This window comes from Phragmites australis, chromosome 2, assembly GCF_958298935.1.
Source record: "Phragmites australis chromosome 2, lpPhrAust1.1, whole genome shotgun sequence".
NCBI lineage: Eukaryota > Viridiplantae > Streptophyta > Magnoliopsida > Poales > Poaceae > Phragmites > Phragmites australis.
The window spans coordinates 10,708,876-10,778,921 of record NC_084922.1 but is presented as its reverse complement, the minus strand read 5'-3'; the positions used below and the strand labels follow the sequence as shown (position 1 = coordinate 10,778,921).

General features: G+C 43.4%; 7 protein-coding genes and 1 pseudogene across 8 annotated transcripts; 5 read left to right on the top strand and 3 right to left on the bottom strand.

Moving 5' to 3' along the window:
* Positions 1 to 15,860: 15,860 nt before the first annotated feature.
* LOC133902664 (early nodulin-like protein 5) lies at positions 15,861 to 16,590 on the top strand. The gene is made up of 2 exons (XM_062344166.1): positions 15,861 to 16,080; positions 16,169 to 16,590. Exons 1-2 carry the CDS (start codon positions 15,861 to 15,863, stop codon positions 16,588 to 16,590), a joined length of 642 nt encoding a protein of 213 aa, XP_062200150.1.
* Positions 16,591 to 17,113: 523 nt separating this feature from the next.
* Positions 17,114 to 31,895, bottom strand: LOC133899347 (uncharacterized). Its single transcript, XM_062340332.1, has 7 exons — positions 31,266 to 31,895; positions 31,003 to 31,056; positions 30,709 to 30,918; positions 29,383 to 29,522; positions 29,193 to 29,290; positions 17,508 to 17,632; positions 17,114 to 17,420 (listed from the first exon to the last, which is right to left on the bottom strand). The coding sequence occupies exons 1-7, from the start codon at positions 31,767 to 31,769 to the stop codon at positions 17,265 to 17,267; spliced, it is 1,287 nt and encodes a 428-aa protein (XP_062196316.1). The 5' UTR covers positions 31,770 to 31,895; the 3' UTR covers positions 17,114 to 17,264.
* A 2,296-nt stretch (positions 31,896 to 34,191) lies between these two features.
* LOC133899316 (protein DELETION OF SUV3 SUPPRESSOR 1(I)-like) lies at positions 34,192 to 37,617 on the bottom strand. Of its 2 annotated transcripts, XM_062340307.1 has the most exons (3): positions 37,474 to 37,617; positions 37,284 to 37,393; positions 34,192 to 34,516 (listed from the first exon to the last, which is right to left on the bottom strand). In XM_062340307.1, the coding sequence occupies exons 2-3, from the start codon at positions 37,384 to 37,386 to the stop codon at positions 34,386 to 34,388; spliced, it is 234 nt and encodes a 77-aa protein (XP_062196291.1). In that variant the 5' UTR covers positions 37,387 to 37,393; positions 37,474 to 37,617; the 3' UTR covers positions 34,192 to 34,385. The 2 variants fall into 2 exon arrangements, with proteins under 2 accessions (XP_062196291.1, XP_062196298.1); XM_062340314.1 differs by lacking the exon at positions 37,474 to 37,617 and having other exon boundaries at positions 37,284 to 37,467.
* Positions 37,618 to 39,051: 1,434 nt separating this feature from the next.
* On the top strand, positions 39,052 to 39,989 carry LOC133902648 (uncharacterized). The gene is made up of 3 exons (XM_062344165.1): positions 39,052 to 39,343; positions 39,501 to 39,920; positions 39,985 to 39,989. The coding sequence occupies exons 1-3, from the start codon at positions 39,151 to 39,153 to the stop codon at positions 39,987 to 39,989; spliced, it is 618 nt and encodes a 205-aa protein (XP_062200149.1). The 5' UTR covers positions 39,052 to 39,150.
* On the top strand, positions 39,959 to 41,561 carry LOC133909852 (uncharacterized). The gene is made up of 2 exons (XM_062352399.1): positions 39,959 to 40,648; positions 41,134 to 41,561. Exons 1-2 carry the CDS (start codon positions 40,004 to 40,006, stop codon positions 41,341 to 41,343), a joined length of 855 nt encoding a protein of 284 aa, XP_062208383.1. The 5' UTR covers positions 39,959 to 40,003; the 3' UTR covers positions 41,344 to 41,561.
* Positions 41,562 to 44,770: 3,209 nt separating this feature from the next.
* LOC133899333 (ubiquitin-conjugating enzyme E2 20-like) lies at positions 44,771 to 46,058 on the top strand. Its single transcript, XM_062340324.1, has 3 exons — positions 44,771 to 45,473; positions 45,577 to 45,636; positions 45,753 to 46,058. Exons 1-3 carry the CDS (start codon positions 45,020 to 45,022, stop codon positions 45,791 to 45,793), a joined length of 555 nt encoding a protein of 184 aa, XP_062196308.1. The 5' UTR covers positions 44,771 to 45,019; the 3' UTR covers positions 45,794 to 46,058.
* A 9,381-nt stretch (positions 46,059 to 55,439) lies between these two features.
* LOC133899307 (uncharacterized) lies at positions 55,440 to 57,602 on the top strand. The gene has a single exon (XM_062340295.1). The coding sequence runs from the start codon at positions 55,563 to 55,565 to the stop codon at positions 57,339 to 57,341; it is 1,779 nt and encodes a 592-aa protein (XP_062196279.1). The 5' UTR covers positions 55,440 to 55,562; the 3' UTR covers positions 57,342 to 57,602.
* A 12,068-nt stretch (positions 57,603 to 69,670) lies between these two features.
* Positions 69,671 to 70,046, bottom strand: part of LOC133902632 (uncharacterized) — a 1,768-nt pseudogene continuing 1,392 nt past the window's right edge.

Sequence of the window (70,046 nt, the reverse complement as noted above, 5' to 3'; positions counted from 1 at the left end):
CTTTCAAGCACAAAACACATGGGTTAATCCATAAAACCTAATTAACAACTTTTGTACCTTAAATTACTTGATCTCCACACGTAACTTATTAGCCTTCATGCATATTATCAATCTTCATATAGAACCTAACCCCACTCATTCTAAAGCACATAGCACATGGGTTAGTCTATAAAACTCTATTGACAATGCTATACCTTTAGTTACTTAATCTCCACAAGTAACTCAGTCTTCAAGTTTATTGCCAAATTTTTTGAGCTTTTCCTTCTCCTTATGAGCATTACTAGGAGCTCAATAACAACGATGCATTTTCTTTGTTCTCATGGCATTTCTCAGGAAATTCATGATTCATCATTTATGCATCTCCTATGAAATAACCTAGAGCTTATTTATCTTGATACATTTTTAATCTCCCCATTCACTTATAGCTCATGCATATCTCTCAATGCATTGCCTATGGAACAACCTACTAACAAACTCAATATTATTGTTAGTCCATAGGTATTGTCATTAATTACCAAAACCACACATAAGGGCTAGATGCACTTTCAATCTCCCCCATTTTGGTAATTGATGACAATCTCACTAGATGATTATATTTGAAAAATTTAAAGTTCTAAGTACACATATAATCCGAAGATGAATGTATACAAAGAACAGGTTCTAGAAACATCAAACATCACGAAGATATTTGAGGTTACCAAAACTAATTTTACAAGCATCAAACACCACAAAGGTTTTGATGTTAGTAGAACTAAATATGTATAAAGCAAATTCCCTCACAATCTATGCATGTGTGAATGAATCTTGAATATCATTGTATATATTGTTTATCTTAAATTTTGGATGGAGTTTTCTTTATACATATGAAGCAAGCATGACTAAGTATATATCTGAAAGTGCATCTAGGCCCCCTAAGTGGGTTTTGGCTTATTGATGATAAAATGATTAAGAAACTAATATGTTTATCTAATTTATGAACAGGTTTAAGTATTAGTTGAAAAGACAAGTGACGTTTGACGCCCGTCGAAACAAATGGAGAATCAACGAGAGTATTCAATAGGATTTAAATTCTTTTATTTTTTGAAATTGAGTCTAGGATAGCTGTTCTATTAAGAGGGTTGCATTTGATTGCTTGGTTAGTGTCTCAATGCTCAAAATATCCCTTAGAACCAACTAGATGAGAGACACAATCACCCACGGACACTTAGTTAGTTCTGCAAAAATTCACTGAGTCCGGATACTCCGGTGTTCACCGGATACTCCGGTACTCAGTGTTTAGTCTGAAGTCTCCGAAGTAGACTCCGGCAGAGAGTTTTGGTTCCGGTTTATTTTTTATTAGAAAAAGACCGGAGTCTCCGGTGTTCACCGGATACTCCGGTAATTTATGGGTTATTAGACCAGAGTCTCCGAGGGAGACTCCGCCAGAGAGTCTCGGTTAAGTCTTTTTTTTAATTGAAAAAGACCGAAGTCTCCGGTGTTCACCGGATACTCCGGTAAGAGGTTAAGATTTAACCAGAGTCTCCGAGAGAGACACTGGCAGGGTTGTCTCGGTTAGCTTTTAATCTTTTTGATAAAAAGACCAGAGTCTCTGGTGTTCACTGGATACTCCGGTACCTGGAGAGGCCGGAGGGTCCGGCTAGTCTCCAGGCTTAGTCTTTTTGGAAGCCCTGTCAGGACCGGAGACTCCGGTGTTCACCGGAGACTCCGGTAACTTAACAGAACTGTAACGGCTAGTTCTGACACGTTCTGTGACCGTTCTGACGCCGTTTTTGGATTTAGGGCCGGATACTCCGGTGTTCACCGAATACTCCAGTCAGTTCTGACAGAACAGTAACGGCTAGTTTTTGAGAGAGGGCTATAAATGCTCCCACACCCCATGGCATTTAGTGCTTGCTGTTGCTAGTGAACTTTAGACCTCTTGAGCACTTTAAGAGCATTCAAAGACCCTCTAACCATCTCTAGTGCAAAGTTTGCAAAAATTTGGAGAGTTTGTATTTGGAGAGGGTTTAAGCCACTTGAGCATTGAGTTCTTCCTCGAGCATTTGCTGCGATAATTTCTCTTGAAGCTTCGTGCTTCTAGACGGTAAGGCGTCGCCCGTAGAGCACCCAAACTTGTGGAGTGCCACGGGAAGTTTGTAAACATCTTCGAATTGAGTAAGAAATTCTAGCTTGATCTTAGTGGTCGCTAGAAGAGGATAGGGTTGGAAAAGACCCGGCTCCTTGTGAGCTCCTCAACGGAGACGTAGGCACTTCTTTGTGAGGTAGCCGAACTTCGGGAAAATCTCTTGCGTTCGTATTCGTGCAATTTGCTTTATCGTGTGAATTTGTGATTCTTCATACAAATTGCTCTTGTGATCATCTTGCTAGTGTTAAGTGTTATTTTAGCTCAGTGATATCCAGTAGACCTAGCTTCAACTTTAGATTCTAGCTACTTGCTTTAATTCGTAGTTGTTCTAGATTTCCTGTATAGACCGGAGACTCTGGACTAGACCGGATACTACGGATCAGACCGGAGTATCCGATCTTCACCGGAGTATCCGACAGATTTAATCCGCTATTTTATTTTTAATTTTTAGAAAAGCCTATTCACCCCCCCCCCCTCTAGGCACTTTCAATTGGTATCAGAGCCTAACCTCCTACAAGACTTCACCGCTTGGAGAAAATTATTATGTCGACATCCGGAAGTCCGAGCGGTTTTAAAGATGATCCATCAAGGAGTGACGACGGTAATGGTAAAGGAAAGGGAAGTGAAATTCCTTTCAATTATGATCGTTTGAATTTTTCAAGCAAGTATATTTACGTGCCTTCCGGGCGTGCACATTCTTCGATAGTACACATTATGCCGTTTGGAGGCACAAAATGAAAATGCATTTAATCTCTCTTTATCCAAGTATTTGGAAGATTGTTTGCACAGGATTTGAGTTGCCGGAGGAAGATCAAGAGCTCACCTCAAGTGAAGAACAAAATATGCATCGCAATTCTCAAGCCACAAGTGTGTTGCTTAGTGCTTTGAGTCCGGAAGAATTCAATAAAGTGGATGGACTTGAAGAAGCCAAGCTAATTTGGGATACACTTCAAGTTGCTCATGAAGGGACTACAAGTGTGAGAGAATCCAAAATAGAGCTACTCGAGGGAAAGCTAGGAAGATTTGTGATGGAAGATCATGAAACTCCTCAAGCAATGTATGATCGGATGATGGTGCTTGTGAACAAGATAAGAGGGCTCGGAAGCGAGGACATTGATGATCACAAAGTGGTGAAGAGATTGCTTAGAGCATTTGCTCCTAGAAATCCCACTTTGTTGACGCTCCTCCGAGAAAGAAGGGACTACAAGAGGCTTACACCAAGCGATGTGCTTGGAAGGATTCTTACTCATGAGCTCATGGAAGAAGAAGAAAATGAAGTGAAGGTTCATGCAAAACAAAGCTCAACCTCAAAGAACAAGAAGGTTGCATTCAAGGCAAGCAAAAGCAAGCAAGTTCAAGAATCAAGTACAAGTGAAAATGAAAGCTCCGAAGATGAAGAAATGGCCTTCTTTGTGAAAAGGTTCAAAAAATTCATGAGAAAGGGAGGCTATTCAAAATACAAGAGAGACATGCCCAAGAAGAGAACATCAAGGAGGGCATGCTATGAATGTGGCGAAGTTGGTCACTTCATAGCCGATTATCCGAACAAGAAGAAAGGAAAGGACAAAGAAGACAACAAAATCAATCCATACAAGAAGGATAAGAACAAGATGTACAAGAAAAATTATTCGGGCCAAGCACACATTGGAAAAGAGTGGGATTCAAACTCTGACTCTGACTCTGATGATGAAGGAGTCGCCACCATTGCCATTCATGAGCCTACACGAAGAAAATCACTCTTAATGAGTGATGATGATGACGACTCCCCGAAGTGCTTCATGGCTAAAAGCCGCAAGGTAAAATCTCAATCTAAGCTTTTAGATAGTGATAGTGAATATGATAGTGATTGTGATAACTTGTTCAAATGTTTGAATAAAAATGTTATGGCTAAAATAAAGGAGCTAATGGATATAATAGATAGTCATGAAGAGACCCTCGAGAGACAAGAGTACTTGCTCATCCTTGAAAAGGAGAGAAACCTTGAACTCGAGGAGCTCTTTGCTAAAGAGAAGGAAAAAGTTGAGAAATTGTCTAATGATTATGATTTAGCCAATTCCTCAATTGCTGACCTTAAGAGTAACAATTTCTTGCTTCAAAAGAAATTATCTTGTTTAGATGAAAATTATAAAACTCTTGAAACACAAATTGATACTCTTAAGAAAGGCTCATCCAACTCTAGTGAAGCAAATTTACTATCTAGTGCATCTACTAGCAATGGATGCTTTCGTTGTTCCAACTTTGATATAAATGCTTGTACAGCTAATGTTGAATCCTTGCAAGCGTTACAAAAGGAGAATGAGAGGCTAAATGCCTTGGTTAAATATGGGTGCATCAAAACCTATAAATCAAATGATGCACTTTACAAGACCATCCAAGCCAAAGACAACAAGTAAAAGAGAGGTCTTGGATTTGACCAATACACGAGCAAGCCAAATGGTCGTGTGCTACTGAATGGAGTAGAGTGCCTCAAGTTTGTCAAAGGAGGCAAACAAGTTAATGACACGGCTCAAACAAGGCAACAACAGGTTTATGCTCCTCAATGTTCATTCTATGCCTCATATATGCTCAAGAGAGACCACCGTGGTAAAGTAGTTGCTCTCTATGTTGGTCCCCGCACAAGAGATAGAATTATTAAAAGGAATGTGTGGGTGCCAAAAGTGCTTGTGACTAACGCTAAAGGACCCAAACAATTTTGGGTACCTAAAATAAAGGCATAACTTTGTTTTGTAGGTATACTCCTCCGGTGGATCAAGTTAGGTCATTGATAGTGGATGTACAAATCACATGATCGGAGAAAAGAGTATGTTTTCCTCTTTTGAAGAAAATGGAGGACCTCATGAAAATATCATTTTTGGCAATAATGGAAAAGGAGAGGTAATAGGCCTAGGTAAAATCGCCATCTCAAATGATCATTCTATTTCAAATATCTTGTTAGTCAAATCTCTTAATTACAATTTATTATCCATATCCCAATTATATGAGATAGGTTATAATTGTCTTTTTACAAATGAGGGTGTAATTGTCTCTAGAAGGGAAGACGCCTCAATAGCTTTCACCGGTAAGTTGAAGGGTAAACTTTATCTTGTTGATTTTTCAACGGATGAAGTGAAGGCTAAAACTTGCTTGATGGCTAAGTCTAGCATGGATTGGCTTTGGCATCGCCGACTTGCTCATGTTGGCATGAGAAACTTGTCTAAACTTCAAAAGGGCGAACACATCCTAGGACTAACAAATGTTTCTTTTGAGAAAAATAGAATTTGTAGTGCTTGTCAAGCGGGAAAACAAGTTGGAGCGTCTCATCCCGTGAAAAATGTGATGACAACCACAAGACCATTAGAAATCCTCCACATGGACTTATTTGGGCCGATTGCCTACATAAGTATTGGAGGTAATAAATATGGTTTAGTTATTGTTGATGACTTTTCACGTTTCACTTGGGTATTCTTCTTGCATTATAGAAGCGAAACACAAGCTATTTTCAAGAAGTTTGTGAGAAGAGCCCAAAATGAGTTCGAAGTGAAGATCAAGAGAGTGAGAAGCGACAATGAAAGTGAGTTCAAGAATATACAAGTTGAAGAGTTTCTTGATGAAGAGGGAATCAAGCATAAATTCTCGACTCCCTACTCCCCTCAACAAAATGGAGTGGTCGAGAGGAAGAATAGGACTCTAATTGAGTCCGCAAGAACAATGCTTGATGAATACAAGGTATCGGATCAATTTTGGGCAGAAGCAATCAACACCGCATGCCATGTCATCAACCGGTTATATTTACACAAGATATTGAACAAGACCGCATATGAGCTTCTAACCGGTAACAAACCAAACGTTTCCTACTTTAAGGTTTTTGGTAGCAAATGCTTTATTTTAAACAAGAAAGCTAGAAGTTCAAAATTTGCTCCAAAAGTAGATGAAGGCTTTATGCTTGGTTATGGATCAAATGCCTACGCCTACCATATTTTCAACAAAACCACCGGTTGCGTTGAAATTGCGAGAGACGTAACATTTGATTAATCTAATGGCTCCCAAGTGGAGCAAGTTGATCCTAATATGCTAGGTGACGAAGAAATACCAAGCGAAGCAATCAAGAAGATGGCAATTGGCGAAATCAAGCCCTTAGAGCAACAAAAGGTTCAAGAGGCTCAAAATGATCAAGATCAACCGTCTTCATCAATGCAAGTAGAACCATTAACATCAACTCAAGATCAAGACGACAAAAGACCACAAGACCAAAATCAAGACCTTGAAGACCCAAATAATTTTTTGGATGATGAAGCGGAAGACATTCAACATCAATCACAAGTGCCACACCCACGCGTTCATCAAAGCATCCAAAGAGATCACCCCGTGGACAACATACTTGGTGATATATAAAAGGGGGTAACTACTCGTTCAAGAATTGCAAATTTTTGTGAATTTTACTCTTTTGTTTCCTCTTTGGAGCCTTTGAAGGTAGAGAAGCGCTTGATGATCCGGATTGGGTGATGACTATGCAAGAGGAATTGAACAACTTCAAAAGAAATGAAGTTTGGTATTTGGTGGAAAGGCCAAAGCAAAATGTGATTGGGACGAAATGGGTCTTCCACAACAAACAAGATGAAAATGGGATAGTAACAAGAAACAAAGCTCGCTTGGTTGCTCAAGGGTTCACTCAAATCGAAGGTTTGGATTTTGGTGAGACTTATGCTCCCGTAGCTAGGCTTGAGTCAATTTGTATTTTATTAGCCTATGCTACTCACCATGATTTCAAGTTATATCAAATGGATGTGAAGAGTGCATTTCTCAATAGACCAATCTTCGAATTGGTATATGTGGAGCAACCGCCCGGCTTTGAAGATCCCAAGCATCCCGAACATATTTACAAACTCCATAAGGCGCTCTATGGGCTAAAGCAAGCTCCTAGAGCATGGTATGAATGCCTTAGAAATTTTCTTGTCAAAAAGGGCTTTGAAATAGGCAAAGCCGACTCTACTCTTTTTACTAAGAATGTTGATAATGATTTATTTGTTTGCCAAATATATGTCGATGACATTATATTTGGTTCTACTAATCAATAATTTTGTGAAGATTTTAGTAGGATCATGACAAGGAGACTTGAGATGTCTATGATAGGGGAATTGAAGTTCTTTCTCGGATTTCAAATCAAACAACTCAAGGAAGGAACCTTCATTTGTCAAACCAAGTATATCAAAGACATGCTCAAGAAGTTTAACATGGAGAATGCCAAACCAATCAAGACACCCATGCAAACTAATGGACATCTTGATCTCAATGGAGAAGGTAAAAGCGTGGATCAAAAGGTATATCGTTCCATGATAGGCTCTTTGCTTTATTTATGTGCATCTAGGCCCGATATCATGCTTAGTGTGTGCATGTGTGCAAGATTTCAAGCCGCTCCCAAAGAGTGCCATTTAATAGCCGTTAAGAGGATTCTTCGATATTTAGTTCATACACCATACCTTGGCTTATGGTATCCTAAAGGGTCATCCTTCGACCTTATCGGCTATTCGGACTCCGATTATGCTGGTTGCAAAGTAGATAGAAAAAGCACTTCGGGGACTTGCCAATTCTTGGGTAGGTCCTTAGTGTCATGGTCATCCAAGAAACAAAATTTTGTAGCTCTATCTACCGCCGAAGCCGAATATGTTGCCGCGGGAGCTTGTTGTGCTCAACTCCTATGGCTGAGGCAAACTCTAAGAGACTATGGCCACAAAACATCCAAAATTCCACTTTTGTGTGATAATGAGAGTACCATCAAAATAGACAACAATCCCGTACAACACTCAAGAACCAAGCACATAGACATTAGACATCATTTCTTGAGAGATCATGCAACAAAAGGGGATATCGATATTCGCCATGTGAGAACCGAAAGACAATTAGCCGATATCCTCACTAAGCCACTAGACGAGCAAAGGTTTTGCGAGTTGAGAAGTGAATTAAATATCCTAGATTCTCAAAACGTGGCTTGAACTGTTGCATATATTTGCTTGTTATAGATTTATAGTTTTCTTAGCTAAAAGTTTGCGAAAACTGCATTTTTGAGTGATTTTATCAAAATTATTTGGCTCTTTGATCTCTCCATCATGATTTGCAATTTATGATCATAGTTATGTAATGATGCTTGTTGGCTGATCACATTTAGCAAATTAGTCCTTATATCCAACGATTCTCTCCCGAAAAACTCCTCCCCAAATCTCAGCTTTAAATTTATTCTATCACAGTTCCAGGTACCGGAATGTCCGGTGTTCACCGGAGTATCCGGACCTAACACTGTTCACTGCTCAAGCTGATTCCTGTCCTGGTTCCAGTTACCGGATAGTCCGGTCTTCATTAGAGTCTCCGGTACAAGTATCAGGACCGGAGTCTCCAGTCTCCACTGGAGTCTCTGGTATAGTATTAGGACCAGAGTCTCTAGTCTTCACCGGAGTCTCCGGTGTCTCCAGATTTCCTACATAACCCCCTGCCCGAACAGTTCTTCCTTTTCATCTATTCTCAACTCCTCTCTCCCAAAAGCACCCTCTCCGGTGATTTTTGAGAAACAACCAAGGAGCTTCAAGATTTGCTTAGTTTCTCACTTGGATTCAAGGCCGGAATCTCCGGAAATTCCTATTCATCAAGATCCCCGGAGGATTTTTGCTCAAAAGGTACTTTTTCCCCAAATCTTCCCGATCTATCAATGCCCTTGTCTAGGATCGTTTTCCCTTGGTAGAATAGCTCCTAGTACCTCCTAGAACTCATCCCTAAACCAGTTTCAACTCTCGTCGGCCGAATCTTCCAAAACCCTAAGTTTTGGGAGATACTCCGGTATCTGCCTGTTTTTCAGCAGCCCTTCTTTAATCAGTTTTCCTCACATCTACATTTCATTCTATATCTCTTAGGGTATTTGCAATGGCCAGAGATCATTTTGTGAAGGGTCGTACTTTCGAGAGGAAGAAGAAACAAAAGAGTGACCCTCGCGCTCAAGAAGCAAGAGCACCGGCACATTTTGAAGATAGTGGAAGTGGGCACGCAAGTGGTGAAAGAGTCCGCAAAGTGGCCTCAGGTAGAGGTATTCACATTGAAGAAGGGGGAGCCACTGAACAATATGAAAGGGACATTGTGACCTTATGCCGGACCAAAACTCAAGCTATGAGAGGCCGAGAAAGTGCTAGGGGAAAGGGCTTAGCTAAAGTGACAGCGGGAAGGGGAAAAGGTAGAATGCCCTCTAGGGAAGAGAGAGGCAAAGGTGTTGCTTCAGAACACTCGTTTGAGTCCGAGGATAATGAGGAAGAAGAGCAGGCTGATGAAGTTATTGGACCATTGAAGCTTCATAGACCTCTGAGAACTGCTAGCATCTTCGACCTTCCAAAACAAACGATGAACTACATGAAGCATGTATCCAGGGTTGTTATAGAGAGGTTGAACAACCCATATAATTATGAGGAAAAATGTTGCAGATCATCGGTTTTGGAATGATTTTCAGGCAAATTTCTATGAAACGGTGATCTTGGCCAAAAAGAAGCCGATTACTCCTATGCAGTGGATTGACTGGAACTATATGACTCAGAAAGATGATCCCGTGTTCAATGAGGTCATTGCAGCTTGTGAGAGCAAGAAGGTCAAAAATATAATGGCTTTCAGGTATGATTGGTGCGAGGAAGTTATCGCACAGTTTTATGCTACAGTGTGGTTTGAGGGATCTGAGAATCCCGTTATGCACTGGATGACAGAAGGAGTTAAGTACAGAATTAGCTTCAGAGGATTCGCTCATCACTTCCATCTTGATGCTAGAGATACATCCAAAGATCAAATTCACAATGAGAATCAGCTGACTTTGGAAGAAATTGGGTTCATGTATCTAAATCATGGACGAGTCGAGTTTGGAAAGCTTACAGGGATGAGGCCATTCTATCGTTGCTTAAACTCCCTATTTCGACTCACCTTGGCGCCTAAGAGTGGGGATGCAACAACTGTGCAGAGTATTTCCAGAAACCTCCTTGCCGCCATGTCCAATGACCATGCTCCCTTCAGTGTGGCGCACTTCCTTTGGGAAGAGATTGTGTTTACATCCAAGTCGCCAATCAAAAGCTGTGGATATGCCCCTTACATTATGTTTATCATTGAGAGAGTGTCCAAGAAGACCTTTGTGAAGGAAGTAAAGCATGAACACTATCGGATGAGGCCCCTGAACATCCGAGCTCCTTCTCCATCGCCATCACCTCCTCGTGCTCCTCCAAGCTCAAGACAGTTTGCCTCAAGACGTGCTCCTCCTCGAGGGTCATCGTTAATCAAAAGCGCTCTCAAAGCAATCTTCAGAGTTTGCACTCATAATGCTACTCAAATCAAGGAGCAAGGTGTTCGCTTAAAGAAAATGGAGAAGCGTCAGAAAGAGATGTACACCTCCATGAACCTTCAGCCACCTTGTTCACCCATCGCTTCGGATGAAGCGGAGAGTGCACCGGTTGAGTTTGAAAACCCTTGGGCATGGTATGATGAAGCCCAAGCAGCTGCAGAGAGCTCTCAACATAAAGCGCAAGATGACTCCTCCGACGCCGCTCCTGGCAACGATTCTGAAGGAAGTGATGATGAAGAAGATGATGATGATGATGAAGATGGCAGCAGCGATTAGGCTCTCTCTTTTTGGTGCTTGATGCCAAAGGGGGAGAGAAAGTTATCCATTCCATAGTTTCCTTAGTTTTCTAGCTTTGGACTCTGTTTAATTCTTAATCGTTGTTGGACAATTGGACTATTGTTTGTGATGAACCTTGTGCTCATTTAAATTTGTAAGACTTTTATGTTAGTGTGATGATTATCGTACTTTCTTAAGTTAAGTGTGTTCCATATCCTGCCATAAAGCATTTTGTCTTCTTAAGATTGTATCCCACGGATTCTAGGATATAGGGGGAGCTCTTGCGAATTTAAATCTTGAATATGTGCATTTGTGTATAACTCGAGTTTAAACTAATGCACACATTTAGGGGGAGCTCACCATATCTTCTAGAATTTAAAATCCTATTTCATATATCTTTGTGTAAGCTTTAATCGTGTTGTCATCAATCGCCAAAAAGGGGGAGATTGAAAGTGCATCTAGGCCCCCTAAGTGGGTTTTGTCTTATTGATGATAAAACGATTAAGAAACTAATATGTTTATCTAAGTTATGAACATGTTTAAGTATTAGTTGAAAAGACAAGTGACGTTTGACGCCCGTCGAAACAAATGGAGAATCAACGAAGAGTACTCAATAGGATTTAAATTCTTTTATTTTTTGAAATTGAGTCTAGGATAGCCGCTCTATTAAGAGGGTTGCATTTGATTGCTTGGTTAGTGTCTCAATGCTCAAAATATCCCTTAGAACCAACTAGATGAGAGACACAATCACCCACGGACACTGAGTTAGTTCTGCAAAAATTCACTGAGTCCGGATACTCCGGTGTTCACCGGATACTCCGGTACTCAGTGTTTAGTCCGGAGTCTCCGAGGTAGACTCCGGCAAAGAGTCTCGATTCCGGTTTATTTTTTATTAGAAAAAGACCAGAGTCTCCGGTGTTCACCGGATACTTCGGTAATTTATGGGTTATTAGACTGGAGTCTCCGAGGGAGACTCCACCAGAGAGTCTCGGTTAAGTCTTTTTTTTTAATTGAAAAAGACCGGAGTCTCCGGTGTTCAACGGATACTCCGGTAAGAGGTTAAGTTTTAACCGGAGTCTCCAAGAGAGACTCCGGCAGGGTTATCTCGGTTAGCTTTTAATTTTTTGATAAAAAGACTAGAGTCTCCGGTGTTCACCGGATACTCCGGTACCTGGAGAGGCCGGAGGGTCCGGCTAGTCTCCGGGCTTAGTCTTTTTGGAAGCCCTATCAGGACCGGAGACTCTGGTGTTCACTGGAGACTCCGGTAACTTAACAGAACTGTAACGGCTAGTTCTGACACGTTCTGTGACCGTTCTGACGCTGTTTTTGGATTTAGGGCCGAATACTCTGGTGTTCACCGGATACTCCGGTCAGTTCTGATAGAACAGTAACGGCTAGTTTTTGAGAGAGGGCTATAAATGCTCCCACACCCCATGGCATTTAGTGCTTGCTGTTGCTGGTTAACTTTAGACCTCTTGAGCACTTTAAGAGCATTCAAAGACCCTCCAACCACCTCTAGTGCAAAGTTTGCAAAAAATTAGAGAGTTTGTGTTTGGAGAGGGTTTAAGCCACTTGAGCATTGAGTTCTTCCTCGAGTATTCGCTGCGATCATTTCTCTTGAAGCTTCGTGCTTCTAGACGGCAAGGCGTCACCCGTAGAGCACCCAAACTTGTAGAGTGCCATGGGAAGTTTGTAAACATCTTCGAATTGAGTAAGAAATTCTAGCTTGATCTTAGTGGTCGCTAGAAGAGGATAGGGTTGGAAAAGACCCGGCTCTTTGTGAGCTCCTCAACGAAGAGGTAGGCACTTCTTTGTGAGGTGGCCGAACTCCGGAAAAATCTCTTGCGTTCGTATTCGTGCAATTTGCTTTATCATGTGAATTTGTGATTCTTCATACAAATTGCTCTAGTGATCATCTTGCTAGTGTTAAGTGTTATTTTAGCTCAGTGATATCCAGTAGACCTAGCTTCAACTTTAGATTCTAGCTACTTGTTTTAATTCGTAGTTGTTCTAGATTTCCTGTATAGATCGGAGACTCCGGACTAGACCGGATACTCCGGACCAGACCGGAGTATCCGACCTTCACCGGAGTATCCGGCAGATTTAATCCGCTGTTTTAGTTTTAATTTTTAGAAAATCCTATTCATCCCCCCCCCCCCTCTAGGCACTTTCAATATCAAGATGAAAAATGAATATGCTCATGCAAAGCAAAACCTTTTCCAACAATGAGGTTTCATGGATTTGCTTTTGAAACTCCACCAATTGACATCCACATTACAAACATAAGAGATTACAAATTCTCCCCAATGAGCAAATAATTCTCCCCCAAAAGCAAAGTCTTCTTACAAAATATAACATCTAGTCCAAATTCTCCCCCAATTGACATCAATGCCAAAATGGAATCATCAAAACGAATTCTCCCCCAATTAACGTCAAATTGGTAAGAATTGTGGAGGACTTACCAAAAGAGAAATTTTCTCCAAAGCACGTTAGCTCTATCCCACAAAAGGAATCATCGAAAGCTAGTGCAAGACCATGTATAGTATAAACTCCTCATAATATGTGTATTTCTCATAATTTGAGTTAAACCAAATTATACACCTAGCATTTGTTGTCCAAAGCCTGAAACACCGACCTTTGATTGATCGCCCTTTGAGAAACTAAGGAAGTAAGATTGGAAACCAAATTAGTGATAGAACGACCATGTAGTCAGCGATCAGACCAAAACTTTGTATTGTTGCCATCGCCAACCAGAGAAACTGTAGCCATGGCAAACAAAGTACGAGCATTCGGATGAGGCTTGTACCTAAAACCCAGCCCACGACCATGTCGGCTCAATCTTTTGAAGCCACAACCACCTCATCCTAAGAGCCCAACCGAGAGACACCAAATCGTGAATACCTAAGCCACTAAATTGAAAGGGCGACACACCCATTGCCAAGAAACCAAGCAGCTACCACCCTTAGCTTGGTCCTGACCCAACCAAACAAAGCCTCATCTTCGTTTATCTATCGCCTTGAGAACCCACCTGGGGAGATCCATGGCGATCATTTGGTAAATGGGAGTCGCCGTGAGAACAACGGGCACCAGAATGAGCATGTCGACCTGATTCAACAAAGAGGCCTTCCACCCAAAGAGATTGTTAAATACTTTATTGACGAGAGATTGGAGGACGACTTTGAAAGCTTACAAATTGCTAGAAGGAGGCCAATATAAGAGCATGGAAAATACCTTACCTCACAAGGCAGAAAGTCCCTTATGACCGCCATATCCTCCTCTTGGCAATGAATTGGAGTTACAGAACACTAGAGCATATTAGTTTTGAGACCTGAAACCTCACTGAAAAGCTGTAGAATATGCTTGATCAAGTCCAATCTGAAGCAACTGGTCCAAGGAAAAGAACCACATCATCCGCATACAAAGAGACCCTATGATGAAGACCCCGAGCGAAGAGAGGCTGCAGCAGTCCATCTTGGCTAGCACGGTTGATCAACGAGTTTAGGACATCCATAACAAGGATGAAAAGCATAGAGGAGAGTGGATCACCCTGCCAGAGACCCCTGCGATCCACACTCATCTTCCCCGACTCCCCATTCAATAAGACACGGGTAAAGGAAGTGTACAACAGGCTGCAAATAAAATTGCACTAACGACGACCAAAACCCAAGAAAAGTAATATATCTAACAAAAAAGGTCAGGATGTCGAATCAAAAGCTTTAGAAATGTTCAACTTAAAGAGAATGTGAGGCTCCTTTTGATGATGCAGCCACTTTGCCATTTGTTGGACAAGCGTGAAGTTATCTTGAATGCATCGGCGACGGATAAAAGCACTCTGATTAGCTGAGACCAAGGAAGAAAGCTTCGGTGCCAATCTGTTAGCTAAGATCTTGATGATCAATTTTGCAAAGCTATGGGCTAAACTGATGGGACGATAGTCTTTTACTTGTAAAGCATCGACCTTCTTGGGCAATAAAGTGAGGTAAGCCGTGTTTAGACACCTTAATTTGGCATCCTTCCCTTGATGCAAAGCCAAAAGAGCTCCCAGCTGATCCACCTTGACATTGGCCAGCAAGATTTATCGAACCTACCAGTAAAACCGTCGGTCCCGGCACTTTATCTTGTGGTAGCTCCTTATTTGTTTTTCTTTTCTTTTTTTTTGACGGAAATGTGGCAGGAGCGCGGCCTTTTCATTAAGCTACCAAAAGAGATTTGCAAACACTTTTGCCTGGCCAGAACAAAGTAACCGGGCAAATGAAAAACAGTAGAGAGCACTTACAAAATAACACAGAAAACAACCGAAAACCAGCACATCTGAACGCAAATCGTTTTCATCTTGGAGCTGTATACTGATGCTTGCCTGGGACGCCCGTATCTGTAAGTCGATCTCCTCTTTTGTTCTCCAAGCCACCTGCAGCCGATCCATACTCAACCCTACTATGGAGCTGTTTGTAACAAGGAATATTTCCTCCATTCAAAATTTACATATGGTGGCATATATACATGCATATGTTTTGTAGAGGAAAATTCACATCGCGTTTTCTTTTTGGGGGTATTAAGTTAATGCGTTTCATGTGGTATTTACATGTAGCAGAAGTAGAGACTGGCACATGTACGATGTACCGTACGTGCGTGTCACGTACTTGCACGGTGCTACACTACCTTTGGCTCTGCGAAACAATCGCTCGAAACGGCTCACCGCTACATGTTCCTAGTTGCGGCGGGGCACAAGCATAGCATCCGGCCATCGGAGTTGGCAACTGGATCGGCAATGGCGTGCAGCCTCCTCGTCGTAACCGCCGCCACCTCGTTCCCCACGTCCGGCCCTCCGCTCGCACGTCCCCATCAATGGCAGCAACTCCAGAGCGCGCTCGCTCGTGCGCGGTCAAACTCTAACCGGCGACGCGCACCCGACCCAGCATGGCTGGCACACCAAGCCCCTATAAAACGCGCGCGCACGTCCACGAACGCGCCCCTGCAGTTTCACTATCACCCCACTCCACACGCCCCCCCCCCCCCCCCCCCAAGCCATCGAGCCCTGCGGATCACGCAGCTGCACGGCGACCGGCGGCCACTGCCAAGCCAGAGGCTTCCCACGCGCCGCGAACGCACCGCCTGCAAGCTAGATCCATGGCCCTGACCGCTGGCTCCCGCGGGGGGCTCCCGCTCGTCCCCGCGCTGGCCCTTGTTGCCGTAATCCTCTTCCTCCTCCTCGGTCCAGGCGTCGCGGAGGCGGCGCCGGAGCTGGTGTTCCACGTCGGCGGCCCGCGAGGGTGGCGCGTCCCCGACGCCGGCACCAGCTACGGCTGGTGGGCCATGAACAACCGGTTCCACGTCGGCGACCACCTCTGTAAGTAGACTAACAATCCAGTCCCATGCATGATGTGCAAGGCTGCAAGATAGTTGCCAACCATGGCGTATGTGTTGATCTTTCGCAGACTTCAAGTACGCGAACGACTCGGTGCTGGTGGTGGACCGGGAGGCCTTCGACGCCTGCAACGCCACGGAGCCGCTCGCCACGTTCGCCGACGGCGCCACCACATTCCGCCTCGACCACCCGGGCTTCTTCTGCTTCATCAGCGGCGAGCCCGGACACTGCGAGGAGGGACAGAGGCTCATCGTGCGCGTCATGGTGCACCCGGCGGCCGGGGCCACGTCCCCGGCAGCCGCGCCCGGCCCGGCCTCTGGACCGGCGACATCTACACAACTGGGCCACGGCGGGTCTGGTGGTCGTCGCCCCTGGCCGTCCGGGTGGCCGGGCGCGTCCTCCAGCGCGGCCACCGTGGTTACTGCCAGCGTCGCCTTCGCCGTGGCAGCGGCAACGGTTGTCCTCATCAGTCTCGTCTTGATGCTTCAGTGATCTTGCTGGTTGCATACTCGCGAACGTAGTGGTTAGGTTATTCCTCGTCAGGGAGTATTTGTTTCGTCTGCTATATTAGATTCATGACTCGTGAATTAATATTAACTATGTCACGTCAGACAGTCAGTTCTATAGTCTTGATCATCTGGCACCTCTCCTTCCATGTATTGCGATTGCGAAATTGTATTAATTCGGTTCTTGCAATTCTTCTGTGATGCCTCTGAATGATTATTCTGTGAAAATGAGCATGTTTCCTATGGTGTCTTAGACGATCCGTCAATTGTCGATAGGAAGAACTCACAACTCAAATGTGTGTCCCCTCTAGTGTGGTTTAAAGGCGACAAGTTTATGCCTCGCAAAGCTTTACGACACCTCTGAGATTTACATTGTCGTTGTTGAACAACAAAATGTGGTTTAGTACTACAGATATAGAGCATATGTTGTATCAAATCCAATCTAAAGTTGGCCCATGCAGAGGAGACAGCAGGATATGCCATCTCAACATTTCTGATGGTGTGTCGGATCAGGAATTCAGCTCATCATGTATGGATTATCAAATGTCTGATGGGCCATTTTATGTACAAGTTGTAGAGCCATGTTTCGGAAAGCTATACAGTCTCATGTCCTTTGCTTCAGAGCTCAGGCACAACGACGATCAAGAATGCCTGTCTAATCTACCACGGCTCGGAGTTTTTGGTCCAGTAATTTGCAGCCGGTCGTCTGTGGCTGCTCCAGCCATCCTCTGCTAAAATTAGGCTTACCCGCGCTCTGAGAGTATTTACGGCTTCATCCTCCAAGATGTCCCATGGAGTGATCGGTGACTTACCAGCCTGCAAGGAAAAAACGAAGAGTGATGTTAATGAGTTCTACATTTCTGGATTTCTCCAATGACAGCATCACATCTGAAAAAGAATCACCATGGCTGTTTGGTATGACGTTAAGTACTCTAGGCAATCTTCATAGTACCCACAGTGATACAGAAGGGCGGCATAATCCCTCAGTTCACACGGATCATGATGCAGCAGAATGAGTCGCTCACATGCTGAAATCAAAATGTACAGTATGAAACTGGTCAGGACTGTATGAAATGCAAAGTAAGAAATGCAAAACTAGCAGGAATACAGCAATTTCTGTAAAATCAAGTACAAAGGAACAGGAATGGCCCATGATATTATCCAAATTATTGCAGGCGAATGAAAGAACTTATAAATATGGGTAGTTAGTGTGTACCACGGTAAATAAACAGTAAGATCAATTCTAAACAGGGTGAATTAGTCAATGAAGCGACATAATGTAATCAGTTCACCAAAAAAAAGAAGCTAACACTTTCATGAGTCCCACCACGCCTCCCTTGTGCACACATCTATCTATAGTTGTTACGGCGGTGTAGCGAGGCATTACGACCCACCACCTTCACACCTTTACAACGCCTATGGAACGTGACGTGGCAACGTCATTCACACATCAGCGTGGTGAATATACACATCAGAATTCACAATTGCTAGTGCTAACTTAAGTGCCACCAGCCTACCGAACTAGTGTGCCATATGGTCTTGTGGGGCTGACATGCAGGCATTGCACAGAAGATCCTGTTGGAGCAGCAGTAGCATTCGACTTTGAAGTACCAGGAAAGGCAGGCTAGGAGAAGAAAATAATTGAAATACCACTAAGGCCCAACCATCAAAGCAGCCATATTAGCCCAATAAGTCCCAAACCCTACCTCACCTCTCTCTCTCCGTGTGCAGCCCCAAAGCACAGCCGCCACCCCTGTCCCCTTCATTCCCTTCCCCCAACTCTCTCTCTCTCTCTCTCTCTCTCTCTCTCTCTGTTTGAGTGCATACGAGCAGCGCAGATCTCCATCTCTCGCACATTATAAAGAATGATTTGCTTAACCTTTTCAATGATTTCCATATAGGATCTCTTGATGTAAAAAGACTCAACTATGGAGTTATTACTCTCCTTCCTAAAGTGAGTAGGGCTGAGAGAATACAGCAATTCAGGCCCATTCGCCTTATGAATTGTTCCTATAAATAAATTACAAAGGTTTTAACTAATAGACTGGAACCTTTTATGGGCAAAATTATAAATCCCTATCAAAATGCTTTCATCAAAAATAGGAACATTATGGATAAGATTATATCCCTTCATGAAATCCTTCGTAAGACCAAAAGACAGAAACAAATAGGAGTAGTGTTGAAACTAGATTTTGAAAAAGCTTATGACAAAGTCTGCTGGGATTTCCTATTTAAATGTCTGGATATAAGAGGTTTCAGCTCCAAATGGAAAATATGGATTAAAACAGTGGTATGTGATGGCACCTTAAGTGTTAAGCTAAATAATACTATAGGTTCTTACTTTGTTAGCCATAAAAGGGTAAGACAGGGTGATCCTTTATCTTGTTTCCTGTTTAATCTGGTTGCTGACTCCCTGGTTAAAATGATAACAACTGCTCAGAGCAATGGACAGGTGACTGGTCTTGTCCCCTATCTGTTTGAAGGCGGTATTGCCATTTTACAACAATGGATAAATTTCTTATTTGCCACTGAAAGTTTACCCATTCCCTTATTTGCCACTCATTCTTTCAATGGCATGTGGGACATTAGTGGCAAATAAGGAAGTGTGGTAAACCTTCAGTGACAAATAAGGAATCGACTCTTTTACAATATGTTGATGACACAATTCTTTGCTTTCAACATGATTTTGTCAAAGCCAACAATCTCAAGTTGCTTCTTTATATGTATGAATTAATGTCTGGTACCAAAATTAATTTTCAGAAGAGTGAGGTGATCATGTTTTAGCTGAAAAATATGCAGATATCTTTCATTATCAAATAGGATCCATCCCTATTAACTATTAAGTACTTGAGAGTCCAAGTAAGTCCTAGTAGACTTCACCTCATTGATTGGGTTAAAATGGAAGAAAAGGTACTTAAAAAACTTGGCATCTGGCAAGGGGGATTATGTCCATGGAGGAGGGAGTGTGAAATCATGTGATAAAAAATTGGTTTGAATGTTGAAATTGACAAAACAAAGTAATTTAGTATAATGACATTAGGATGCTGTTCATAAGTTGCTAAGATATTATTTAGATATGTTTCGATAGCATAGATAGTTTGATACGCTATCAATATTTGGGTTTGCTTATATTAGCGTATTGATTTTGCTTTAAGTTTGCGTGGTGTTACGTGAACTGATCTTGAGTCAAGTCGAGAAGGACTTGCGCTCGTACTCGTTTTTTGATTCATGTGCAGGTGTTGTTCGAAGGCGAACATAATCGATGACAGATCGACGAACTAAGTTTGAGAAGGAACTGAGCTTCAACGACTAGGTTCAGGAGATGTTATGCGGGGCGTTCGGGCTAGAGAACAGTGTATGTGAAGACAAGGTTGCATATGTGCGACTAAGTGCATTGCTAAGAAGGGCAAACGTACGTGAGGTCGTGGGCAACCAGATTGTTGGGCTATATATTGAGAGGGTCTCGGTTAAGGAGAGATATGCGTCAAGAACGAGATCAGATTTAGACTTTTCATCTAGAGAGTATATCTATCTAAGGTTTGAGATCTTGTGAAAATCCTTGTTAGATGTTTTGGAGAGACATCTTGTAACTTATCTATACAATAAAAATCAAGTTTCGTAAGTTGATGAGTTGCTGATTCAAAATTTTCTTTTTTTCTATATTCTGTGTACTTAGTTTTGGTTTTCGATTAATTTCGTGCTTCTATCAAGTTTCATCTTGGTTTAATCCATCCAAAACCTTGCTAGAATATCTAGTGTTCAATTTGCGAAAAATTTGAGTGATTTTGGTTTGATCTCGAGTAGATTTTAGTCAACTCGACTAGGTTTTATTCTACTCGATTCTGGTTAACACAGTCTGCTTCGACTAGATATAATTCTTAATTCACATATCAAATTGACTCGATTTTTTTTTGTTAGTTTCATATTTTAATCTAGTTTCGGCTATCCAAATTTGAGAGAAATCGGACTTATGAATCTTTCTCTGTATTGTTTTTACTAGTATGTATAATATGTTTTGAGTGGAATACCGAGTTTAAATCGATTTTCGGTTTGAGTGAGTTAATCTTTGAATTTAGCTTCCGCAATCATTCACCCCCTCTGATTGTCTTATTAGAGTGTAATTGATTCTATAATTGGTATCAGAATTGTAATCTTTTCTAAATAATCTTAATCGGTAATTAGAAATATAGTTTCAGATAGATATTCCATAAAACCTTATGTTTTCGATGGAGTTGATTTTCAGTTTTGGAAGGCGACGATTCAAGTATAGGACTTTGCAATTTGAGAAAAGATCTACAAGTCATACGTGGTTCTAGAGAACAATGAGGTGATAGCACAGAACATGCCGACCATCGAGGCGAACAGCAAGGCAAGGAATTTGATCATCCAAGGCTTGGGAAGAAGCGACTTGGACCGCGTGATACATCTCAAAAATCAATGTATGAGGTATGGAAAGCACTCTGTAATTATCATGAAGGTTCATCTACTATTAAAGAGGTACATCAAGATTTATATAAGAAAGAATACATGAAATTTGAGATGAAAATCGGTGAGTCTCTTGATGATTTCTTTACTCGCTTTAATAAAATTCTTAGCAATTTGCGCGCTGTTAATGTTACATATACTAATACTGAGAATGCACGTCAATTACTAAAAGCTTTAAATATACCAATGTGAGAGATGAAAGTTATATTTATTAGAGAATCTACTGTCATGGATACACTTACATTAGATGTTCTTTATTCTAAATTAAAAACTCATGAGTTAGATATCTTTGCTAGAAAGAATGTTAATAATCAATTGTTTTGGTCTCTCAACCCAGCATATCTCTTATTGAATCTTCTTCATCAAGTTTTTAACTGATGATCAGCTTGAATTGATTCCTGAAGAAAATTTAGCACTACTCTCTACTCGTTTCTCTCAAGTATTGCAGAATGTGCTCTATGAAAAGAGGAAGTGAGGTCCTCAAAGATGCTATAAATATGGTGATCTCAACCATATTCGTTCCAATTGTCCTAAACTTGCATAAAAGGCATCAAAAGAGGAGAAAAAGAAGCGCTCGTTCAATGATAAGAAAAGAAGATCTTTCTCAACCGTAAGGTTGTGCATTGAGTTCTTTCGACGTTCGAACAAGTCAACTTGAGTGACGTTGATTCGGAAAGCAGCGAGGATAACACAACATCTAAGAGAAAGACATTATATGATTTGACTGGATTGTGTCTCATGGCAAATAACAAAAAAGTCGCACCGAGGATGAACTTGACAGTGACGGTAACGAGGTTTCTCGAGCAAGAAAAGAGAACATGTGGTTAGTCGATTCCAGATGCTCACGTCATATGTCCGATGATAAGAATTAGTTCATCTACCTTGTACGTGCATCTCGTGCTGAAAGTGTTACATTTGGAGATCTTTCTTCTATTTCTATTGTGGCAAAAGATACAATGCAGTTTGATCTTCTTGTAGATATGGTAAAATGCATTCAGGTTCACATCCACCTATTATCATGATTATGACAAATGCACCTAATCAATTTTTGCATCTTGATACTATTGGTTCTTCTAGAGTACAATCTTTTGGAGGTAAATGATATGTATTTATTATTATTGGTAATTTCTCTAGATACTCTTATGGCATCTAAGGATGAAACTTTTGATCATTTTAGGAATCTATTTCTTAGATTATTTGTTGATCTTTCATATTCACTTAAAGCTATTAAAAATGATAATGGAACTGGATTTAAGAATTCTTCTTCTGAAAAAGGGATTAAACATCAATTTTTATCACCTAGAGTACCTTAACAAAATAGTGTAGTTAAAAGAAAGAATAGAACTCTTATTAAGATAGCTAAGACTATGTTAGTTGAATTTTCTACTTCTAGAAAATTTTGAGCTGAAGCTATATCTACCGCTTATTATGTTTCAAATCGTGTTTTCTTGAGATCTAAATTAGGTAAAAATTCATATGAACTGCGATTTGAACATAGACCTAGTGTATTTCACTTTAGAGTTTTTGGCTGTAAGTGCTTTGCGCTGAAATCTAGAAATTTGAATAAGTTTAAGTCCAGATCAACTGATGGACTTTTTCTTGAATATCCTGCTCATACTCGTGGTTGTCGTGTACTTGTTTTCGAGACTAACAAAATTATTGAAACCTGTGAGGTCACTTTCAACAAGGCTAATCCTGAAACTAGACCAAATGATATAGGTATATGTACACATGTTCAGGAGGATTCTGAGAGCATATTTGTGGATGATGAGGATGAGATGTTAATTCCTAGGACACAATCAGTTGACGATTATTGGGTGCCTTCGACTACTTCGGCTACAGTTGGACATCCTCAAGCTACTACATTATCTGTGCATATTGAAGAAGAAGAGATTGTTTCTAGAGTCAATGCTCCTTTACACATTCAGCGGAGTCATCCACCTGATCAGATGATTGAAGATTTGCATGAACAAGTCACACGGTATATGTTTATTGATTCTAATTCTTATGCTCATTCAGCTTTTGTTGTTTCTTTTGAACCCAAAGATATTTCGCATACATTAACTGACGAATCTTGGATCAACGCCATACATGAGGACTTGAAAATTTTGAACACGACAAAGTATGGAAACTAGTTGCACCTCCTCTAGGTCACACTTATCGGAAGTAGATGGGTTTTTAAAAATAAACAAAGTGAAGATGGTGTTGTTGTTAGAAACAAATCTAGACTTGTGGCTCAGGGTTTTACATAGGTAAAAAGACTAGATTTTAAGAAAAATTTTGCTTTGGTTGTTAGACTAGAAATTATTAGAATTCTTTTAGCGTTTGCTGCATTTAAAGGTTTTATATTATATCAATATGAATGTCAAAAGTGTTCTTCTGAATGGCTACATTAATAAAGAGATTTATGTTAAGCAAATACATGATTTTGAAAATCCTAAATATCTAAATTATGAATATAAGTTGTCTAAAGCTTTCTATGGTTTAAAACAAGCCCCTAGAGCATGATATGATAGGTTTAAAACTTTCTTGCTTAAAAAGAGTTTTATAATTTTAAAAAAGTGGACAAGACATTGTTTGCGCTCAAGTATGGGAATGATCAATAATTTATTCAGATTTATGTAGATGATATCATCTTTGTTTGTTCTTCTCATGTTTTGGTGTCTCAGTTTTCAGAAACGATAAGCAGAGAATTTGAGATAAGTATGATAGGTGAACTAACATACTTTTTAGATCTTCAAGTCAAAAAAACTAAAGAAAGTACTTTTATTCATCAAAGTAAGTATACATAAGACCTACTACGACGTTTTGAGATAGAAAATAACAAGTCGATCATGACACTTATTCAAACAATAACGATGCTCGATCTTGATGAAGATAGTGAGCTAGTTGATCAAAAAGAATATAGAAGCATGGCTGGATCACTTTTGTATCACTGCTTTAAAACTAGACATACAATTTGTTATATGCTTGTATGCACGATTTCAAGTTTCTCCACGTGTTTTACATCGCCAAGCTGTCAAACGGATTCTCAGGTATCTTCATGGCAATCAAGACTTTGTCATATGGCTTTTTGCTTCTTCTTATATTAGCTTAAGAGTTTTTTCTGATGCTGATTTGGAGGTTGTAGAATTGATAAAAAAAAATGCATATGGTACATGTTATTTCTTAGGTAATTCTCTTGTTGCATGGTCATCTAGGAAACAGTCATCTGTTGCACAATTTACTGCTGAATCTGAATATATAACCATTGCTAGTTGTTGTTCACAAACAAACTCTTTAGATAGTTACTACGCTTAAAGATTATAAGGTTAATTTGGAGTTTCACTTTTCTGTGATAACACTAATGCTATAAGTATTACTAAAAACCCTGTGCAACATTCTCGAACTAAATACATTGATATCAGATTTCATTTTCTTAGATACAATATGTAAAAAGAAAACATTAAACTTCTCCATATGGATACTGAACACTAATTGACACACATTTTCATAAAACCTTTAGATTCTCCTCGTTTTACTTTTCTTCGGAGAGAACTTAGTGTTATTCATCCTGTGAGATTGTTTTGAGGGAAAATTCTTATGTCTTGAAGCTTTTTCGAATGAGAAAACAATGAAATATGATGAGTATCATATATGATACATATATGATTTTTGAAGCCAATACTTATGCTACATGAGAGTTTTTTACCTTCATATCTATATATGTAAACTGTAGTTTTTGTCATGATTTTTTAATCGAAATGAAAACTCAAATTAAATTTTATCATGGTTAAACTTTTTAGATTGCTTTGATAAAAAAAATGCTATATGTGAAAAACTCAAAGAAATACAAAAGTGTTGAATAATAATTGATAGGTGAAAAATCAAGAAAGTATACAATGTCGCACTTCTTCTTTACGAGATTGCTTATCATTATACTTTGATATGACTTCGAAAAAGTCGTGTATGATCGTAACCACTGTCTTAAACTTTCGATTGTCTTTTTGACATAGACTTGGCATGGTTGGATAGAATAAAACTGATGATGTATATATTTCCTTGTAAAATAATATGAGATGTCCTTGACAACACAATTGCTATCTTGTTATATGTGATTTTAGTGAAAAACAATGATATACTTTTTGTATCCATGTTTTTGATAGCATATAATTTGAGGATTCGAGTAGTTAAGATTGTGAGACTATGTGTTGCAAAGAAATCATTAATTATAATTAATAAGTTATGCTCACACTATATTTTACATGTGCAGATGGGTTGATGCAAATATTCTTGATAGTGTGGCTTGGTCGAGTATATGCTATATATGTGGCTGATATATGTTGCTCATTATGATAAAAATGATAAAAAGATTTTATTCTCTTTTGAATTTTTGATGAAATCATTGCTAACGGGGGAAAGAGAGTTGCTCTTTCGGGAAAAACTTTTGGTTTTTCTCAAAGGAGTTGAGATTTTCTATGTTGAATTTTTTTCTTGATTTTCATTTCACTTTTCGTTTGATTTTAAAATCAAATCATGTCTGTTAAGAGGTTGCCAATGTTCACATGAGGGTTGCTTAAGTTTTCATCAAGGGGAAGATTGTGAGATCATGTGATGAAAAATTAGTTTGAATGTTGAAATTGACAAAGCAAAGTGATTTATCATAATGACATTAGGATGATGTTCATGAGTTGCTAAGATATTGCTTAGATATGCTTCAATAGCATAGATAGTTTGATACACTATCAATAGTTGAATGTTTATGTTAGTGTGTTGGTTTTGCTTGAAGTTTGCGTGATGTTGCGTGAACTGATCTTGAGTCAGGTCAAAAAGGACTTGTGCTCGTACTTATTTGTTGATTTATGTGCATGTGTTGCTCTAAGGCGAACGTGGTCGATGACAGATCGACGAACTAAGTTTAGGGAGGAACTGAGGTTCGACGACTAGGTTCAGGAGAAACTGAGATCGTAGTGATCGAGAATGTCATGTGAAGCGTTGGGGCTAGAGAACAGTGTATGTGAAGACAAGGTTGCATGTGTGTGACTAGGTACGTTGCGAAGAAGGGCAGACGTACACGAGGTCGTGGGCAACTAGATTATGTGTTCGGATGATGAAGTCATTCGAGTACATGACAAGGTCAGGCTGCGGTCTAATTGGTCGAAGAGTCTCAGTCCCATAAGGTGGACTCGAGCATGAATTAGATTCGGTTATAGGTGGACGTGTTTTGATATGGTTTGTATCCAGCTAGGATACAACCAGGATTGTTTCCAAACCAAGGTTGATTTTGAAAACTATATATTGAGAGGGTCTCAGTTAGGGAAGGGTATGCACCAAGAACGAAATCAGATTTAGACTTTTAATCTAGAGAGTGGATTTGTCTAGGGTTTGAAATTTCATAGAAATCCTTGTTGGATGCTTTGGAGAGACATCTTGTAAACTCATCTATGTGATAAAAAACAAGTTTCGTAAGTTGATAAGTTGCTGATTCAGAATTTTCTTTCTGTTCTATATTCTGCGTACTTGATTTTTGTTTTCGATTAATTTCATGTTTCTATCAAGTTTCATCTTGGTTTAATCCATCCAAAACCTTGCTAGAATATCTAATGTTCGATCTGAGAAAAATTTGAGTGATTTTGGTTTGATCTCGAGTAGTTTTTTTATCAACTTGACTAGGTTTTGTTCTACTCGATTCTGGTAGATAAGTCTACTTCGACTAGACATAATTCTTGATCCACATATCCGATTGACTCTATTCTTATTTGGTTAGTTTCGTATTTGAATCTAGTTTCAGCTGTCCAAATTTGAGACAAATCGGACCTATAGATATTTCTCTACATTGTTTTCACTAGAGCATGTACAATCTATTTCGAGTGAAATACCGAGTTTAAATCGATTTTCGATTTGGGTGAATTAATCTTTAAATTTGGTTTCCGCAATTATTCACCCCCCTCTTGCCTTATTAGAGTATAATCGATCCTACAGGGAGACTCATTCTCATAAATGTTAGTCTTTCTAATGTTCCTATTTACTAAATGTCAATGTACCTAATTCCAAAAATTGTTCTTAAAAAAATTGATATTGCTCGAAAGAATTCTTCTGGCAAGGTGATAGTAAAAAAAAAAGTACCACTTAGTTCATTGGTACAAAATTTGCCTGCCTAAGAAAAAAAGGTGACTTAGGTATAAAAAATTTGTCCAAACTTAACACTGCCCTCTTTGTAAATGGTGGTAGATAATAGAAAGAGGTGTTGGCATGTGGCAATCAATAGTCAGGAAGAAATACCTTCACAAATACTTTTGTTCCTGTTGTTAAGCATAAGTTCAGTGACTCCGTGTTGGGCTGATTTGCTCAAAGTTAAGCCTGTTTATCTCCAGGGATAGTGGGTAATGGTATGAATACAAGATTTTGGGAGGATATTTAGCTAACCTCCAATTCCCTTGCAAAAAATTTCCCTGCTCTTTACTCTATCTATAATCACAAAGATATTTATGTTTATGAGTGTCACAATTTACATTGGGATCTTACTTTTAGAAGATGGTTGACTCAGGACCTCCAAATCTCAATAGGATTTAATCCTTAGTTGGTTGGCTGGTGTAAATCTGGGATACTCTAATGATGTTGTTTCTTAGTCTTTGGATAAGAGAGACATCTTTAGTGTTAAATCCACTTATAACTAGCTAGTTAGAGATGCCCTTCATCAACCTTACAATCATATTTGGAAAGCCAAGATTCCATTAAAAATTAAGTTGTTCCTATGGCTTATGGAGAAAGATGTATTACTTACTAAGGATAACCTCTTTAAAAGAAATTAGAGTGGAGATCCCTCCTGTTATTTTTGCACTCAGTAGGAAACTGCTCAAGATATGTTCTTCTTATGTCCCATTGCCAAAGTAGCTTGGGGGATCGTTAGTACCTTTATTGGTGCTCATACTATTCCAAATTCTTTATCTCAGTACTACAAGTGGATTAATGATGATTTTCCTAATGGGAAATCTTTTGCTACAATTGGTTTAGCAGTTGTTTGTTGGTCTATTTGGAAGGCCCGAAACAGGGCATTGTTTTGATAAAAAGCTTCTTCGTGATCCTACTAACATCATTTTTCATGCATGTTCTTTCTTGAAAATATAGGCAGAGCTTTTAAAGGATATGAGTAAAGATGAACTTCTTCGGGGTGCTCAAGGACTATTGGAAATAATAAAGTGAATGATGTCTTCCAGGCGCCAAGCTCAGACACCCCCTCCACCTGGACATATGCTGATGCTTCCTAGAGTTCCTCCTCCTAAAGATGATCGGGACCCTTCTGATGAGGATGTTGAAGAATGAAGGCAAATTTCAGTTGCCTTTTCCCTTCGTTCGCTTATGTCGGTTTCACTGTCACCGATCTGAACCTGGGATGTGTGCTGGGTTACCTTAATTGTTGTTGTTAAACTTTTCCTACCTACACTTTCTTTAGCTCCTACTCAGGCTTTAGTCCTTTATGGCTGGTTGTGCTCTAGTCACTTCACTCTTCCGCTTGTCTGCTCACGCTTTAGTCCTTTTACTTGAACCTTGTCTTCTGTCTTTTCTCCGTGGTTGTAAGAACTAATATATTCCGTTATGCAAGTAAGGGAAATGAGGTGTCCCCGTTGTCGGAAAATAATCTCTCTCAGCAACGAGATTTGCGCCGTTGGTGTCCTCATTGTCGAAAAAAAATCTCCCAACGATGGCGCAAATCTGCAATGGAGACAGACGGCAACGAGCGTTGCTCCTGGGCGACAGCAGACGACGCAGGGGCAGCAACGGACGGCGAGGGTCGCAGGGGCGGCGGCGGACGGCAAGCAGCGCAGGGGCGGTGGCGTACAACGAGGAGCGTAGGGGAGACAGCGGATGGCGAGGAGTGCAGGGGCAGCAACAGGGGCCGACGCCATACCCGCTAGCGCCGTGGCGTCGACGTGGCGAGAGCTAGAAAACTGCCAAGCCGATATGGCGATGATATGGTGTCGCTATACCGACGCCATGACAACTATGCATCTATCCCAAATTATGTTTGAAGTATTCAATATTTCAATCAACAGTACTTCATATTGCATGAAACGAAAACAAATAAGTGACTAAAGCATTAAAAACAGAACTAAAATGCAGTACCTGCTAAAGCACGACGCATATCACCAAAGCGGACATTAGTCCACACCCCACGCATCAATCTATGCTGAGCAGCTTTAGCAGCAGCCATCTCTATGACACTGTTAATGAATTTGACATCACTCCAGTGGCATGCAGTGAATAGTACATGAGAAAGAAATCAATGCGCCCAATTAATATATGTAAAAAGTACCTTATATTGCCATGTGACCTCGCTTGATTGTCACCTAAAGTACCAGGGCCGTGGTGGTTTGCAGCAACAGCATTCAAAAATAAGCTACTAGACTGATTAGACTGGAATGGCCAAAATGTACCCTTCAGAGTTTTCAAAATCTGCAAAAGAATCAATTGACGTTAGCCCAAATGCTATTGCATCCAAAAGCCACCAACTTTCAGGGCTTGATTCTACAACCTTTAACAAACGAACTACCGAGAATGGTAATTAAGACTAAGCAAATTTGAAATAAAATAAGGAATATGATCGCACAAAGAGGGGAATTCAGTAAAAAAACTAACCGCCAACAAGTGGCATATCTTACATATCACAATGTGATAAGATAGGCAAGTATCCATAAACAAAACCAAAAAAAAAAAAAAAAAAAAACAGCCGTTACTTTCAAGTCTAGCAGAACTACTATCCAAGTTCCAATGCATCAACTTATATCTCTTAGTTTTGTTTTCTTGGATGTTCAAAAGGACAGGATGATATACCAATCTCCTTTACTTGCCTTAATGCAACAATGTGCAGCGCACAGAAGACCCTCAACAATACATTTGTAGATCGAATTCTAAAACCAAAGTTATTTAGATACATATTCCCATCTGTTAAGTAGAAATTGAATGGTGTTGAGTCCTGATTGAATTTTGCTTGTGATTGATCAGGTGAAACTTCCTGAATCATCATTTCAAAAGCATTTAATGTGAACCTATACTTTAGAATCCTTCATGATTCAGAAAGTGTAAACCAGAATACAAGATCTCAAACATGTAAGGGAGAAAGAGAAGACCTAAGTTAATGACTGCTGCACTATGGATGAATCTAACTAGCTAAGCACGACATCTCAAAGGGCCTTTCATATGTTTGTTTTCTGAGAAAAAACTTGTACAGGTAAAAATGGAACAAAACTGAAAAAACAGTTTAGGCATATCCATCAGTGTGGTACTAATGAATCGCGATAGAGAAAGGATCATAAGAAACAACATTGGTGGGAAAATTTGTATATAGGAAACCATATTGATTCAATTCAAGTCTCATCTGGAGATCTGAAACCTAAATGCAAAAAACTTTCTTCTGGTTAACAAGTTAATGGGAAAAAGAATGCCTTCAGCAGACAAAAAGCAAGGTGTAATACATCCTTTGGTCATAATTTCTACTATGGTATCGTCATGCATCTAGAGACTGTAACCAACGTCTTACGAAAGTTCAAAAACTATTCTTGTCTGTGACTTGCACATATGTTGAGCAGATAAAAATACTTTAGAAATGAAAAATGGAGATTGAAGGTCGGAATAAACTCACCTCAACCAAAAGTGACTTTGAAGTCATAATATGCGGCTCATCCCCCAACTTGCTTCTGTGTTTGTTATAGCCCCTAGGGAGGCTATTGGGATCATGTGGAAAGAAGATCTCTGCACTGAAGTCCAGTAAGCCATATATCTGTACTGTCTTCAGCACCTCTGAATATATCAATGAAAGCATTAGAGCTGATCCTGATCGGCATGTCAAGACCTGGTCATTGTACGACGCAAACAACATTAGATAAGACATGGCATATTAACATTTACAAAGCAGAGAAGCTAGAGCCTAGCATACCGAGTGAAGATACATAGCCCGCACATCGGACACTCCATTTGTTCTTCGAAACCCCTGAATGGAAGATCCTAGTAAATTAGCACCAATACTTGCAAGATTCGAATGTGAAACAGAAAATTCCCCAGAACGTAATCTAACTGAATGTGAAATTATATGCTAAGATCGAGCGACAGCAGAAACGACTTCATTGCAGCTGTTCGTACTTACTGATCCGCAAATTAGATAACAACAACAACGTCACATCGATTTCACAGTTGAATCACCTTGTGGACGTAGAGGTAGCGGTCGAGGTAATCGAAGAAGACCTCCGGCGGCGCCCCTGAGGGGGGAAAGTTCCTGCCGCCGCAGAAGCCGGCGGAGAGGTCGTCGAGGCGCGCGACGAAGGCGTCGACGGGGAGCGGGACCGAGGAGTGCGAGACGAGCGAGTCGTCCTCGGCGGCGACGCAGAGCGCGGCGCGGGCGAGGTCGGCGCCCTGGCTGAAGGCGATGCTGGTCCCCGCGGCCACGCGCGTGAGCCGCCCCAGCTGTGCCGCGAACCCCTCCCGCGCCGCCCTCGCGTGCACGGTGGAGACCCCCGCGGCGTCGAGGGAGTCGTGCAGCACCATCCGCGGGAGACCGGCCGATCCGCCCTCCTCCTCGGCCGCAGCGCGAGCGCGGACGGAGGAGGAGCGCCGCCGCCGCCGCCGCCCGCCGCCGGGCGCGGGGGAGGAGGAGGAGAAGCGGCAGCCGAGAGCGGAGCGGGGAGCGCACACCGCCGCGCAGCTCATGGCGGCCGCGGCGAGTGGATTCGCCGGATCGGGAGCTGGAGTCGCGGACACGCGGCCGGCGTGGAGGATGGCAAGGCGACGAGCTGAGCAGCAGCGGCTGCAGCAGGCGGCGTATGTGTATTACAAAGATATCTAGTGCAGTCTGTTTGGCAGATTTTTTTTCCCTTGTAGGGACACGGACACGCGGATCGCATCATCACCGATGAGTCGACGTGGACGGGCAGGGACGGAAGAACTGAGTCTTTTTTTCTTCGAAGGAAGGAGGCAAGGTGTGGGGATTGGGAAGATAATTTCGGAATCAGACTCTACAGACATCTTACTTCGGAAAAATCTACCTTTTCAACCTTCAGTTAGACACCAGTTCATATTTCAACTTTCAACTATAACACCATCTAAAACACAACTCTTAACTATTAAAACCGATGCAAAATATCATCTTGACCGAAACAACAATGGTATTGGGTGCCATAATCCAGTTTTCACTGATATATTATCCACATGTGTAATTAGTTACTGATATGATATTATCTATCAACACATATTAGTAAATAAAATTGGTATGGATGACATGTCATTCTTCCTCCCCTGAGTGTCAACTTTATCAAATAGCCTCTGAATCATGTACGTACACTCACTCTTTCTATACCAAATTCAAGCTGCATAGATATTCAAAGTAGACCATTGCCACAAAATCTTTATAGAGTCACCTTTGCTAAAATTGGTACGGATGACATCCTCCCCCTGAGTGTCGACTTTATCAAATAGCTTATGAATCATGTAGTACATTCACTCTTTCTACACGAAATTCAAGCTGCATAGATATTCAAAGGAGGCCATAAAGGATTGCCACAAAATCTTTATAGAGTCACATTTGCCTAAGAGCAGCGACATACCACCACCTACATCTTCATTGACTTGCCAGAGCCAGAAACAAGGTGACCTCTTGGCGTATACTCACTTAGGAGGAAGAAAAGGTACCCGATATGACATGTGAGACGACGAATATATTATTATGATATATTGGATGACATGCTAGCAAACTAGATCCAATTAGATGCCATGAATGTGCAAAACCGTTCAAGCATTGGTCAAAGGGGGTAAAGTGAACTTTTTTCATAGTTCAAAGTTGTGTTTTAGACAGTTTATGATCGAAAATTAGACTCATGCTATAGTTTGAAGGTTATAAAGTGGATTATTTCTTTTGAACAACGAAGAGCAACAATCTCGATTTCGTATATGTTGGTGTTTTGGTTAGACAAGCAAAAATAAAAATAAAAAATAAAAAATAAAAAAAATCTAGTTTCTTTAGCGTTGGATGCTGTCCAATTGTTGTTTTGTTATAAAGTTAAATAATGTTACGTATATTCTTGCTAGACATGGCGCAGGGTTAGTGCACGTCAACATTTTGTGGGTTAACAAGACGCCAAACTTTATATCGGGTCAGTTGGCTAGCAATTTGACTGTGCCGCTTGGTTAATAGAATAAAATGTATTTCTATCAAAAAGAAAAGACTAGGCAAGTTGGTTAGATCACCTTGCCAAATCACCAGACCCAATTAGCTCACCTGTACAGTCATGTAAACCCTTATCACGTCTCGAGCAATTCAACATCAAACTCAAATTCAAAACTGCCAACTCACCAACTTCTACTTTCACATCAAACCTTTGACTCATTCAAGATTCTTAGGTCCCCACTCAGAGATTTCTCATGTGGTGTGCGGTGGTTCGGTAACTTCTCACAACTTAGATCATCTTCAGAGGTACTTTAAAAATTCATTCTTTAATATTATTACAACATCTCTTAATACTATTATAGTACTTTTTATTTTTTTTTACCTCTAACTGCTATCATATTTACTATTTTATATTACTCTACTCCTCTTTTTAACACTACAGTCATCCTATATAAATAATATTGTGAAACCGATAAACAATATTGCGGTACCTCAAATTTGGAGTATCCAATCCTCTCTCCTCATTACTGTATGGCTACTGTAGCAGAGAAAACAGTCCTGCTGGAGTTGTTTGAAGGCGAGACCCGTATCAGCTGCTGTAGCAGTCGATAACGCTGCTAGAGTTGGCCTCTTATAAGTCTGAGACGTCGACGGTGGCATGAAGCGCATACCTAGGGCGACAGCAACCTAGGAGAGCAACACGCACGTCCCTGCGGAGGCACGATGCCTTATTTGGCAAAGGATTTTAAACCAGCCTCCCGGATGTGAAGGTTGGTGTTTTAGGTTAGAGGGTAAAGTGATGAACCACTGGCATGGGATTTTCTTTCGTTTCCGCGGCCATACTGTCTTAAGATAATACAGGCCCTAACAACTGAATTAAGTTCGACAAACAGGGTTACGAAGAGATTAGCAACCTCAACCACTGTAGACATGCCTGGCCCCGACTTCCTTAAGACAGCTGTATCTGTATGACAATAAACTTTCTGGTATCACTTTCATATCGAATTTACCGATTAAACGGAAACTGCATTGCAGTACGGCCACAAACTTTCTGGTAGCACTGTTTCGCGAGCTAGGTTGTTCCCAGAGGCATCACGGTTCAGAAAGAGACAGAAGCAACGGGCATACAAGGCACTACAGCTTAACATTACTAGGCAAACAATTCAGCTCTTCTGGGCGTTGCCTTCCAGCTCTTTCCTCAGCTGCAGCGAGAAATCATCGTTAACGTCATCATCATCCCAGTCGTCCTCCCACTGCTGGACGGTTTCATTGCCATGTTCCTTTTCATCCCATTCTGCATAATACAGGAACCTGTCAGTACAAATTCCAATTCAAGAGCCTAGGGGATTCATTACACGCATGTTCAGCATGATATATGCACTATCGATTAATTCATTATTTGCAGAACCTTCTGAAATGAAAAAAAAAAGAAGAAGAGATAAACAGGGCTGTTGCAAAGCAGAGGTAAAAAAAGCTGTTATGAAGCAAAGCAAATGCAACCACAAGGAAGAGCACACTCATATCGCAGCCAACAACACACAGGAGATAGCAAAGCATTTCAAAACACCATGTATTATCAGTTTCGGCAAGCAATGAGTAACCGCAAAGTTAACGTCTAATCCATCCTTCTTGCCCAAGAACTCGCCCTCCTTCATCAAGCACTTTCTACATTCAAGCCATGCCATCTGACCTCTTCCAATGGTAGTTATCCTCAGCATGAACTTGGTTCATAATTACATGGTATCAGAGCTTCCAACCCCTACATGACTTGCAAAAGCCAAAAGGACTGGCTGCTCTGAAACCAAGTCGTCATGAACCACATTCACGAAGGGGTGTCTACGATCATAAGAGGCTAGACAGTATGGCTTGTGGTAGAAAGCATTAGAGATGGAGGGTGCTTTGTAGGGAGGAGAGGACTCGGAAGAAGGATGGCGCTACAGTAGAACTTTGTTGATATTCATTGCATATCAAAACTTGATTCATTACGGGCATGTCCAGCATGATATATGCACTACCGATTACTACATTATTTGTAGAACAGTCTGAAAGAAAAAGACAAACCAGTCTGTTGCAAAGCAAATGTAAAAACGGACTGTTATGAAGTAAAGCAAATGCCACAAGGAAGAGCACACTCAAATCACAGCCAACAATGCACATGAGATAACAAAATGAATTTAAACCCCCTTGAATTATCAGTTTCGGCAAACAATGAGTAACAGTACAGTTCGAGTAGAGCAAACCTTGCTAGAGAAGGGCAAGCCATGTGTGTGTTGTTCCTTCTCTATCTAAGTAAATAGCATGTCTGCTGAAGCTACTGCTGAATAATTTAATAACAAGGTTTAACTACGTAGATCAAATGTTGGAGTCAGACACATACACCAATAAAGTACAACATTTAATGAAATCAGCAGGTAATGTTTGATCAGTCCTTCACACTTGTTACATGCTCAACTCAACAATAATGTGTTTAGCTTGTACCTAACCTTACCTTCAATATTCAGGGGTTTGCCATATTAACTGTGCAGTTTTTGGAAAAAAACACACCAAGGAGAAGAGAAAATATGTACTGATAGTATTTTTACCAGGGTGGACCAACATGTAATCATACCATCAGTTGACAACATTTTTACTATCAGGAATATAATCAGACCAAAGCAAATGGAACCCCAAGGAAGAGCACACTCTGAGTCAGATCGCAGCCAACAAGACAGAGGAGATAACAAATATAAATGCCAAGCTAAGCTTCCAGATAGTAGCTATCTTTACTGGCCATAGAATAATGGGCTGTGAATTTTCCATCTTTATCAGCTATGCGGGGATCCAAATGAGCAACACCAATACTAAGATATTGTCATTGAAAATTCAGAAGTTAAGACCTTTCCCCTTCCTAGAACCAAATATAATAGCTACGCGACATGAACTGTAAATATTTCAGTACAACTAAGAAAGGAAAAGAAAAACATTACTGAAATATATATCTCGTTGTGTAACCCAATATACGATAGTATAGTTTAATTACTGCAAGAGACATGATGCATGTATATGACAGTGGCATTTGTCACATAAAAAAATCTAACATGAGAGTAGTTGCAGCCTACACATATATGTACAAATATTTAGACCCAAGGAGGTCAAGATTCAGGACAACCTTCATTATCTTTATGTTACGTTTGATTTCATTTCAGAACAAGAGGAAACTGCATTACAAACTCATAATTTTGGAATGCAAGCAATGCCAGCATGAACATCAACACAAGTATGCACATGCCACATGGACAGAAAAACAAGATAAAGGGAAAAGATCTAAGAAACAACAAAAATGCCCCTTAATTATCATTGCAATCGATACATCTTGTGGCGTTATTACTTTATCGTTTAAGTGGTTAGCATGTGTGCTGCAATCGCTGACTCATTGTTGAGATCAAAAGTTGGCCTCAGACATTCATACACCAATTGCCAATACAATCTTTTGTTTACACTTGTTATGTTCAACGCAACAACAACAGGTTTAATCGGCAGTTCTGCACCAGGTCTTCGAGATTCAGGGGTTCTCGGTTATATTATGCAAATTTTTGGGAACACGCCAAGGAGAAGTTGAAACATGTATTAAAATAGCGTTCCTGGGGAAGCCCAACATGTAATCAAATCATCAGTCTGATTCTCAAGATTTAATCGATTTGAAAAGAAAGTTGCAAAACAGAACGAACCCTGCTGATAAACAATGCAAGCAGTTAACTGCACCAATGTTAGAACAATGGTTCATGCCAATCGCCAAACTAAATGGGACATACAAGGAAATGGCACCAGAGAAGTTCCAAACTAATTCAGGAGACAATTTAGCAGCATCTACGGTTATTTCATGCTCATGCCCACAGTCCCGCCCAAATCCCTCCTGCAATCAATCGGAAGAGACGCACGAGAAGACGGCTACACCGCACGGATTTCCAACCAACCAACGATACCTACTCGCCCAAATCGACATCCCAACGCATGCCAGCAACAGGACAACGGCTACAGCAGGGCCGGTGGGAAGGAGGGCAGCGAGAGGAGCACGCGCGTACCTTGGTCGATCTCGAATTCCTCGAACTCGTCGTCATCCTCGAGGAGGTCCATCTTGGCCGCCTCCGCCTTCGCGTCCGCTGCCGGCGCCCCTGCCGTCGCCATCAACGCGCTGCGACGCGGCCGAACGGATCAAGGGAGGGGCTCGAGGCGGGGGAAGGGAAGGGAAGGGATTGGGAGAACGCCACCAACCTGCTTCGCGTGCGGGGGGAGGAGGAGGAGAGGAGAAACCCTAGACGTGGAGGCGGTCGCGCGTCGGGTGCGGCTGGCCTGCTGCTCGGGCTGCGGGATCTGGCGACGGCCAGGTTGGTGCGGTCGGAGTTAAAACGGTGGCGTCGAACCGGCTCTTGGATGTTCCCGGGAGCCGGTAACGCGTTTTGGCCGGTGGCGTGTGATCATAGCTTTTTTTTTAAACCCCTAATATACCACATGAATGCACACACTCATACTACTATATGTAAACAATCATATAGTGTTTACTAAAGATCGAAGATACAGAGTTTAAAGATCGATAAAGGCACTATAAATATCTCGCTACTGACAAGTATATCCCTTACCACTAAATTATTATTTTTACTTTGATAAGACAAAAAAAAAGAAGTAAAACTAAGGTTCAATCTCTTACTCCCTCCGGTCAATATTACTTGACGTTTCCGACCGCTTGTTTAAATTAAGGAACCATCATATTCTGAATTTCTGATATCGTGTGGCTGCTGAAATTTTACATTGTTTCCGATCATTTGACGATTTTACCCTCGAACCCCTATCCCACGGTCCTCACTGGCACCTCACCCACCCTCGTCGCCTCCATTCACCAGTCGTCGCCTCACACGCCGCCGCCGCCGCCTCACGCGCCACCGCCGTCGCCTCCATTGGCCAGTCGTCGCCTCACACACCGCCAACGTCGCCTCAACAGCCATGCGAGTACGATCTCTCTCACACATCACCTCCATTTAACGCATGCCTCCTGCGCTGCATCTTCGATTTCCTCACATCCATGGTTACGGCAGTGACAGGGGTTGTGCTGAAGGGCATCAGGGAGAAGGACTTCCTCCAGTGACGCCGGCAACGAAGGCTACTTGTACTTGTAAGCCTCCATCTCCTCCCCTTCCCTACTCCATCTTCGATTTCCATCCCCATCCTCATCCCCATCTCGATTCAGATCCATCCACTCTTGCGGCTGTTTCCAGTCACATCTTCTGCAACTAGTCCAATCCAATTTGCGGAGTAGTTGATTGATAATGGTAACGCTGAGATTCTTCAGTTTGATTTGGAATTGCGCTAGGCCTCATTGAGCAACCACATCATGCACATTTTTGCTGCTGTTTCCAGTCTTGGATCATTCCTGCAGAGCATGGCTGCTTTGGCCTTGTAGTTTTAGATCAAGTTGGAGTACACTTTTGGGAGAGAGAATAAATCTTTGCAGTGCTGCACAAAACTACTCATCTGGACACTATCCTCTCTCTATATGAGTACTCTGCATGTGGTCTTCGTCAGGCATACTGGGGATTGCTGGGGACTGTAATGTGATCCAATTCTAGGCATAATGGGTGTTGGGGAGTAAAAGGAGTAGGTGCCCTGTTGCGAGCAGCAGCTAATACTCGCACAACTACCATATGCGCACCCATCAGTTGAAGAAAGGGTCAATGATGCACAACGAGTAGCTAGGAAGGAATTATGGAATTATGGAGCATTGGATAAAGTTGTAGCAACAGTTATATTCCTTGGAGTTATGGAGTAAGTTGTTTCAGAATTCATGATCAACCTTGAGTCTAGCACTGTTGTTGTACTCCTTGAGTATTTTCTAGCACTGCTGCTGTATTTTCTGGAAAAGCATGTGACAGAAAGTTATGCTTCTGTAGAGAAAGCATGTCACCAAGTTCTGGAGGTCGAAGAGCACTAGGAGAGATTGATTTGAACGTGGCACCAGATTCTGGAGATCGAAGAATACTAGGAGAGATTGATTTTAATTTGGCACCAAGTTATGGAGGTCCAAGAGCACTAGGAGAGATTGATTTGAATGTGGAGCTAGAAGAAGAAATGAATGCTGAATTGCTGATAGGTAAGCTTTCTCATTTTCCTTCCACTTTTGAGATTCCTTACCTTTTTTCTTTATTTCTGTTGTGCTGGTGTGATTACTTAACAAGTTTATTTTTTGTTTCTTTATTCCTTCACATTCTTTATTGATGAAAGAACAATTTCTAAATCTGATTATACAGGTTTTAATCATAGTTTTGGGGCTCCAGATGAAAATACTTTTGATGCTGGGAGTGCTCCGCATGCTGAAAATATTATATTTAGGAATGAAGTGTCTAATGACAAACGGAGAAGAATATTTGAATCTTTGCTAGCAAAAGCCAACAATGGAATCCTGAAGCGCCATGTGACAACAGAAATTTCTGCATCATTTGGAGTACCTATTCGGACGATACAACGCATTTGGAAACAAGGTAAAGATTGTCTTGACCAAGGTATTTTGGTCGATGTTTCTAGTGGAAAGTGCAGATCTGGCCGTAAGAGAATTGAAGTGGATGTATCTGGGATTCGTGATCTTCCATTGTCAAGTCGAACTACGCTAGATGATTTGTGTGCCCACTTACATGTGAGTAAAGGCAAGTTGCTAGCAATGAAACGGGAAGGTATCATAAAACGAGTCTCAAACATCTTGAATCCGTACTTGACAGAGAAAAACAAGAGGGATAGGTTAAAGTGGTGTATATCTATGCTTGACCCACTGAGTATTCCCAATGACCCAATGTTTAAAGGACTATTCGATTTTGTTTTCATTGATGAGAAATGGTTCAATATTACAAGGAAAACTGAGAGATATTATACGATTCCAGGAGAAGATGAGCCCACACGGACTTGTAAAAACAAGAACTTCATTCCTAAGATCATGATTTTGACTGCTCTTGCTCGACCAAGATTTAATTCTGATGGAAATTGCACATTTGATGGTAAAATTGGGTCCTTCCCTCTCGTGACATTCGAACCAGCTAAGAGATCAAGTGTCAACCGGCCTGCAGGGACATTGGAGATGAAGCCGATCGAATCTATTACAAAGGAAGTCACTCGAACATTTCTGATTGAAAAGGTCTTACCTGTGATTCGTGCTAAATGGCCATGTGAAGATGCAAACAAACCCATATATATACAGCAAGACAATGCTCGACCTCATATTGCACCTAATGACAAATTATTTTGTGATGCTGCCAAGCAAGATGGGTTTGATATTCGTTTGATATGTCAACCTGCAAATTCACCTGATTTTAACATTTTAGATTTGGGTTTCTTTAATTCTATTCAGTCAATTCAGTACAAGACAACAGCAAAAACAACATCAGAACTTGTAGCTGCTGTTGATAAGGTAATGTGTGACTTTTTCTGTCTAATCCAGTGTTGAAAATCTAAAAGCAACCAATAATTATTCTTAGGATTATCATACATTCTGTTCTTACATTCTGTTGATACAATGATTTTATATGTGATAGTTCCAGCATTTCTGGCTCCTGTCTTTCTTTCAATCATGTAGGACTTGAACACCAAAATCTGAATTGGATTCGACAAATGTAGGACTGATCTGGCCTGGCTCAACCCAATAAGATTGTTTAGGGTGTCAGGCTTTGCAATGCACAGATAGGGCCAAAATTCTGAACTTGTACTTAACATTGATGGAAGTTGATGAAATCTGTGGGCATTGATGGAACTCAGTTCTGAACTTTTACTTAACATTGATATCTCAGCATTGATGGAAGTTGAAAATCTTCAACTGTCATGAACTCAGTTCTGAACTTTTACTTAACATTGATGGAGTAATACTTCATGAGTTGACATTTTGATATTATGAATCAGGCTTTCCAGGAATATTCGGTGCGTCAGTTGAACAGAATTTTCTTGACACTTCATCTTGTTATGAAGGAAGCCATGAAAGATGGAGGTGGCAATGGATACGATATTCCACACATAAAGAAAGGGATGCTAGAAAGACAAGGACAACTTCCTTTGCAGATTAGATGTGATGTCTCATTGGTACAGGAGGCTATGGCGCAGATCAATGAATAATCCCAAGGTTTCTTCTTTGGTTGAGGCTTTTCTAGAATTTGGATGCTGAACATGCAGCAGCAGCATTGTTCTATCAGAAATCAACAAGCACATGTAAAATATCAGCAGCAGCATTGTTCTGTCAGGGACATAAATAGGAGTAAATGATGTCAATGTAAACATGTAAAGATTTTGTCAAGTTTTCTTAACATACTGAAGCAGCATTGTTCTATCATAAATCAACAAGCACATGTAAAGGTCTTGTCAAGTTTTCTTGAACTGTCAAGTTTTTTGTGTACTGAACAAGATGAGAACTCCATGGATGAATTTGGTAGCCCTGTGAGGTTATTTGATTTCTTTTCTGTTGAGCTCTGTTTTTCTTTTCTGTTGAGTAATTACTGAAGCAGCTGTTGACTTGGGTTATAGCTGTTATGCACACAATTTCAGAACCAAGGGCCATGCTACTTGTGACTTGCAGGGTTTTCAGGGCCATTTCACTCACTATCTTTTTGAAACTTCTTATTTTCATACCCTCCAAATTACTTACAGCCTGAACAACTGTTATGCTGTTGATAAGGCCATGCAGGAGTAAATTTGTCAAATTGTGTCTGCCCAAGGAAAGGTCTAGGGGTAAGCAGACCCTTTGAACTATGTTGGCGAAGCTTCACATAAGGAGTACAACCTTGAGCATTTCCCAGTAACCTTGTCGCATATTCAATGTGTTCAGAGAACAGAAATTCAGAAGCATTTCTTTTCGCACATGTTTGGCCTGTCCCCTTCAGTTAGCCGGGCCATATCACTCTTAACTGAACACAGGTCAGGCCATGAGTAACTTTATTTGGATCCAGTGAACATGGAAGTTACTCCTATGTAACATCTGCATTTCACAAAACTGAACTCCCTGTACTTTTTGCTGAGTACTCCGTACTGAAAGGTCGCATACATGCAGCAGTCAACAAGGCTTCTCCTAACGGCGATAGTCCTATCCATTTGATTCAGGCATAATCCGTCACGCGCTGCCGCCGCGCGCTGTCGCCACTTGCTGCCGCTGCCGTGGTCTACGGCCACGATCCGTCGAACCCGGCCGGCCTTCGCATGTCTCCGCCGTGCGTGCGGCATGACGAGCCAGTGTTGCGGCCGGCCGGAAGGGGAGGCGCAGCAACCGTGCGTGCGGGCAATGGCGACAGCGGAAGCAAGGAGGAGCGCGGTGTCCAGCAGGGCCGCGGCTCGTCGAGGGGCGTGTCTGTGAGCGCGGCCGCCGGAAGTGACGCGGTGGTGCTGAAGGGCTCGTCAGGGGCAAAAGTGGAAGAAAACCGTTCGGACATGAAAAACGTCAAGCTTTTTTGAACTTTCTCAATCTCTCCTGGACGTCAAGTAATATTGACCGGAGGGAGTAGTAGTTAAGGACAAAATATGATAATAGTTTACCATCGTAGAATCTACACAACAACCGTAAAGAAAAGCAAGATTACATCTTTTCGATGTGACATCTAATAGCAAAACTGTCACGGAGATTTGAATTTTAACATCAATACTATCTAGATAAGAAAATCCTATGGCAATCTTCGTTATCCACGAGAGGAACTGCACATACTTCCTTTACTTTTGTTTAATTAACAATTTTCCCCAGTACACATGTCTTGGCAATCATTTGTTTTTAACTTTGTGACCAAAATACCCTTGATGGTGCACCGACGATGGTGGGATCAGCAGGGGTAAAATTGAAGATTTTACATAGGATATTTTGCATTGCCAAGTGTTTGCAAAAAAAGTGTTTTAGTCAAAATTGTCAATTAAACAAAAACGGATGGAGTATTTAGGTTATAATCATTCACATATCTAAGGCTCACATGAATTCTATGGAACTTGCGTAGAGTTCTACTTTTATTCAAATAATCCTAAGCACTTGCATAATGAAAATTCTCTAGCTTATGAAGATATAGATTTTCGTCTAAGGTCTATTGTCAAGCATACAAGCAACCTAACTCTCAACCTACTAAGTGCTTTGAGAGGATCTATCACTGTTCCGGAGATGCCATAAGTATTTGCAATTTGTTTTAGGGTGTCACTACCAACGAGGCAGCAAGTGATGATGGCCTCCAGTTTTTTAAGCTTGGTTTGAAAGATCGGCACAGCTCTTGGATACACTTCATGTTAGCGTTGTTGCGTGAGACGTAAAAGCATGGCAACTGTTGGTGTCAATAGCGTTGTTCACAGTCGTTCTTCTACTTTGTCAATAGATGGTGTAAAGAGGTAGCTCAAACCTAATGCTCTCACTTGATTGTTCACCCGCTAGTAGATTTGCAGTCATATCGCACAGCGCTACTGTCACAGTGGAGAGGGAACAGTGGTGGCTTCTAGCGTGTCAATACTCAATACTGATTGCAGAAGTATCGGTCGTTTGAACGGAAAGAAACGTAACTGTGAGACAAAAACAAAGTGGCCCTATAAGGGGAAAAAAGATATTTGTATACACAAGCAGTGTTTGATCGGGGATCTTAACTGCACCTTCCTTCCAAGAAAATCTGCATCATTTTTGTTAACTTCAATGGTGGTAGATAAGTGTGAGTGGAGATAAAATTGACATAGGGAAAATCTTGCTCACGTAGATAAGATCTTAAAAGGCTAGCTTTTAAATTAAAAAAAAAACAACTCTTAGCATTAGATATGAAAAGTTAAGAATATCTTTTAAAAATATATATTTAAATAATGAGAGTTAGCAGCTCAAGATATAGAAAACAGCATCCATCATTCTAGTCGATAAAGATGCCTAAATATAGTCGATAAATATGTCTAAATGGGTTGTAACTACTGAGCCGACCCGAGCCATGATACTGTAGGCACAGCCTGAGCCGAGACGGGCCGAACCGGCATGGCATAGGCAAGGCACGACCAGGCATGATCCGGTCTGGCATGCATGGGCCCGATTATTTTCTATATATATTTTTAATTTTGCAATTATTTTTATTTTATTTTCTATATTTTTATCTTATTTTTATCTATTTTCTATATATATTAATTTTGTAGTCATTATTATTTTATCGAGCCAGTTGTGCCGATGGGCTATTCGCATGATGTTAGGCCGTCCGTGACATCATACCCGTCAGACCGCAATTGTGTCTGAACCGACCCAATACTGTACAATGATCGACGAGCCGCACTGTAAACTGAGAGGAGACACGTAAACCAGTACGTTATAATCTACTATAAGTCAAATCGTTCAGACCGAGTCATAGCCAGATCGTACCGAATCTATACGAATAGCCCGTTTAACCATCTCTGCTAATCAATTCGCTCCAGTTCCGAGTCGTCCTTGATTTGACATCCCGGGCCCAGGTTGCCAGCCACATACCCCAGCTACTCTTTTTTTTTGGGGGGGGGGGGGGACGCTTCCACCCCTGTGGTACGAACGCGTGTGCTGCCTGCCTCCCCCGAACTAGCCGTTGGAGCCGGCGGCCGCGGCGATAGCTGTCGCCCGCAACGGCGGTTTCAAAGCGCGTCCCCTCCCCAACGGTCACTAGACCAATCACTCCCCACCGCCTTCATATCTCACGCCCCACCGCCTCCTCATCCGCCCTCTCTATCTCTCTCTCTCTCTCTTCCCCCGAACCTTCCAGCGACTCGATTCGATCGCCGCCGAAAAAGGGGAGAAGAAGAAAGGGGGGAAGAGGCAGAAAGGAGGGGGAGGAGTACGGCCATGTCTCGGGGAGAGAACAACGACGCGCAGGCCAGCAACGTCCCTGCCGCCTCCGCGGCCGCGTCGGCGGGGGCGAAGCCCGGTGCGTCAGGCGCGGGCCCTCGTGGCGCGGAGGGCCAGTCGGTGGTGCGCCGTCTCCAGTCGGAGCTGATGGCGCTGATGATGGGCGGCGACCCGGGCGTGTCGGCGTTCCCCGAGGGCGACAACATCTTCCACTGGGTGGGCACCATCGCCGGCTCGGCCGGCACCGCGTACGAGGGCACCTCGTACCGCCTCGCGCTCGCCTTCACCGCCGATTACCCCTACAAGCCGCCCAAGGTGCGGTTCGACACCCCCTGCTTCCACCCCAACGTCGACGCCCACGGCAACATCTGCCTCGACATCCTCCAGGACAAGTGGTCGTCGGCCTACGACGTGCGCACCATCCTCCTCTCCATCCAGAGCCTGCTCGGAGGTAACTGACCGATCGACTCATCGTTAGATTGCTCCCTTTGATCGATCTTTTCTTTGTTCTTGTTTCTGATGGATCGATTGGTTCTTGGCCGGGATGCGTGCAGAGCCGAACAACGACTCGCCGCTCAACACGCAGGCGGCAGCGCTCTGGGCGAACCAGGAAGGTATGGAATTCAGCATCTCGCCTCGCGTCTCATCAAGAGTCGTGCTTCTGCTGAGTGCCATCGATCGGGCTCTTGGTTCTGAATCGTTTGTCCCCTCGTCGTTTTTTATTGTTCAGAGTTCAGGAAGATGGTGGAGAAGCTCTACAAGCCCGCGTAGAGGACGAAAGTGCTCCGTGCTCAAATCACCGCGGCTTTGCAGATGGTGGAAAAGCTCTACAAGCAGTGATTTCGCTTGGATCGTGAAGAGAGTATATGGATTCTTTCCTTGGGTTTGGTTCCCATTCTGGTGGTAGGATGATGCGATCGCGAGTGACTCGGGTTTGGTTTGTTCTGTGTTCTGGATTATTCGGTGATTCATTTTACTCGTTTTCACTTCTTGTTATTCCATTGTGAATTGAGATCGATCGATTCGATTTCGAAAAGATCCAAACGCTGCATCTGTTAAGGCCGCACTCGGATCCCTTGCCGCCGCTGATCTTGCCTGGTAGGCAAGAAATCGGACATTTATGTGTATTAAGTAAAAGTGATATCCTGAATAAACAGACTTCGTTCAACCTAACAACTAGAGGACTATACTATACAAGGTTTGGTCGGTCGTGCGACTGGGATATGGTCATGGCGACCAGTTTAATAACCGCACCATCAATCTCTCTACACGGCCGCATATATCCGTAACTAGTCCCACTGGTCGTAAGGTTAGATTTGACGCAACCTATCTAGAACGTTTTTTCTGATAAATCACTCAAGTGGACGAAGTCATGAACGACGCAGTTGGGTATTATCCGTCCTGTAGTATAGGACTTTGCTGACCGGTACGGTGGTGCACGACAAACGGGATGATGTTGGCAGGCCGACCAGGCAAGTGGATGAGGTCAGCAGAGAAAGGCATTGTCACATCCCGTAGCATTAAATAATACAGGATAGAACTTTGTTGACCAACATGATGACGCACAACGGATGGAACGATGTTGGCAGCTCAACTAGGAGTGGACGGGGTCGGCGAAGGCATTGTCCCGTCCCGAAGTATTAAATGCTGCGGGATAGAACTCTGCTGGCCGGCATAATGGCATACGACGGATGTGACGCCATCAGCAGCCCGACCAGGCAAGTAGATGAAGTTAGCGCGGAAAGACCTTATCATGTCCCGTACATTAATTGCTGCGGGGCAGAACTTTACAGGCCATCACGGTGGCGCACGGCACAAGTTGCATGAGACCCTCAGTGCAAGTGGATATGTCTGGTTCTCTGTAATGATGGTTTGAGATAAATATTAGAATTAGCAGAGATCTTTTGTTTGGACTTACATGCAAGTTCTCTTTCTCCCTACCATATATAAGGGGACGAGGAGAACGAGGAGAGAAGAAGGTCTGAACCTGTACAACTCATCCAAACACGCACACACATCTGATTCCTAAAATATCGTCCATACGCCTACTGTCCAGCATACCCTATAATCATTGTCAGGGATTTACCCTCGACATTTAGCGCGCCAGGTACCCATGGTCGTTTCAGCAAATTTGAAACAAACTTGACCAAGCACCCATGGTCGAATATGCGGCAACCGCTGAGTCCCGTTCTGAGGACCCCTGTCGCCCCAAGGTGTTCATCATGGGATACCACCCGGATGAACCCGGAGTGCTCCAGGCATGAGACACCGAGCCGGAGTCCGAGAACGCCAAGACCCAGCGCGAGGTATACACGGCGGACCATACAGCGGGAGGCACTGAAGGCTCGAACTCCTCAAACGTCGGTGGTGAGTCCCCGGCTTTACGCCCAAAGGGAAACTAGCCTGGCGCCGGACAGGTAGGTGCTTCAAGACAACCCGCACCCCAGCATCCCTGACCATGATCTTTGTTCGCTTAGGCCATTACACTGCCTAAACATCGGGGGCTCCCCACCTCATGACTTATCGTCGCTTCGCACCCAGCATCTCGACTGCGAGACCATAATGCCGGCGCAAAACCTACAGACCCTACAAATCCTCCTCAGCCACCCATAACTGCGTGATCTTGCCCTTCTGGTCGAGATCGCCCAGCGCTAGACCACGTCAGCATGCACCGCGCCTATCGCAAGGGCCGGTGAGGGTCATGGTCACCAGCGGTCACAATAGGGCCCACGATGGAATAGGTCACGTGCTCCCCTAACCACATGGGGGAAAGATCCTTACAAGTGGGCCCATCCAACTAACCCATCTCGATCTAGACAGTCAACAATAGGCTATCATAACGGAGCACGCACGCGCCGCTCCGGAGTGCTGCGAGGCATGTCTCATCTGTCAGCTCCTTCTGTACTTATCAGTTCGGGTCGCTCGTCCTGCTCCGTCCCATCACCGGTTGCCCACGCGCGCCTGCCACGCCTTTAGTGACATTCGCGAACCCATCCTGTAACAATTAATGCCGCAGGAGGGAACACGGAAGCTCTACGTCCGCCCCAGTTGCCTCGACCAATGGGGTGTGCCTGGGAAAGGAAAACTGCATGGGCATTAGCATTAAATGAGAGTGGTTTGGTTTAGACGAGTACCTACCCTGCGATCAGTAGGGACTGGTCACGGGAAATCTAGCAGGGATCGGGAGTGTGATCGTGCAATGCCGAGTGGTCGCGCGGTGGATCCTATTTAGAGAAAAAGAACTAGTCCCGCAAAAGCTGGTCGTTGACGTCCGTCCTGGCAGGGGACCCCATATACCTTACACCGACAGTAGCCCCCAAACTCCATCACAGGTATGGTGGCCTGAACCGATCCTTATACGGACGTGACTGGGTCTGGTCGTGCCATTCGAGCCCCGGACAAACTCAAACCATGTTCGAGGAGTGGTCGGTGACGCAACCCGTTTTAGCAATGGGTTCACAAAATTGCACCCCGAGGGGAGATTAAGCGTCCATAGAAAAAGGATAGTGGGAGAGAGAAAATAAGGAAGCGTGCGCAAGGGAGAGAATTGTGGGAGAGAGAAATCTTAATGGACGCTGGATTTCGAGGGAATTTCAGTTCCCCAGATGGATTCTCAGGAGCCGAGGTGGCGGAATCGAGTCAATCCTATAAATGGAAGGACAGAAGGTCCCAGAAATCTCTCCGCCTTCTGAGCCCTTGCACTACAGACCATCGCCTCTAATCCCCACCAGAGTCTTTTAAAGAACCATCATTGCATTCCCATGGCGCCACGCACCGGAAAGGAGGCCAATTTTCCCCAAGTCCAAATGCACCGCTGCGAAGCTAAAGTAGATGTATGAGAATCGATTGCTTCCGCATCGTCTGTCCTCCAGATACCACCCTGGGATAGAAGTTCCTGCTCCCTGCCAGGGGGAGATTGTAATATTTTGTTCTCTAACATTTTTGAATGGAGCCCCCACGCTTTTGTTTTCTGATAAGTTTGTGTCATTGTGGTTGTAGAATTCCCGGAGTGGCCGAACCTTCTGCCAGAACTGATCCCCCTCCTACGCTGATTGGCTCCCCAGCCCTCACCAAATCCCCGACCATACCCGTCGACCACCCTTCCGACCGACATTTCTTGGAGGCGGCGGCTAGATGTGTTCTACGGCTGAGTGTGCGAGTACGTCGAGCGACCTTCAAGGTGTGTTGCACCGACCACCCGCATCACGTGATGGTCCTAGGTTACACATGTAGGATTCGACGAGCTGACACCGGTGTGGCTTACGATCTGTTTTTTGACTAGCCTGTCGGGAGGAGTACTCGGGGTGCAGAGGGACCTAGAACAGATGACCAGGGAAAGCGCCCAGTAGAGAGAGGAATTCTACGACCACCTTCGTCGCTGCCGGAAAGATCTGCATGCGGTGCGAAAAGAACTTGAGCGGTTGACCAAGGAGAGCAACGAGCGACGAGTGGCATTCTACGACAAACTCAGCCGAGCTTTTACCCCTTTCGACTCATTGCTTGGGTCCGTCGGTGTCCAAGTTCGCCCAACCCCTAGGAACACCGTGGCCGGTCATATCGAGTGGTTTTTGGTGGCCTCCGAGGAGGCAGGTGACCTCGAGCATAGGATTCGCATGACCGTCGGAGACCATCTTTTCGAGGTCAGAGTCTCCGGCGCCTGCCTTGCCCTTGCCTGCGTCCGTGACCACTTTCCCGACCTGGACCCCTTGCCGGCAGTTGGCGCTGGTTTTGAGGGTACTCGGATGACTATGGAGGAACTCGGTGTTCATGCTAATTCATTTTTGTATGATATTCGTTCCTATCTTTGGACCGTCCGGTTCGACCCTCTTAGGGGTACTTTTGGGTCCTAGGAAGAATGTCTTGGGTTTGTCTGGAACCAGCCCCCGGGCTTTGTAATGACAGGCACTGGCCTTTATGTGGGTCTTTTCCGTGTTTGGATGATGAATAGCCTTCGGAGTGCCTGTAGCGCTTAGGGAGGATCGCATCAAGTCGCTCGCAAGCAACATTCCTGGTGCTAAGGGAGACCGTTAGCACGACGAGCCTTTCGGTGGCGACTAGTGCTCAACCTGAGCTAGGACTTGCGGCCTTGTGGTCGTTAACCCTCGGGCGCTTTTACCCTATCATTATGCGAGCGGGTTAGCTTTGGATCTCATGCCATCAACACGAGCGAGCGGGCTTAACAAATCTTGGAATTTGGTGAGAGACCGCGTTTGTCCGTGGAGTCCTGCAACATAGAGAGTTCGATTGCTTGGATTTGAAAAAACTTACAAGTAATGTCCATGCTCGTCCGGAAGGTCCTGCAAAATAGACAAACACATCGTCGTCGAGTAGCCTTATACACAGAGCTGGCGCTCCGCGAGCTGTATGATCGGCGACTGACCACCCTGGCAAACCCAACCGCGTGAGTCCGGGAAACTGGAGGTCGCCAGTGACCTGTGACTAGTTTCGTGCGTGGTGGTCATGGCCGTGCCTGAGGCCCTGTTAGGACCTGGCTGCCCGGGCCATGGAGTACGCTCGCGGATCTATTCACTCGAGTTTTCATCATTGTCTTTGCCGGGCCAACTGGTCGGGCCCGACTGGCTAGCCATTAGAGATGGCCAGCGTGCGACTACCGACTAGTGAATCGGGTTCTGTTGTCCGTATTTATGCAACTTGGACTGCTAGGCCGCGTTGCCGGCACTCGCTTGAGCCTTAACCGTTGCTACGGCGGTAATCTTCCTAACGGGCTTGGCCTCGAACCTACTTGTGAATTTGTTAATTGCCACGAGTAGGAATTTAGGATTGCCTGGGGCTTTAGAGAATAGTCCCACGATGTCCAGCCCCTAGACAGCAAAAAGTCGAGAGAGTGGTATGGTTTGCAGTACCCGGGCTGGTAGGTTGGTATTCCAGTCGTGGTGCTGGCACGACCCGCACCTTTTCACCTGGTCGCGAGCATCCTGGAGGACGGTGTGAGGTTCGGCCTCCATGTCTGCCTCCGAGGATGTTAGGGAGCGATGTGCTTCCCCCATCCTAATCGATGTATTTTAGGAAAGGGTCGTTGCTCCCTTGGTGGTAGAGGGACGCCTCTACCAAGGAGGATTTTTGCGGTTAGCCTGCGTGACCTTTTCTGCTGACACATCGCCGTCAGGGGTTGCTTGGTTCTGAAGGTAGTTCGAGATCTAACCCATCCAGGTCATACCCGAATCGAGCAGGTCGACCACATGATGGCCACCCGAGGTCGACGACAGGGAGGTATTGCCTCCAAAGGTGTTGCCTCCAAAGGTATTGCTTTGGTGTTCTGTTTCCAAGCAGAGCATCCCTTCCGCGTCGGCCCGAGACCGCAACGGGTGGCCGTGTTAGTCTTTTTCTCAAATACTCCGACTGGGACAGGTTCGCAAGAAGAGACTAGACGGGCCAGCCCATCGGCCAGGGAAGAAATCCTTGCGAGGGACGTGTGTGACTTTTCGACCGATAGAGCATTGCTCTAGCTTTCTCACTTCGGAGAGGTATGTCGCCATAGTCCGGTCCGAGTACTGAAAACCCCTTGGTGACAGGGTTATACCTAGTAGCGTTTTTCCCTCGCACGGGTGATGCTTGTGTTCCAGTTAAAAGGCCCTCATACTTCGCTTTGTATTTAATAATTGGAAAAACAGAATTGAACCATGTACCTAACGATGCATGGTCCTGTGCTCGCTCCTTCCTGGTCGGGTGAAATCCTGCAAGGTAGGACGAGGATTCCCCCTTCTGATCGAAGGGTGGTCAGCATCGGGAAAAGAGAGGGTTACCTTTCTAAGATTCTGGTAAGCTGCCTTTCTTACTAGTACCCAACGGGGAGTGGTCGTTACTCATGCCAAATGTTTGAGGTGTAGACCCTTCTGTTCATCCTTGGGTTGAACCTGCTTGGAGAAACGACATACGCGATTAGTTCCTATATACTCTTTTGCCGGATCGAATCATACCTGCCCGATGGTTTTGGTTCACGTCACGGGGCTGAGGGGTGGCAGTCCCGGCGTGGTGAGCACTCTTTCGGGTGGGGCTTCCACCGAAGAAGCCAGTTCCCCCAGAGCTTGCGGTCCGTGAGCTCTCCTTGGCGCCGGGAGCATTGATGCCTCTGCTGCCCCCTGTCGCCTCCCGAAGCCTTCGTATCCTGATCCAATGCCCTGAGTTTGGGACATATCGGATCTGTCTGGGTCATACCCAACGAAGAACACCTCGCAGCGACTCGAATCCCGAACTCGAAAACGCGCCCCCTACCTGGCGCGCCAAATGTCGGGGGGGGGGGGGGATATCCCTGATAATGATTCTGGGGTGTATCGGACGATAGGTGTGTGATCTTTGTTCAGGGAGGGCCTACTGAATTTGTTTGTGTATGTGCAACTCAAGAATACCGAGAATTATCCAGATGTAGGCCCTCCCTTAGGGTAATAGCCCTACATCCTGTGTATTCTTTTTTTGTCTCCGTTTTTTCTTTCCTCTCCTCACTTTATAGCCCAGGGGGAAAGATCCTTACAAGTGGGCCCATCCAACTGACCCATCTCTATCTAGATGGTCAACAATAGGCTATCATTACGGAGCACGCACGCGCTGCGCCAGCTCTGGAGCACTATGAGGCATGTCCCATCCGTTAGCTCCTTCTATACTTATTAGTCCGGGTCGCCCGGTCTGCTCTGTCCCATCACCGGTTGCCCATGCGCGCCTGCCACGCCCTTAATGACGTTCACGAACCCATCTTATAACAATTAATGCCGTGGGAGGGAACACGAAAGCTCTGCGTCTGCCCCAGTCGCCTCGGCCGGTGGGGTGTGCCTGGGAAAGGAAAACTGCATGGGCATTAGCATTAAATGAGAGTGGTTTGGTTTATGCCCCGCGACAAGTATGGATTGGTCGCGGGAAATCTAGCGGGGGTCGGGAGTGTGGTCGTGCAATGCCGAGTGGTCACGCGGTGGACCCTGTTTAGAGAAAAAGAACTAGTCCCGCAAAAACTAGTCGTTGACGTCTGTCCTGGCAGGGGACCCCCATATACCTTACACCGACAGTGCCCTAATCGGTTCCTCCCGGTCTTGGCTGATGAACCTCCCCCACGAGTCGGTTCACTTCTGGGAGGATATGTGCGACCAGTTCGTCGTTAACTTTCTGGGGACTTATGTCGAGGACGATCTATATCAAATCCGACAGTGACAAGGAGAGTCGTTGCGAGACTTCATTCGACGTTTCACTGAACGCCAGAACATCATTCCAAGGATCACGAGAGAATCCGTGATCATAGCGTTTAAACGGGGGGGGGGGGGGGGGTCAAAGACCAGAAAATGGTCGAGAAGCTGGCCACCCGGGTAATCCAAAGCACAACCGAGCTCTTCAAGCTCGCGGATAAGTGCGCGTAGGCCGCCGAGGCCCAGGATCGACAGATTGACAGTAGGCCGCGACCTGCATCCAAATGACCTGTCCCTTGTCAAAGGGGTCGACCGGAAGGACCCCCTGAGGTCTTGGTGGTAGAGCAAATCGGCATAACATGCCGGCACTTCGAAAAAAAAAGACGGGAAAAAGGGTCGGGGCTACTGTCCTATCCACCGTATGGACGCCCACGACTTGACTGAATGCAAGGTCGTGTGAGGCATTATTGACCAAGAGCTTAGAGAGCGCAAGTACAAGCACGACGATGACGATAAGGACGGGACCACCCCGACCAGTCGACACTGGGGTACCAGCAGGCCAATCATATGATCCATCACATCTTCGGAGACACCGCGACATATTCATCACAGGACCTCGCTTCGTGACCAGGGGGTTGGTCGCGCGATGCAGCCTTGGTCTTGACAATACCTGCTGTTAGCTGACACTTGGCGGTGCGAGATCCGCCATGCATGGCACCCCTTACCTATTACACCGATACCCACCGTTATGATGAGCTAAGAATAGTTAGGTTGTGTCAGATATAGGTCTATTGCCTGGTTTGACACAGTCCGTTTGTATTAACATCTCTCCCCTAATATATAAATAGGTGGAGACCAAGATGACAAGGGAGGACACTATATATCTATTTAACACATTTCATAAGAAAATATACCTAACGTAGAAATATTACCCCACGGATGATCTAAAGTCCCTTTCCACACACATCTCCTTAGAAATATAGATTAACTCGTCCATCGCCCGATATACCAAATATAAGGGATCCATCCTCGATGGAACTGCTGTTTAGAGATTGAAGACGATTCAAAAGTTATTTTCTTTTGAGCGAAGACAATGCACAGACCGTTTAAACCAAACCTCCAGTACTTTACGGGTTGGGTTGGGTTTTGATCTAAACCCGTCTGAAACCGCCATTGAACAGGCCTAAGTTTGGCTACGTTGGTGTACCAATTCAAAATTTCGGCAAAAGATTATTACATTAGGTCACTTTGGCTAAGTTAAGTTTAGGTAGAAAAACACTGACCGAATGTAATAATTCAGCTATATAACCTTATATTTTTGTATAAACTTATTTAGTGTTATTTTACAATTTCATACATTAACGATCTTACTTGTATCCACATAACCAAAAGGCAGATTTGAAATTCTCTCGATGTCGATTAATGTCTTAAACCCATGAACTGACTGTTGCATTAGGCGAACCCAATTAGGGGCTATGCAATGGTAACAACTGGCACCCACGAACCAGTAGTATGCTCCTCAACACAGGAACACTGAACCACAAACAAGAATACAAGCAGCTTAACAGAATTTCTGCCACGAGATAATTTGTCAGTCATTTTTACCATCAGGAGGCTTCCAGTTCAGTAAGTCGATCTATGCTACCTCGCTCCAAGGAAGAGCAGCAGGCTGTCAGCCTTTTGTGATGATGTTTGATATCCGCTCGAAGAACATATGCCACATGTCCATGCTGAATCTGATGTCTTGCTTGCTTCATCCAGTACACGGCAATCCTTTCCACCCAAGCACCCCTGGTGAATCCATAATCACTTTATTTTTTTCAAATACTTAGCACAACACATTTTTTAAGATTTATTTCTAATATTACTCATAATAATGCATATCATACTAATATAGGCCTAACATCAATAAAAAATCTACAAATCATGTTGAATTTCGACTAGCACAACACACGTGGCATATGGCTACACAAATTTTTTCTAGAAAAATCACCATTTTACTCATATGGTTTTAATTTTTTACTCAGAGATATTTTAGTTACTTCATAAAAAATGGTGATTGTCTTAGAATTTATGTCGTGACCAAAGTGATCAGTTAAATAAAAACAGAGGTTAGTTGGGCTCGCCTACCTGGTCGGTTGGCTGGTCCAGATCGCATCCAACCCAACCGCTAGCCACCATCCACTAACCCATCCCTCGTGTCACGCCTCCCTCTCGCTGCAACCGGACCCCACCATATCTGGACCCACTCGTCATTGTAAAGCATAAGGCTATGATTAAAGCACGTGGCGGAGAGAACGCAAGGGGAAAGAAAAATTTCTCGCCGACGGTAAAGTACCCGACTTATCAATCTCTTGCCGCCTCCGCTTCCTCGTCCAGATCCAAATCCGAACCCTGATCCGTGCGCGCCCATGAATTTCTTCAGCTCTGTCTTCTCGGCCCCCGTCGCGGAGCACGGTGACGAGGAGGGGGACGAGAAGCAGCGGGAGGGCGAGCAGGAACCGGCGGCGGGGGAGGGAGAGGAGGAGGTGGCGGGAGAGTCCGGCGGCGGGTGGATCTTCGGCGGGCTGGTCAAGACGCTCAAGGAGGAGATTGAGGAGCAGAGGAAAGAGCAGGAGGCCATCGCCGCCGCGGAGGAGGCCCAGCGGGGAGCCGGGGCGGAAGCCCCTGCGGCGGAGGGGGATGCTGACTCCGGCGGCGGGTGGATCTTCGGCGGACTGATCAAGACGCTTGCGGAGGAGATTGAAGCGCAGCGGAAAGAGCATGAGGCAGGCGCCGAGGGAGAGGGAGGAGCCGAGGCGGAAGCGGAAGCGGCGGCGGTGGATGGGGAGGAAGTTGAGGAGGAGGAAGGTGAGGGTTCCGGCGGCGGGTGGAGCTTCGGAGGGCTGATAAAGACGCTCGCGGAGGAGATAGAGTCGCAGCGGAAAGAGAATGAGTCCGCCGCCGCCACGGAGGAGGAGGGCGAGTGGGGAGCCGAGGCGGAAACCGCGGCGGCGGATGAGGGGGAGGGTTCCGGCGGCGGGTGGAGCATCGTGGGGTTGGTGAAGACGTTCTCCTCGCGGTCGGAGTCAGTGATCGGGGGCTACCGCCGCGACCTTCAAGACCTCGGCTCCGGCCTCCGCCTCGAGACCGCCGCCCTCCGCGCAGCCGCCGCGCACGCCGCCGCGGTGCTCCCTGGCGCGCTACAGGCTGGTGCGTCCGCCGCCTCCGACAGGCTCGAGTCCGTCGGCCAGGCGGTCGACGACCTCGGCGCCGCAGCCGCCGTTCTCCTCTCGCACGCCAACGAGGCCCTCCGGTCCGCCGAGGCCAATGCTGAGGATGGCGACGGCGGCTCCCGCCCCTCCGACGCTGCCGCTTCTGGCGCCTCCTGGCGCTCGCCCCTGTCGTCCAAGAAGTACACCAGGTTTGAAGCCCAGGTCCTGGCGCTGCGAGCCGATCCCGCCACATTCACTGAGGAGCCCGAGGACTCCGAGGGGTTCGACAGGTGGAGGGGCTCCTTCTCAGTTGACGAGAGGAGGGAGGAGATAGAGGCGGTGCTCCAGGAAAGCCCTGGACTGGAGAGCTTTGTGGAGAGGCTTGTGCCGTCAGTTGTGGATTATGAGACGTTCTGGAACCGTTATTTCTTTGCGGTTGAGAAGCTCAGGCAGGCAGAGGATGTCCGCACCAAACTCGTGAGCAGGGCCATGTCGAAGGAGGAGGATGAAGAACTCAGCTGGGATGTCGATGACGACGACGATGACGATAACAATAATGGTGATCACAAAGAAGGCACAAACTTCATGGTAGATAAGAAAAAGGAGCAAATGGCAGAACCTGTTAACCGTGAAACAGAGAGCAGTGGGAAACAAAAAGCAGTGGTTGAAAATGATTCGGCAGAAGACAAGGAGGTGGCCTTGGTGGTGACAAAGGACAGCACTGGTGAGGCATCGACACCAAAGTCGAGTGATGGGCCGGTGCAAGAAGAGAAGACTGAAGCTGGTGACTCGTCCAAGGAGAGTGATTTCTCAGTGGTGTCTCGACAACCAGCACTGGAGGATGATCTTAGCTGGGAAGAGATTGAAGATGTCAGCGATCAAGATGAGAAGAAAGGGGCAAGTCCAAGGTCAAGCTCTGCTAGTAAAGTAGATCTCAAAAAACGTCTTAATTCTGTGGAAGATGACGAGGACCTAAGTTGGGATGTCGATGAGTAGGAAGAACCTGTGCAGCCCTGAATTGAGTGGGTATGAAGGCCTTAAAGTAAAGAAACTACCACAGAATATGGTCTATGGATGGATTGACATACGTTGTAAATATTGCGATGGAACACTGGTGATTCAAATTCAATGGGGCTGTATGTTTGATCACTCCCCTTGTAACATCTTTGATAGAATGGTAGTGTTCTTCAGTTATGGTTGGTAATTTGTTTCCACTTAGTATTCATTTGTTGCTAATCGAATATGTACTACTTTTCAGTTTGAATGGCACATTTAGAATATCTGCATGCTTACATAGTGTACTGATAGATTCACATAGTAAACATCTGAAATGTGAAACTACTCGTCCAGTGTTACTGCAGTTCATTAAGCATACTGTTCTATAGGTGGATAGGTAGTTTCTATATTCAGTAACTGCTTGAAGTTCCCAGATTATCATGTAGGCACTAGGCAGCAGGGCCTGTCTCAACTTCAAAAGTACTTGAGCTTTGAAGGTCATTTCGATAAAGCTAGCACACTTCAGAATGTCTTTTTGCCTGTCATATGGCTACTTACCTACCAGTTGATGCAACTCTGCAAAATTGTATTAGATTCCAGAGTGAGTTGCACGAGTTATTTGTATTCCTTTGTGGCAAGATAGCATATGTAGTTTCTGTTTTGTTTATATGTAATTCAGGATTTTTTTTCCTTTTCAATTGACAATTGTAAACGACAGAATATTTGCTCATCACCAGTTCCTTGTTACTCCTGCCACGGGCATTCTTTGTGCCATAAATCTTTAATGGGAAAAATTATTCCATTTTTAATCGTATTACTCTATACTGCCTAGTCAGAAAAGAGCATCGTTTTGTTTGCATGCAATCTATACATTTAAACTTTGATCATCAATATCGTTTTGTATATTTGGACTGAACTTTAAAAAGGTGTTTGTAGTAAAAAATAGTTTCATAGTACTACAACTTAATTTGTTATATTTTGAACGACACTCTTTGTGAATGAAGTGAACAGTTGTTTGAACCAATGCCACCAGATAACATTCTCTCTTTGGGTTAAGTTTGACTAAATTTCTTAGAAATGCACATACTCCTACTTACCTGGCTAACTGAGACTACTATTTGTTTCCACAATATTACTCTCTTTTTTGACGTACCTATCACATAACTAGACATTTTAACCAAGAGTGGTTTTGCTCAATAGCACTGCAAAGGTTCACGACTGGAAGAATGCCATCGCTAAGCGCATGTGGGTTGCGACATACCACTTCGTTAATTTTTCTGTGAAAGTTCTTTTTTGAGAGGTATACACAGGATGCTCCCCCCCCCCCACCTCCCCGGTTTTGACCATTTTTGCAAACTATTTTGGAAAATAGACCGACGGTAAAACTATTTTCAGTTTTGACTCCCGGCTTCGTGCCAGAGGCTCTGGCACGGATGTTAGTCATGTTCGCGCCAGTAGTAATGGCGCGAATATTGGTGCTAGCGTGGCACACTGTGAGGAGCGATGCTGACGGGATCCAATGTGACCCATGCTCCGTGCCAAGAACTTTGGCGCGGTCCTTTCATATTCCGCACCACGAGCTCTGGCACAGACCCCCTTCACATAAAGCCCTGCGCGGCCCATCCTCCTTCCTCCGGTCTTCTTCCCTGTTCGAGCCGCACACATGACGGCTTTCCCTCTCCTTCCTTCACCACCCCTCTCAAATCCGTATTTTGTTGGTTTTAACCATGATTTGTCATCGGAATCGGATTGTCAAGGTAAACTTATCCATCTTCCCTTAATTTCTCCTCTGATTCTGCCATATTCATGTGGGTTTGAGTGGAAACCCTAGATGTAATTTGTGGTATGAAATTGGACGTTCTAGTTGATGAATTATGGTTTGGAATGGTTAGAAATACAATGTAGGTTGCATATGATTGAATATTTGTTCTGGAACAAAATTTGATACTATTTTTAAATGCCCGTATAATATGATGTTGTGATGGGTTACAGTGTTGGCATAGAACAAATTGATAAATTTGTGTAATGAATTTGCTCGTTGATGTAGTGGACAGTGAATTTTTGGTTTGAAGTTGTGTGCAATGATTTTTTAGAAGATGGTAACTAAGTTTATTACATAGGATTTGGTAGAGTTGAATGTAAAAATGTTTGGTGCATGTCAAATTCATAATGGATTGGTGTTTATGCAGTTGTATGATACGATGAACCATTTGTGGCGTAAGCAAAAGTGGGCACACAGCGGCAAGGAGTATCCCAATGTTAGTTGTAAGGATGCCTCCGTTCCTTCCGCTCTTCCCGTCCTGACTTGTGACTGTGGTAAGCCTGCCGTGGTCCTTCAGTCCCTACATAAAGATACTACTGGCCGTGCGTACTATATGTGCAAGGATTATCATATAAGTGTATATTTGTTATGGATTAGGGTAGAAGCATATGACATTACTTTTGCTGATATGATGTTTTAATAATTTACAGGAGTGAGAGATGTGCTACTTCTTCTAATGGATTGATGGGCCTGAGATGTATGACCCGAGGATTTTGAAGGTGAAACGATTTACTCAGTATTCAAAGCCATACAAGTTTGTTCGTTGGGTTTCTCATCCACCAAATCTACCAAAACTGACCTATAAAGAGAAATCAGATTTGAGGGAAAAACGTGTAGCGGATCCTTTGTTATGCAACTGTGGGAAGCTAAGCGTGCTTTGTGAACCTTCAGGGGATCTCCTTACTTCTGTTGTGAAGGGATGAAGAAGGTAAAAACTGGGCATGGTTGCTTGTTTACAATTTGAATGAGATAGAATTAGATGTCATGTACCTTGTATCATGAATTTTAATGCAGCGTCATGGTGCTACTTGTAACTTTCAGGATTTGTTGTATGGTCCTGATGGTGAATGGATGGAGGAGGAAGAGGATAAAGGAAAAGGCAAAAGGGTGATAGAACCACGTCGTCCAAGGAGAGCTATGGAGGGTCAAGAGGCAGCGGCTAAGGCGGTGCAAATGGAGATAATGAAGGCACTTGTTGCTAATTTGCCTGTGCTTATCCCAGACGATGATGATGACGACGATGATGACGAGTTGATCTATAATGGGGCGTACAATGTATTATGGGTTAGTTGGCTGGGTATGTGGTTGCGTTGGACCTATCTATTATTTGTTAGGCGTAATGTTGTGAATTATTTTGTGAGCTTAATGTGTAATCATCGATGATTATACTATGTGAACCATATCGTCGACGATTTGTGAACTTAATCTGTTATCCCAGTTTGCATGACGAGTTGATTGGTCAATGTGGCTAATTTGGTTGATTCCTCGAACGATTCTTGTGCACTCCCTACTACGCCTCGGCCACTACTTCTGCTCCCTTGAGTAATCACCAGCCTACGAACTCCTTGTATCATGTGGTTGTGGGGTTGGCGCCTGCTGAGCTGGTTGAGTTGGTTCCTCCGCGCCAATCTCCTTGGCATGGAACAATGGAATCTTCGTGCCAAAAACTTTGGCGCGGAGAGGTCGCCCGCCCTGCCACCCATCAAACTCTCTGTATCGTTGGCACTAGACTGGTCATTACCCACGCCAAATACATTGGCGCGGATAGGTCGCCCGCCCAGGCCCCACCAAACTCTCTGTATCGTTGGCTCTGGACTGCTCATAACCCATGTAAATACCGTGGAACCTCATGCACACGCCTTGGTACAGTAGCACTTTCGTGCCAAAGAATTTGGCGCGGAGTATGCACAGTCCAACGCCAGCGATACAGAGAGTTTGGTGGGGGGTAGCCTGGTCGATTTGTTCACGCTAGAGTATTTGGCGCGGAGCATCTGCAGAACCGCACTAATTTCTTTGGCGCGGAATTCTGTATTCCAGGCAAATCCTCGCCAGTTTGCATTCGTGGCAAAGGCACATTCCGAGCACTTGTCACACAGAATTCTGGCAGCAGTAGCAGAGTCACAAACATAGTTTCTCAAGCCAAAACATTGCATAGTTACACAGCTCATTGTTTTAACAGATTTCATACTGACTTCATACATATTCAAGTCCATAGTTCATACATAGCGGATTGCTCATAGACTTTTAACAGAGTTCATACAGAGTCATACACAGAGTTCATATAGAGTCATACACATTCCGACATAGTCATACACATATACTTCATACATAGCCATAGTGACATAGTCATACACATAGCACATGCAATTGACCTATTGCCTGCGACGGCATCCCAGAGCATGTGTACCAGAAGTGTACTTCTTGGGCTGCTTATGACGACTCTCCCCTTGAATCACTAGAGACGGATCAATATAACGGTCATGGGGCTTTTTGCGAGGACGTGCCTACGACACCTGAGAGCCTGATGATGCATCGGCAAGCTGAGATGGTCCTATCTCCTCAGGGCCTTCCACATCTTGTTCCTCCTCGACCTCTTCATCCTCGGACACGTTGACGTCTCCCTCCTCCTCCTCGTACTCACTCGCTGCGGGTCCCTTGTGGCGTGAACCTCCCGAGGTGGTAGCACTTGTTGAACAGGAAGGACCTCGTGACCTCGACCCATTGGCTACTGGATGTGGGGGAAGGACAACATCATAGACAGGGCCACGACATCCAAGATGGGCAGCCATCTTGTGGCACCTGGAACGCAAACGCTGCAATCACGAAATGTATGGAGTGAGAACTACAAATAATGATCATAGAACACATGGTCAAAAACACGTGTTCGTTGACGTACCTCAATGAAATGCCTAAGAGTAATCGACTTGTTGGGAGCTCCAATAGGTGTCCTTAATGCAAGCTCGGCCTTATTGATAGTACTAAGCAGCTCGTGTGCCTATTTAAAAATTCACATGAAATATGTAATGCAGGTAACACAAAAAGTATGAGATGATTAGTAAGCCTTACCACCCGGTCTGCAACTAGGGCGCCCTCTACTTCGGTTCCTTCACGAACTCCCCTGTTGAATTCATTGTTCGTCTCGTCGTCGGACTCGTCCTCCAGCATATCCTGTGCCTCCTGTATCAGTCCCTAGATCAAGTAGCTGATACGCACATGCGATAATAAGTTCGGTTTTAGTTGATCATGTATATTATTTGAAAACATAGGTTCAATATGATCAAGGAGATAGGACTTGACTTCTTGAAGGGTCAATTCACCATTGGTCTTGTCTCTTGAGTTTCCGGGGTTCTTCTTCATCGCTGGATCTTGCCTTCAGTTCCTTCCTCACGTTCTTGTTTAGAACCTTGACTTCGAGTCTACGCATATTAACGATAAAAAGCGCACAACGACTAAGCAAATGAACACCATAATAAACCAATGAAATACCAAAGCGGAAGAAGAACGACAGAGAAAACAACGAAAGCTAAACCTAGCGGAAGACGACCGATAACTCTAAGCAATATGAAGCTAATGCACAGAGAATAACGGAATAAACTAGCGAAGCTAGGTTAAACTATTAACTTAGTTGTGTTATTAACCTAAGAAAAAACCTAAACAAATCACGATTAACTAGATGAACATTTATTAGTTTACTTGCCGAAAGACGACAACTAGAGATTCTACGTGTAGGTGAGTGCACGTGTATCGACATAAACGTATGTGTAATACTTACGTATATATATATATATATATATATATGTGAGCATGTATACATATATACGTAAGTATAACTCTAGGGAATTATATGTGCTTGAGTGTTGGATTAAGCATTCTAATATATAGCACTAAATATGGTTATTTAGTGATTAATCTTAATTACAAAGCGTTGTTTAATTTTTATACTAATTAAGTTATATTTTATTGCTATCATAAAAGCATGTATGTAATTAAATAATTAGGTTAATCTATTCTTTGAATCTAATTAATTAATTACTAAAAGAGTATTCAATTAACTAATCACCAATGTTAAATTATTCTATCATATTTAACATGTATTTATTTATTTAACCGCTACACGGGTTAATTTTTTACCTTAATTGAACTAAGATTAATTTATAACCTATCACATGAAATAACAATATATTGCAACATTGATTAAAAGATTAATCTAAAAACTACCCTTTAACTCATATGATGATTAATCTACACTTAAGCGAGATTAATATAAGCAACTTATACATGATTATATCTTAAACATATTTATTGAACTATCTAAACTCGACTTTATTTATTAAATGACAAAATCTAAATCTAGATTAAACGCTGCGACATGAAATAATTACTGGATGAGAAAACAAACGAACACCAAAAATTACAAGATTTGGCCGGAAGATAGATTATGATTTTAGAGGAATATGGGTGAAAGAATCGCTAAAACGAAGTTGAAATGGAGGAGTTATGGACGTCGGAAGATTTGTCAGAAAAGAATTTCTGGAAATGGAAAAATGTCACTGTATTGTGGACACGGTCTACTAAGCTGTGGACCCGAGGAGATTTGTGAGGGGGGGGGGGTTCATGGTGCACCAGCTTTGTGGACTTGGTCCACAACTTTTGTGGACTAGGGCCGGCTTGGGTGGCTGGTCCACCATGGACCGGCTCGAGTGGATCGGCCCATGGGCCGACTCAGCAGGGGGGGGGGGGTGCCGAAGGGATAAGTGAAAGTGCATCTAGCCCCTATGTGTGGTTTTGGTAATTAATGATAATACCTATAGACTAACAATGGTGTTGAGTTTGTTAGTAGGTTGTTCCATAGGTGATACATGGATGAGAGATATGCATGAGCTCTAGGTGAATGGGGAGAATGAAAATGCATCAAGATGAATGAGCTCTAAGTGATGCTCGGGTAAGTGATGAAAATGCATATGGACTAACAATCATATTGAGAATTGCTATTAGGTTATTCCATAGGAGATGCATAAATGATGAAGCATGGATTCTTTGAGAAATACCATGAGTCCAAAGAATTGCATCAAAAATCATTGAGATTTTAGTGATGCTCCTAAGAAGAAGAAGAAGCTCAATAAGACTGGCAATAAGCTTGAAGGCTAAGTTACTTGTGGAGATTAAGTAACTAAAGGTATGACTTGTTAATAGAGTTTTATGGACTAACCCGTGTGCTATGTGTTTAAGAATGAGTGGGGTTAGGTTCTATATGAAGATTGACAATATGCATGAAGGCTAATAAGTTACTTATGGAGATCAAGTAACTTAAGGTATAAATGTTGTCATTTAGGTTTTATGGACTAACCCATGTGCTTTGTGCTTGAGAGTGAGTTGGGGTTAGGATCCATAAGAAGGCATAAGTTGAATTGAAATCATATATGCCAAGAGTGAAGAACAAGAATGGACTCCATATTTGATAAAATGAATTCCTTGAAGATGTTGAATACAAAATGGTTTTCTATGGCAAGACGGTGAAGGGAAAGCAAGACTCGGCTGCGATGGACCATCCGTGGTGAAGGGCAAGCAAATGGCTTGGCGCCGAAGGACTAAGGCGGTGGTGAAGAGCGAGTAAAGGCTTTGCGCCGATGGACCGTGCGAGGCTATGGGAAGCTATGGATGATTCACATCAATCATATGAAAAATCAAGAAGAGATGGAGTGAAGATTTTATGGAAGTTAGCAACCCTCAAGGTTTGAAAGAAAGAAGTGGTACTTGAAAGTTTTCAAATGCTCAAAGTGGTTCAAACGAGTTTTATCTTTGAATTTGAGTATATGTATGCCGCACTATTAGGAGGGATGCAACGTGAGCTAATTGTCACGTCTCAGTGCTCAAGAGTTCCCAACCAAACCCAAAGTGAGAGTTTGTTGTTAAGAGTCCGGAGCGGAAAGTGTGGAAGTGTCCAAAATAAGTTTTGGAGTGTTCCTAATTTGATCCTATGTGTTTTAAGTCATGAATTTAGTTGAGATGTATAGCCCTCTAAATAAGCTTTCCATAGAGTCCAAAATCGTCGAAATCAGACTCCGGGATCAAAAGTTATCGCCGTTTTTTGGAGGTCAGCTGTGCTGTACTCGGAGACTCCGGTGAAAACCGGATTCTCCGGTACCTGGAGTGGCCGGAGACTCCGGTGTAGGCCGGATTCTCCGGTAAAGTCCAGAAAAGAGCCTAACGGCTAGTTTTTTGAAGTGGGCTATTTATACCCCACTCACCCCATCCTTTGGGGCTGCTGTAAGGGCACGAAAGAAACACTTTTTAGAGCCAAAAGAACTCCATCATACTCCATTCTAGTGTGTGATTTGAGAAGAAAAGTGAGTTGGGTTGAGAGATTGGAAGATTGAGTACAAGTGAGCTAAAATCCAATCTTGAGCACTTGAGTTCTTGACAAGAAGTTCTCGAAGCGTTTGTTACTCTTGGAGGTGAAGCCTCCTAGCCGGCTAGGTGTCGCCGGTGAGCTCCCGTGCTTGTGGTGAGCCGCGGGAAAGTTTGTGAAGGGCTCGATTTCGCCTCCGCAAGGGAAGAAATCAAGAGTGGATCGAGGAAAGCGGTTGAAAGAGACTCGGCTCGTTGGAGCTTCCTCAACGGAGACGTAGGATTCACGGTGGTGAATCCGAACTTTGGGAAACAAATCTTGTGTCTCCTCTCTTGTTTCTTTACTTTTGAGTTCTTGTTCAAATCTTTATGCATATTGCTCGATCTACTTGTTTGTGTGTATTTGGGTGTAGATTCTCCGTGGATCTACTTGGAATCATCTCCAGGAACACACGATATCACTTGGTTTGAGCTAGAACTCTCTACACATCCTTTATATTCAGTTTCGGGCTCAGTTCTGTACAGAATCCGGACTTCACTGGAGTTTCCGTACCTGTATAACCCGGAGAATCCGGTCTTCACCGGAGTATCCGATAAACAGTAATTTCAGTTATATGAACAGTGTTTGCAGCCTTTTTCAATTTAAGTTTTATTGCATATCTCTTGCTAGATTAGAGTAATTTTTGTCACTTTAGGATTGTAATTTTCACACTTATTTAGGGTGATTGTGCACTAGTTGAGCCTAGCATATTTAGGTTTTTCACTTGTGAAAAACACGTTAGTTTATATTCCACTACAAGTTTAGGCCAACGGTAAAAGGGGACGAATTTTTGTAAAAACACCTATTCACCCCCTCTAGGCGACATCATTATCCTTTCAATAAGGCTAGCAGGCCTTATCTCCCATGCGTGCGGTGCAGAGAGAGAAAGGGAGAGGGGGATCGACGATCGGAGGGGAGTGAGAGCCGGAGGGAGAGGAGTGGGTGACGGCGGGATGGTGGCTGACGGCGATTCTTGGTCGTGTGAAAGAGAGGGCGCCGGAGGGAGAGAGGGAGGCGGCACCGGAGGAGAGGGAACGAGCGGCGGCGCCGGAAGGGAGGGGATGGAGCTCGCTGGTGGAGGGAGGTAGGGAGCGGCGTGCCAAGGCGAGACGGCTTGGCACGCGCGGCCGCCAGCGGCGTGGCACGCGTGGGAGGTGCGGGTTGGCGCGGCAGGAGGCGGCACGGCTCATGCGGACGGCGACACGGCGCGGCGAAAAGACGTATCGCGGCGCGTCGCGGTGGCGTTGCCGAGCAGCAGCGCGGACCAGCGGCGCAAGGGGCGGTGTGGACCGGCTGCGACACGTGAAGAAGCAGAGAGGGAAAGGGGTGCTCACCTTGTGGATGGCGCGCAACATGAGTGACAGCACGCACGGCGGTGGAACGGCTTGAGGCGCGACCGAGCCCTGAGAGTGGTGCTTGCTATTGCTTGTAGTGGGAGGAAGAGAGGAGAAGAAGGCAAATGGATTTTGCCAACCGGTGAAAAGATCAGACCATAGCATGAGCATAGGGAGGTGGCTGGTGTGATCTTTTGCTGCCCATGGTGAGAGGATCGGGGAGAGAGAGGTGCAGAGAGATTAGAGTGATGGCCAGTTGCTGTAACGGGCAAAAACCTAATTCCCTTAAGCACTTTGTTGAAAACCTCAGCCATGTTGCTAGTCATCATACCATATCGGCGTCCTTCCCTGTCAAATGCCCTAGCCTACTTATACTTCTCGGCCATATGATCTTCCAACCACTTACGAGGACCTTCATCAAGCAACACAACCAACTTCTTCTCCTCAAGCATGCAAATACGTCTGAGATCCTCTGTCTAACCCTTTGTAGCGTTGTGCCGGTGGAAGTTGGCCGCAAAGTGCCGCATGCACCACCTATGGAGTTGTGCCACAAGCTAAGTCAAGCAACACGCAGTCGTTTCTCCCTCTTAAATTGACCGCAACGGAGTTGTGCCACAAGCTAAGTAATGTCTCGTCATTTGGATAGAGCGGCGTCGACATGGGTTCAAATTCAGGGGTGGAGCACGATAGGATGATAGAGACAAATTTGCATCGGTTTTAGAAGCTATTGAATCGATCCTTATAAAATTATATTTTTAATAATTGGTTAATCTATTTTCTTTTCTTTAGGAGAACAAAATATAGACGTTGCGATGAATCCACGTTCCATGATCCTTAAAACATTATTTTTCTTATTCATACATAAATTCATCCACAATAATAAATATATGATCTTTCGTATAATAGATAATGATATATATTCATTGAACCTCCGGGTGTTGCCTTTGCTAGTTCGATATGAGACTACTATTAGCTAAAAAATATCTATAAAAAAATAACTAGAGCTCAAATTAATAAAAAAGAGAGTAGAGTAATGGAATATAAATCATGACTATTAAGGGCAAACAGTTTAAACTTGGTAAAGTTTGTCAAGAAAAAACACTTCATTACATGTATTCATAATAACCATGTGTAGTAAATTATATTTTGCGATATATAATACTGAAATGTGTTTCATAAAAAAATATATAATACTTGAAACACGGATAATAAGTAAAATAAGTTTGTATGCTAACGAGCTCTTGAATTACAATACAATTATATGTATATAGTTTTTTGGCCGTGCATTGCAACAGGCACCAAAAAATTATTAAACAAAAGTGATGTGACACCATGACAAGCCTGACACAACCCGTGCAAAAGAACATTAATGTATTGTTGGACTAAAAACAACGTCAAGGTGCCAAAGAGATAACATTCTCACATTGTCAAGCACATCGAGATGCAGTGAAAGTGGACGGCGAGGTTGCGGTGACGCGCATCGTGGTTGAGGATTCCGGTGATGGATAATATGGTTCATTGGGTGAAACTAAAATAATTTCTGATGAATTCCCATGATGTAAGTTCAAAACTTTAAACGTGTATCAGCTAAGATATATTTTTGACCTCTGAACTCCCGTGAAGCTGATAACTAGATCCTAGTGACCTAGAAAAATCTCTCCATGAGGTTTTAGCCGGTCTCCCTAGTTATGTATTCTTTCTTGTTTGTCCATCATCCTATTGTTCTTTTAATCTACTCTTCTATTGTTCCCAGTTCCTAGCTTGAACCGGATAGTTGACTATTTTTGGTTAAATTGTAACAGGGCAAAGAGAAAGATTTTGATTCAAAATAGCGACTTATTTATAATAAATATATTGACACATAAGTTCAATTTATAATGCTGCACAAGGCTGTGGCTAACTGGTTCACCAAATCAAAATGAAAGAAACAAAATTAAAAACAACAATAGAGGTATAGAAAGAAAATAATTAAGAACCATCGCCAATGCCTTTCTGCTGGGTCTCAAAGGGCAACAGAAAAACTGAACCTGAAATTGAACAAGTTGGAATAGATGTTCTAAAAAATCACAGCATAAATCAACGTGATATACATAATGGATATCTGTTTCGACCTTAGCCCTTTTCTTGATGGGAGAATCACTGAACTTGGACCGGAGCTACATGCATTTACTCAGTGTCTTTATCGTTATGACCATCAACCAAGAGCCTATCTCTTCGAGAAAAATCAGTAAATAGCCAAGACATGAGAAAAATCAAAAACCGTTTTACCAATACCGACAAGACATGAGAAAAATCAGTAAATAGCCAAGACATGAGAAAAATCAAAAACCGTTTTACCAATACCGACAATCCAAACGACACCAGGCAATGGGAGATAAATGAAGGACCTGAAACATGCATCAGACATAATGTGTTGCATAGGGACCGGTTGAACCATTCATTCCCGTTCCACATCACGGTCGTTCTGGCTAGTCATGGAGGACACATCTCTGATCTGCTCACCCCCAGTTTAGATCCAGCAGCTAGTGATGAAACTTCTGTGGATAGAGATCTGCTCACCTCCAACCATACAAATATAATGTTCAGATATGATTTACGATTTAAGATAAAATAAGATATTTACAGGATAGGATCAGCACCAACAACTCTTTAAAGAAAAAATTATTACAAACATTTTCCAGCAACAACTTTGATTATAATTAACTATCATAGACATATAAAAATACCATCATTGAAAAATTGACTCTGCTGATACTTTTTTATTAAAAAACAGACTGTAAGACATATTGTATCATGCTTGTGTGAATATGCATGTGCTAGCTATTTATCTAAGGCTAAATTTAACCTGCACAATATCATGGCGAGGAACCCTTGGAAGTGGCTGAACTCTATGGCCCTTGGCTGACATGACTTCCGCAATTAGCAAACCTCCCTATAGATTGTATCGGATCAAAAGCATACATAGTTTCATCAAAGATGCGATAATTAGGAAGAACCTACTTTTACTGCTTTTCCAACCATTTGTGGAGCAAGAAAAAAGCCTTGAAACAGTGCACGCATAACATGGCCGGGTGTTGACCCGAACTCCACACTAAGGCCAGGTGCAGATAGGCGAGCTGCAGCCGCTGCAACCAAATCTTTCTTCCCAGCAACATAACCAC

What these genes read in the sequence shown, in the direction of transcription:
- LOC133899316 (XM_062340307.1), bottom strand. Translation starts at nt 37,386, where the DNA reads ATGGCGACGGCAGGGGCGCCGGCAGCGGACGCGAAGGCGGAGGCGGCC. An exon ending in GGAATTCGAGATCGACCAAG is followed by an intron (nt 34,517 to 37,283) that starts GTACGCGCGTGC and finishes TGTATTATGCAG; the next exon opens with AATGGGATGAAAAGGAACAT.
- LOC133899307 (XM_062340295.1), top strand. Translation starts at nt 55,563, where the DNA reads ATGAATTTCTTCAGCTCTGTCTTCTCGGCCCCCGTCGCGGAGCACGGT.
- LOC133899347 (XM_062340332.1), bottom strand. Translation starts at nt 31,769, where the DNA reads ATGAGCTGCGCGGCGGTGTGCGCTCCCCGCTCCGCTCTCGGCTGCCGC. An exon ending in GGGCTATGTATCTTCACTCG is followed by an intron (nt 30,919 to 31,002) that starts GTATGCTAGGCT and finishes TACAATGACCAG; the next exon opens with GTCTTGACATGCCGATCAGG. An exon ending in CAAAGTCACTTTTGGTTGAG is followed by an intron (nt 29,523 to 30,708) that starts GTGAGTTTATTC and finishes ATTCTTTTGCAG; the next exon opens with ATTTTGAAAACTCTGAAGGG.
- LOC133909852 (XM_062352399.1), top strand. Translation starts at nt 40,004, where the DNA reads ATGCTTGACCCACTGAGTATTCCCAATGACCCAATGTTTAAAGGACTA. An exon ending in TTGTAGCTGCTGTTGATAAG is followed by an intron (nt 40,649 to 41,133) that starts GTAATGTGTGAC and finishes ATTATGAATCAG; the next exon opens with GCTTTCCAGGAATATTCGGT.
- LOC133902664 (XM_062344166.1), top strand. Translation starts at nt 15,861, where the DNA reads ATGGCCCTGACCGCTGGCTCCCGCGGGGGGCTCCCGCTCGTCCCCGCG. An exon ending in CCACGTCGGCGACCACCTCT is followed by an intron (nt 16,081 to 16,168) that starts GTAAGTAGACTA and finishes GATCTTTCGCAG; the next exon opens with ACTTCAAGTACGCGAACGAC.
- LOC133899333 (XM_062340324.1), top strand. Translation starts at nt 45,020, where the DNA reads ATGTCTCGGGGAGAGAACAACGACGCGCAGGCCAGCAACGTCCCTGCC. An exon ending in CATCCAGAGCCTGCTCGGAG is followed by an intron (nt 45,474 to 45,576) that starts GTAACTGACCGA and finishes GGATGCGTGCAG; the next exon opens with AGCCGAACAACGACTCGCCG. An exon ending in GCTCTGGGCGAACCAGGAAG is followed by an intron (nt 45,637 to 45,752) that starts GTATGGAATTCA and finishes TTTATTGTTCAG; the next exon opens with AGTTCAGGAAGATGGTGGAG.
- LOC133902648 (XM_062344165.1), top strand. Translation starts at nt 39,151, where the DNA reads ATGTCACCAAGTTCTGGAGGTCGAAGAGCACTAGGAGAGATTGATTTG. An exon ending in GAATGCTGAATTGCTGATAG is followed by an intron (nt 39,344 to 39,500) that starts GTAAGCTTTCTC and finishes CTGATTATACAG; the next exon opens with GTTTTAATCATAGTTTTGGG.